The following is a 70,391-nucleotide window of genomic DNA, read 5'->3' on the forward strand; positions in this document are numbered from 1 at the left end:
TCGGGTATGCAGGTTCACACACTGGGTGTGATCCCGTCAAAGCCAAGAATTTTCCTGACAGACCTAGGCTCACTAGAGCTCTCCTCCAGAGGAAAGGGGACAGAAAAGATGTGTGTGTGGAGGTGGCTCTGCCTTTCCAGGTCCCAATCTCAGGGATAACTGCCCCTAAGAAAGGAACTGCTGCTGCTGCTGCTGCTGCTGCTGCTGCTGCTGCTGCTAAGTTGCTTCAGTCGTGTTCGACTCTGTGCGACGCCATAGACGGTAGCCCACTAGGCTCCCCCGTCCCTGGGATTCTCCAGGCAAGAACAGTAAGTGGGTTGCCATTGCCTTCTCCAATGCATGAAAGTGAAAATGAAAGTGCAGTCGCTCAGTCGTGTCCGACCCTCAGCGACCCCATGGACTGCAGCCTACCAGGCTTCTCTGTCCATAGGATTTTCTGAAAGGAACTGCAAGAAGCACTTTTCCAGGAGGCTGGGAAAGGGAGTTCGCAGGATGTGGGGAAAGAGAGCCTCCTTCGGGGAAGAATAGGCGGCCACTTGTTTTGTGTTGCAAACCTCTATTTGGAAGGAACAGGTTAGCTTATACAAAGGGAGACCTCCAGATCTGCTCAGAGGACCGAAGTTGCAGAGGCAGGTCGGTGTATTTTCCCTTCACTTTGCGATCCTTGCAAAGACATTCCTTGCTGATAGATGACTCAGCAAGGGCCTTTGAGACTGTTGTTTTCTTTCCTAGGTTCAAAGATTCCTTCAGTTCCTAATATAGATATCCTAGAAATTATGTGACATCCGTGAAAATCTGATATGTCCTGGTCAAATGCTGTCAGTTATAATTCTAGTTATCATATTAAAGCATTTCAAGTCGCAGCAGTGACCAGATGACATTGTCAATTTCTATTTCATCAGGTTTTAACCATGTCCTCTATGGTTTCACACTGATGCCTTTGCAGAAATACTGCTACTTCAAGATATATGGAAAATACTTTTTTTAAGCTTACTGATAATTTGTTTGTTTGTTTGCTTGTCTTCTGGTAAGCTGGTACCAGATGCAATTTAGTCTCCTCTCTAGGTTAAGAGAACAAAGTTTTCTTAGAATGCAATTTTTGATCACAGACTATGAGTTTCTCTACCTTTCATTGATTTATAATTGTTTTCATCATCTGTTTTTTTTTTTTTTTACTTCGGTAAAGTAAATAAGCCTTATTTAAGATTTTGGTACATGTAGGATGGACTAAGCTTTCCCCACTCTTGCAAGTTCCCTTAACCCTTCAGATTCTTCTCGTGGGACCAAGATCTCACTTTCCTCCAGAGGGACAATCCAAGCTTTTTATCAGTTGATCTGCCCCTGACATCAGAGTCAAGTTGAGCACGAGTTGGCCTATAATTTAGGCATGAAACTATGACTACATAAAGAAAAGGTGACTTTATGATTCAGGGATGGCCATGATATGCCTTGCACTTCAGAGAAAATGGGTTAAAATGATTTTCTTTTCTTCAGAACTGCACAGCCAGTTCTTTCAGCATATGCAATTGAAAACATCTAGTCATTAGGTCAGTTTTCATTCCAATCCCAAAGAAAGGCAATGACAAAGAATATTCAAGCAGCTGCACAATTGCACTCATCTCACACACTAGTAAAGTAATGTTCAAAATTCTCCAAGTTCACATGAACTGTGAACTTCCAGATGTTCAAGAGGGATTTAAAAAATGCAGAGAAACCAGAGATCAAATTGCCAACATCCACTGGCTCATTGAAAAAGCAAGAGAGTTCCAGAAAAAAAAAATCTATTTCTGCTTTATTGACAATGCCAAAGCCTTTGACTGTGTGGATCACAAGAAACTGGGAAAAATTCTGAAAGAGATGGGAATACCAGACCACCTGACCTGTCTCTTGAGAAACCTGTATGCAGGTCAGGAAGAAACAGTTCGAACTGGACATGGAACAACAGACTGGTTCTAAATAGGAAAAGGAACATGTCAAGGCTGTATATTGTCACCCTGCTTATTTAACTTATATGCAGAGTACAGCATGAGAAACACTGGGCTGGAGGAAGCACACGCTGGAATCAAGGTTGCTGGGAGAAATATCAATAATCTCAGATATTCAGATGACACCACCCTTATGGCAGAAAGTGAAGAAGAGCTAAAGAGTCTCCTGATGAAAGTGAAAGAGGAGAGTGAAAAAGTTAGCTTAAAGCTCAGCATTCAGAAAACTAAAATCATTGCATCCAGTCTCATCACTTCATGGCAAATAGATGGGAAAACATTGGAAACAGCAGCAGACTATTTTTGGGGCTTGGAAATCACTGCAGGTGATGGCTGCCTCCATGAACTTAAAACATATTTATGACTTGGAAGAAAAGTGATGACCAAACTAGACAGCATATTAAAAAGCCGAGACGTTGCTTTGCCAACAAAGATCCATCCGGTCAAGGCTATGGTTTTTCCATATGTCATGGATGGATATGAAAGATGTACTATAAAGAAAGTGACAGCTGAAAATTTGATGCTTTTGAACTGTGGTGTTGGAGAAGATGCTTGTAGGTCGCTTAGACTACAAGGAGACGCACCCACTCCATCCTAAAGGAAATCAGGTCTGAATATCCATTGGAAGGACTAATACTGAACCTGAAACTCCAATACTTTGGCCACTTGATGTGAAGAGCTGACTCACTTGGAAGTTGCTTTGATTTGCCTATGAGTGTGGGAGCCCTCCCTGGGCAAAGGGCCTCAGGGGTCATTGCCACTGAATCACGACATCCAAGCAAGCGCATTCCAGCTGTGTGACATGCAGGAAGCAGGAGACTGGGAAAACGGTCTTCCTTAGAAGAAGGAAAGTCATCCACAGAGAGTGTGTTTTCAGGCCTCTCTTTGCAGCAAGTGTTTTGCTTCTCAGACATCAGAGCTGCAGGCTTGCTCTGAGGGCCTCAATTCCAGAGTCAGGGCTGTGTGTCTCACTGCACTTTCCAAGCATTGCAGACACATTCCTAGGTTGGAGCAGTGCTTCCCGTGAGAAAGAAGCCTCGGGAGTGTGTCTGAGCGGGCTGAGTGCCATGCTAGGGTCACCTATTCGAGGGCACCTTGCACATCCAATGGGCCCCAGGCGAGTAGCTATGGACCGGCCCCTCGGTTGAGATATCCCAAAGCAGGGAACAAAGCTAGCTCTGTCAGAAGGAGGAAAACGGCAATGGGATGGATTTTCAAGCGGTTGCTAAGTCACACCACGTGAGGGCTCCGCGGGAAAGAAATGCGAATTTTGGCCTCTAGGCCCAGTATCCAGATGTGTGCACAGGATATTTTCCCCACAGGATCCAAGAATGTTCCAGACAGACCTAAGCTCACTAGCTCTCTCCTGCAGAGGAAATGAAATATTGTTGCTGAACCACGAAAAGATGCTGGGATTCTTGGCTCATGGAGGAGAAGAATTCAATCCAGGGCCCAAGATGAGGCTTGATTGCTCAGAGCTTTTGTGCAATCGAGTTTTATTCAAGTAGAAAGGAGATAGAGAAAGCTTCTGACAGAGACATCACAAGGGGCAGAAAGCGTACCCCCTTGCTAGTGTTAGTAATGGAGTTATATACTCTCCAATAAGTTATTACAATGAACAAAAGAATGTGTGGAGGTTGTAAAGACTCACTAGACCTACTCCCATAATTTACATTTTAAGATAACAGGATTAGCCAGAAGGTTTTTCCAGAGACCGTCCTCAAGAAGGATGCATGATTGTTATATAATCCTAAGGAATGTAGAGGGAAAAAAAAGTGTGTCCTTTCTTCCTCCTTGAGAATTCTAGACCCCTCTCTCCTTGGGGACCCTTGAACTTCTTATAAACCTGCCTTGGCAATGACTCTCTCAGAAACATGATTGAACAGCTGTTTGGAGCTTCCTTTGACTTTCCCTGGGAGGGAGGGAGCCCTCCCTGAGCACAGGGCCTCAGGGGCCATGGCCAATGAAAACTCATCTCCCAGTAAGTGCTTTTCAGCCCTGTGTGACTCTCAGCCCACAGGAGGCTGAGAAAACTCTCTTCCTTGGAGGAAGGAAAGGCAGCCCAAGAGTGTGTTTTCAGGCCTGTATCTTGCAGCAAGTGTTTGGCTTGTTAGACATAAGACCTGCAGGCCTGCTCCAACAGACTCCATTCCAGAATCAGGGCCTTGTGTCTCCCTGCAGTTTCCTGGCCTCGCAAACACATTCCTAGGTGAGAGCAGTCCTGCCCATGGGGAAGCAGGCTGCGGGAGTGTGTCTGAGGGGGCCAGGTGCCATGCTGGGGTCACCTGGTCGAGGGCACCTTGCACCTCCAATGGACCCCAGGCAAGGAGTTGCAGGCCACCACCTTGCTTCTGAAATCCCAAAGTGGGGAGCAAAGCTCGCTCTGTCAGAGGGAAGAAAACAGCAACAGGATGGATTTTCAAGCAGTTGCTAGGCTGTACTGCGTTAGGGCTCCAAGGAAGAAAAATGCAAATGTTAGCCCCTACGACTGGTATCCAGGTGGGCTCCCAGGATGATTTCCCCGCAGGATCCAAGAACGTTCCAGACAGACCTGGGCTCACTAGCTCCCTCCTGCAGAGGAAACATGATAGAACAGCTGTTTGGAGGTTGCTTTGACTTCCCCTGGGAGGGTAGGATCCCTCCCTGGGTGCAGGGCCTCAGGGGCCATTGCCGCTGAGAAATGCCCTCTAAGCCAGACCTTTCCAGGCTTGTATGACTCAGCACGGAGGAGACTGGAAAAGCTATCTTCCTTGGAGGAAGGAAAGGCAGCCCCAGAGAGTGTGTTTTCACACCTGTATCTTGCAGCAAGTGTTTGCGTCTCAGACGTCAGACCTCCAGGCCTGCTCCAACGGCCTCAGTTCCAGAGTCAGGGCCGTGTGTCTCCCTGCATTTTCTGAGCCTTGGGAACACATTCCTAGGTCAGAACAGTCCTGCCCATGGGGAAGGAGGCTGCGGGAGTGTGTCTGAGGGGGTCGGGTGCCATGCTGGGGTCCAATAGAGCTGGAACCTCCAATAGACCCCAGGACAACAGCGGTGGGGCTGCCCCTGGCATCCGAAATGCCAAAGTGAGAAGCAAAGCTAGCTCTATCAGAAGGAAGAAAAGAACAATTGGATGCATGTTCAGGCTGTTGTTGGGCCGCACCACTTCAGGGTCCCCCCCGAGAGGAACGGGCGCCCTGTGGCCCCTAGGTCCGATATGCAGGTTAACACACAGGGTGTGTCCCCATAGGAGCCAAGAATTTTCCTGACAGACCTAGGCTCACTAGAGCTCTCCTACAGGGCAAAAGGGATAGAACAGACTGTGGATGTGACTCTGCCTTTCCCAGCGAGCATGGGGCCCTGCCTACAGCCCCGGGCTCCAGGGAAAATTGTCCCTGAAAAATGACCTCCAAGAAGCGCTTTTCCAGCAGGCTGGGATGCAGAGTTCACAGGATGCGGGGAAAGTGATCGTCCTTCAGGGAAGAAGAGGCAGCCACCCAGTGTGTGTTTGCAAGCCTGTATTTGGAAGAAACTGGTTAGCTTCTTCAAGGGGAGACCTCCAGGTCTGCTCAGAGGACCGATATTCCAGAGGCAGCACCGCGGTATTGCTCATGAAGAAGCAGGATGCAGCAATGTGTCAGACATGACTGGGTGCCTTCCTGGGTTCAGCTCCGTGAGGGGCCTTTCCACTCAAAGTAGGTCCCATGCCTCCTTGGGGAGGAAGTGGGGCCCGCTTGCCTCCAAATTGCCAAAGGCTGGAACAAAGCTAGTTCTATCAGAGGTAAGAAAAGAGCAATTGGATGGATGTGGAAGCTGTTGCTGGGCCGCACTGCTTCAGGCCCCGCACCCCTCCGCCCCCGAGAGAAACAGGCGCCCTGTGGCCCCTAGGTCCTGTATGCAGTTTCACACATAGAATGTGTCCCCATAGGAGCCAAGAACTTTCCTGACAGACCTAGGCTCACTAGAGCTCTCCTACAGAGCAAAGGGGATGGGACAGATGTGTGGCTGTGGCTCTGCCTTTCCCTGGGAGTGTGGAGCCGCTCCCTATGGCCGCGGGCTCCAGGGGAAATTGCCCCTGAATAATGACCTCCAAGAAGCGCTTTTCCAACTGGCTGAGACGTGGAGTTCTCAGGATGCAGGGAAAGCGAGTGTCCCTTCAGGGAAGCAAAGGCAGTCACCTGTTATCATTACTTACTAGAATAGTAGGTACCTTCTCTGGTTGGGCAGAGGCCTTCACTACCTGATCTGAAAAAGAAAATGAAGTAGCTCGCTGATTTGAGAAATAATTCCCAGACTTGGGTTTCCAACCAGTATAGAATCCGACAATGGCCCTGTCTTTGTAGCCGCGTTAATTAACAGGTATGTGAAGCTCTAAATATCAGTGGAAATTACATACAGCATATAGGCCCCAGTGTTCTGGAATGGTGGAAAGAAACAACCAAACTCTTCAAGAGACTCTTTCAAAATGGATCATAGAGACTGACTGTACATGGATGGGCTTGCTTCTGGCAGACTTACTCATATTACGGGTAACTGCACGTTCCCATAGTTGTTGTCCTTATGAAATTTTCGATGGGAGAACCCCCCACCCCACAATGAGGCAGGTGTTAGCAGATTTGCCACAAGTAAGCAGGTGGGATTTCACAGCAGCTGGAACAATTAGGTAAGGTAATAAATCAGGTAACTAAGTTTGTGTAAAAAAAAATATCATTCCCCCTTGAGGAACAGATTCATGAATTTGTGCTCAGTGATCAGGTGTGGCTCAATGACTGGAAACACAATTCCTTGGCCTGACATCGGAAAGGTCCTTATACTGCTGTTTTAGCCACAATTCTGAAAGAGAAGGGAATACTAGACCACCTAACCTGCCTCTTGAGAAATCTGTATGAAGGTTAGAGCAGGACATGGAACAACAGACTGGTTCCAAAAAGGAAAAGGAGTATGTCAAGGCTGTATATTGTCACCCTGTTTTATTAACTTATATGCAGACTACATCATGAAAAATGCTGGGATGGAAGATACGTGAGCTGGAATCAAGATTCCCGGAAGAAATAGCAATAAACTTAGATATGCAGATGTCATCACAATTATGGCGGAATGGGAAGAGGAACGGGTATGTCGGGGAACTTTTTGAGTTGCAGTAAGGGTGTGAAGGACCTTTTGGAAGTTCCAGAGGTTTGGTGTGATTAGCCTCGAGAAGCCTCAGCGGAATTGGGCCTCATCTCGCCTGGAGGTCAAAACCTCCTGGATTTTCTCTAGTTCTGGCAGGTTCTCTCCACTTAGGACGGGGACCTCAGGGACCCCCTCTGGTGGCCTCAGGAAAGGCCAGTCCCCATGCGAGTTACTAGGAGGCCTCTCGGGATTCCTCTCACTTCGATGCCGGGGCCTAAGACCTTGTGTGGAGTCGGGGCCGGAACGTGAGGATTCCTCTCCAGTGCTGACATGGATCTTGGGGTACTTCTGGAGTCTCCCCAGGGGACTAAGTCCGCGTCTCGAATGGAGGCATGCACGTGCGCTTTCCTCCAGAGCGGTAGCAGCAGTGTCACCCTTCCCGTCGCGTCGATCATGGGATCTTTGTCTTTCCCCTGAGGATTTCCCATGAGGCTTTCCCACGAGGCTTTCCCACAAGGCTATCCCTCAGGGCCGTCCCACGTGCCACCGTGGTGTGAGTCGAAAACAGTTTCCTCTGGACTGTACTGGGACATCTAGAAGACTCTGGGAATGGTGGAACGACCCTGGAGTTCCTCTCGCCTTTCCTATGGAGAGCGCCTCCTATTGAGATGCGACTGTAACGCCCAGAATTCTTTCCCAACCAAGCAGGGAAAGGATCCCTCATCGGGAACTACGATGCGGCAACGGGGCTCCTCTCGATGTGGGCGGGACCATCGTGTTTCCTCTAGAGTGGAGATGGGTAGTTGGGGAACTTCTTGTGTTGCAGCAACTGTGTGAAGGTCCTTTTGGAAGTTCCAGAGGTTCGGTGTGATTAGCCTGGAGAAGCCTCAGCGGAAATGGGCCTCATCTCGCCTGGAGGGCAAAACCTCCTGGATTTTCTCGAGTTGCGGCAGGTGCTCTCGGCTTACGATGGGGACCTTAGGGACCCGCTCTGGTGGCCTCAGGAAATCCAGTCCCCATGCGAATTAGTAGGGGGCCTCTCGGGATGCCTCTCCCGTCCATGCTGGGGCCCAAGACATTGTTGGTAGTCATGGCCGGAACCTGAGGATTCCTCTCCAGTGCTGACATTGGTCTTGGGGTACTTCGGGAGTCTCCCCCAGGGAGTCAGTCCTCGTCTCGAGAGGGGGCATGCACGTGCGCTTTCCTCCCGAGTTGTAGCAACAGTGTCACGCTTCCTGTAGGGTGGATCAAGGGATCTGTGGCTTTCCCTAGACTCTTTCCCACGAGGCTTTCCATGAGTCTTACCCACAGCGCTTTCCCACGTGCCACCGTGCTGTGCGTCGATCCTCGGCGTGGAAGTCGATGCAGTGCAGGGAAAACAGGTTCCTCTGGAATGGACTGAGACATCTGGGGGACTCTTGGAATGGAGGCAGGACCCTGGAATTCCTCTCGCCTTTCCTGTGGAGAATGCCTCCTCTTGAGATGCGACGGGAACGCAGGGAATTTTTTCCCTAACAAGCAGGGAAGGGATCCCTCATCTCGAGCTACGAGGCGGAAACGGGGCTCCTCTGGATGTGGGCGGGACCCTCGTTCTTCCTCTCGAGTGGAGACGAGTATGTCGGGAAACTTCTTGAGTTGCAGCAGGGCTTTGAAGGACCTTTAAGAAGTTCCAGAGGTTAGGTGTGATTAGCCTCGAGAATCCTCAGTGGAAATGGGCCTCATCTAGCCTGGAGGGGAGAACCTCCTGGATTTTCACGAGTTGCGGCAGGTGCTCTCCACTTAGGATGGTGACCTATGGGACCCGCTCTGGTGGCCTCAGGAAAGGCCAGTCCCCATGCGAGTTGCTTGCGGGCCTTTTGGGATTCCTCTCCCTTCGATGCCGGGGCCTTAAACCTTGTGTGGAGGCCGGGCCAGAACCTGAGGATTCCTCTCCAGTGCTGACATGGATCTTGGGGTACTTCTCGAGTCTCCCCAGGGGAGTAAGTCCTCGTCTCGGATGGGGGCATGCACGTGCTCTTTCCTCCAGAGCGGTAGCAGCTGTGTCACGCTTCCCAACGCCTGGATCAAGGGATCTTTGGCTTTCCCTCGAGGCTTTTGCACGACGCTTTCCCACAGGGCTGTCCCACGTGCCCCCGTGGTGGGAGTCAATCCTCGGCGTGAAAGTCGACTCATTGCAGGGAAAACAGGTTCCTCTGGTATGGACTGAGACATCTGGGGGACTCTTGGAATGGTAGCACGACCCTGGAGTTCCTCTCACCTTTCCTGTGGAGAGCGCCTCCTCTTGAGGTGAGAGGGGAATGCCGGGAACTCTTTCCCGACAAAGAGGCGAAATGTCCCTCATCTCGAGCTACGAGGCGGAAACGGGGCTCCTCTGCATATGCCCGGGACCCTCGTGCTTCCTCTAGAGTGGAGACGGGTATGTCAGGCAACTTCTTGAGTAGCAGTAAGGGTGTGAAGGACCTTTTGGAAGTTCCAGAGGTTAGGTGTGATTAGCTTTGAGAAGCCTCAGCGGAAATGGGTCTCATCTCGCCGGGAGGTTAAAACCTCCTTGATTTTCTCGAGTTGCGGCAGGTGCTCTCGATTTACAACGGGGACCTCAGGGACCCGCTCTGGTGGCCTCAGGAAAGGCCAGTCCACATGCGAGTTGCTCGGGGGCCTCTCGGGATTCCTCTCCCTTTGATGACGGGGCCTTTGACCTTGAGTGGTGTCAGGTCCGGAACCTGAGGATTCCTCTCCAGTGCTCACATGGTTCTTGGGTACTTCTGGAGTCTCCCCAGGGGAGTAACTCCTCGTCTCGAATGGGGGCATGCACGTGCGCTTTCCTCAAGAGCTGTAGCAGTAGTGTCACGCTTCCCATCGCCTGGATCAAGGGATCTGTGGCTTTCCCTCGAGGCTTTCCCACGAGGCTTTCCCACGAGGCTTTCCCACGAGGCTTTCCCACAGGGCTGTCCCTCTTGCCACCGTGGTGTGATTCGATCCTCGGCGTGAAAGTCGACGCAGTGCAGGGAAAACAGGTTCCTCTGGAATGGACTGAGAATTCTGGGGGACTCTTGGATTGGTGGCACGACACTGGAGTTCCTCTCGCCTTTCCTGTGGAGAGGGCCTCCTGTTGAGATGGGACGGGAACGCCGGGAATTCTTTCCTGACCAAGCAGCGAAAGGATCCCTCATCTCGAGCTACGAGGCGGAAACGGGGCTCCTCTGGATGTTTGCAGGACCCTCGTGCTTCCTCTAGAGTGGAGCCGGGTATGTCAGGGAACTTCTTGAGTTGCAGCAAGGTTGTGAAGCACCCTTTGGAAGTTCCAGAGGTTAGATGTGATTAGCCTAGAGATGCCTCATCAGAAATGGGCCTCATCAAGCCTGGAGGGGAGAACCTCCTGGATTTTCTCGAGTTGCAGCAGGTTCTCCCGTCTTACGACGGTTACCTTAGGGACCCGCTCTGGTGGCCTCAGGTTTGGCCAGTCCCCAATCGATGCTCATGGGCCTCCTGGATTCCTTTCTCGTCAATGCCTGGGCCTAAGACCTTTTGTGGAGTCGGGCCCAGAACCTGAGGATTCCTCTCCAGTGCTGACATGGATCTTGGGGTACTTCTGGAGTCTCCCCAGGGGAGTCAGTCCTCATCTTGAATGGGGGCATGCACGAGCGCTTTCCTCCAGAGCGGTAGCAGCAGTGTCACGCTTCCCATCGCGTGGATCAAGAGATCTGTGGCTTTCCCTCGATGCTTTCCCACGAGGCTTTCCCACAGGGCTGTCCCAGGTGCCATCGTGGTGGGAGTCGATCCTCGCCATGATAGTCGAGGAAGTCAGGGAAAACAGGTTCCTCTGGAATGGACTGAGACACCTGGGGGACTCTGGGATGGTGGCACGACCCTTGAGTTCCTCTCGCCTTCCTGTGGAGAATGCCTCCTCTTGAGATGTGACGGGAACGTCCAGAATTCTTTCCCGACAAAGCAGCGAAAGGATCCCTCATCTCCAGCTAAGAGGCGGAAACGGGGCTCCTCTGGATGTGGGCGGGACCCTCGTGCTTCCTCTCGAGTGGAGACGGGTATGTCGGGGAACTTCTTGAGCTGCAGCAAGGGTGTGAAGGACCTTTTGGAAGTTCCAGAGGTTAGGTGTGATTAGCCTCGTGAAGCCTCAGCGGAAATGGGCCTCATCTCGCCTGGAGGGCAAAACCTCATGGATTTTCTCGAGTTGTGGCAGGTGCTCTCGACTTAAGACAGGGACCTCAGGGACCCGCTCTGGTGGCCTCGGGACTGGCCAGTCCCCCAGTGAGTTGCTCGCGGGCCTCTGGGATTCTTCTCCCTTCGATGCCAGGGCCTAAGACATTGTGTGGAGTCGGGGCGGGAACCTGAGGATTCCTCTCCAGTGCTGACTTGGTTCTTGGGGTACTTCTGGAGTCTCCTCAGGGGAGTAAGTCCTCGTCTCGAATGGGGGCATGCACCTGCGGTTTCCTCCAGAGCGGTAGCAGCAGTGTCACGCTTCCCGGCGCGTGGATCAAGGGATCTGTGGCTTTCCCTCCAGGCTTTCCCACGAGGCTTTCCCACGAGGCTTTCCCACAGGGCTGTCCCACGTGCCACCTTGGTGGGAGTCGATCCTCGGCATGAAAGTCGAGGCAGTGCAGGTAACACAGGTTCCTCTGGAATGGACTGAGACATCTGGGGTCTCTGGGAATGGTGACAAGACCCTGGAGTTCCTCTCGCCTTTCCTGTGGAGAGTGCCTCCTTTTGAGATTCGACAGGTACGCCGGGAATTCTTTCCAGACCAAGCAGAGAAAGAATCCCTCATCTCGAGCTACGAGGCGGAAACGGGGCTCCTCTGGATGTGGGCGGGACCGTCGTGCTTCCTTGAGAGTTAGGCCGGGTATGTCGGGGAACTTCTTGAGTTGCAGCAAGGGTGTGAAGGACCTTTGGAAGTTCCACAGGTTAAGTGTGATTAGCCTCGTGACGCCTCAGCGGAAATGGGCCTCATCTAGCCTGAAGGGCAAAACCTCCTGGATTTTCTCGTGTTGCCGCAGGTACTTTCGTCTTACAACGGTGACCTAAGTGACCCACTCTGGTGGCCTCAGGAAAGGCCAGTCCCCATGCGAGTTGCTCGGGCGCCTCTCGGGGTTCCTCTCCCTTCGATGCCGGGGCCTAAGTCCTTGTGTGGAGTCGGGGCCAGAACCTGAGGATTCCTCTGCAGTGCTGACATGGATCTTGGGTTATTTCTGCAGTCTCCCCATGGGAGTAAGTCCTCATCTCGAATGGGGGCATGCACGTGCGCTTTCCTCCAGTGCCGTAGCAGCAGTGTCACGCTTCCCGTCGCGTCAATCAAGGGATCTGTGGCTTTCCCTCGAGGCTTTCCCACAGGGCTGTCCCACGTGCCACCGTGGTGGGAGTCGATCCTCGGCATGAAAGTCTAGGCAGTGAAGGGAAAACAGGTTCCTCTGGAATGGACTGAAAGATATGTGGGACTCTGGGAATGGAGACAAGACCCTGGAGTTCCTCTCGCCTTTCCTCTGGAGAGCGCCTCCTCTTGAGATGCGCCAGGAATGCCCAGAATTCTTTCCCGACCAAGCAGCGAAAGGATCCCTCATCTCGAGCTAAAAGGTGAAAACTGGGCTCCTCTGGATGTGGGCGTGACCCTCGTGCTTCCTCTAGAATGGAGACGGGTTGTCGGGGAACTTCTTGAGTTGCAGCAAGGTTGTGAAGCACCCTTTGGAAGTTCCAGATGTTAGATGTGATTAGCCTCGAGACGCCTCATCGGAAATGGTCCTCATCTAGCCTGGAGGGCAAAATATCCTGGATTTTCTCGAGTTCCGGCAGATGCTGTCGTCTTACGACGGTGACGATAGGGCCCGCTCTGGTGGCCTCAGGACTGCTCAGTCCCCATTCGAGTTGCTCGGGGGTCTCCTGGGATTCCTCTCCCTTTGATGCCGGGGACTAAGACCTTCTGTGGAGTAGAGCCCGGAACATGAGGATTCCTCTCCAGTGCTGACATGGAACTTGGGCTACTTCTGGAGCCTCCCCAGGGCAGTAAGTCCTCTTCTCAAGAGGGGGCATGCACTTTCGCTTTCCTCCAAAGCGGGTGCAGCAGTGTCACGCTTCCCATAGCGTCGATCAAGGGATCTGCGCCTTTCTGTCTAGGCTTTCCCACGAGGCTTTCCCACGAGGCTTTCCCACAGGGCTGTCCCACGTGCCGCCTTGGTGGGAGTCGATCCTTGGCATGAAAGTCGAGGCAGTGCAGGGAACACAGGTTCCTCTGGAATGGACTGAGACATCTGGGGGACTCTGGGAATGGTGACAAGACCCTAGAGTTCCTCTCGCCTTTCCTGTGGAGAGCTCCTCCTTTTGAGATTGGACACGGGAATTCTTTCCAGACCAAGCAGAGAAAGGATCCCTCATCTCGAGCTACGAGGCGGAAACGGGGCTCCTCTGGATGTGAGCGGGACCCTCGTGCTTCCTTTAGGGTTAGGGCGGGTATGTCGGGGAACTTCTTGAGTTGCAGCAAGGGTGTGAAGGACCTTTGGAAGTTCCAGAGGTTAGGTGTGATTAGCCTCGTGAGGCCTCAGCGGAAATGGGCCTCATCTAGCCTAAAGGGCAAAACCTCCTGGATTTTCTCGAGTTGCCGCAGGTCCTTTCGTCTTAGGACGGTGACCTAAGGGACCCGCTCTGGTGGCCTCAGGAAAGGACAGTCCCCATGCGAGTTGCTCGGGGGCCTCTCGTGGTCCTCTCCCTTCGATGCCGGGTCCTAAGACCTTGTGTGGAGTCGGGGTCGGAACCTGAGGATTCCTCTCCAGTGCTGACATGGATCTTAGGGTACTTCTGGAGTCTCCCCAGGGGAGTAAGTCCTCGTCTCGAATGGGGGCATGCACGTTCGCTTTCCACCAGAGCGGTAGCAGCAATGTCATGCTTCCCGTCGCATGGATCAAGGGATCTGTGGCTTTCCCTCGAGGCTTTCCCCCGAGGTTTTGCAACGAGGCTTTCCCACAGGGCTGTCCCACGTGCCACCGTGGTGGGAGTCGAGCCTTGGCGTGAAAGTCGAGGCAGTGCAGGAAAACAGGTTCCTCTGGAATGGACTGAGACATCTGCGGGTCTCTGGGAATGGTGGCACGACGCTGGAGTTCTCGCCTTTTCTGTGGAGAGCACCTCCTCTTGAGATGCGACAGGAATGCCCAGAATTCTTTCCCGAACAAGCAGCCAAAGGATCCCTCATCACGAGCTACGAGGCGGAAACGGGGCTCCTCTGGATGTGGGCGGGGCCCTCTTGCTTCCTCTCGAGTGGAGACGGGTATGTCGGGGAACTTCTTGAGTTGCAGAAAGGGTGTGAAGGACCCTTTGGACTTTCTAGAGGTTAGATGTGATTAACCTCAACGCCTCAGCGGAAATGGGCCTCATCTAGCCTGGAGGGCAGAACCTCCTGGATTTTCTCGAGATGCAGCAGGTGCTCTCGTCTTACCACGGTGACGAAAGGGACCTGCTCTTATCGCCTTAGGACTGGCCAGTCCCCATGCGAGTTGCTCGGGAGCCTCTCGGGATTCCTTTCCCGTCGATGCCGGGCCTAAGACCTTGTGTGGAGTAGTGGCCGGAACCTGAGGATTCCTCTAAAGTGCTGACATGGATCATGGGGTGCTTCTGGAGTCTCCCCAGGGGAGTAAGTCCTCATCTCGAAAGGAGGCATGCACGTGCGCTTCCCTGCAGAGCGGTAGCAGCAGTGTCACGATTCCCGTCACGTGCATCAAGGGAACTGTGGCTTTCCCTCGAGGCTTTCCACAGGGCTGTCCCACGTGCCACCGTGGTGGGAGACGATCCTCGGCGTGAAAGTCGAGGCAGTGCAGGGAAAACAGGTTCCTCTGTAATGGACTGAGACATCTGGGGTACTCTGGGAATGGTGGCACGACCCTGGAGTTCCTCTCGCCTTTCCTGTGGAGAGCGCCTCCCCTTGAGATGCGACGGGGACTCACAGAATTCTTTCCGGACCAAGTAGCAAAAGGATCCCTCATCTCCAGCTATGAGGCGAAACGGGGCTCCTCTGGATGTGGGCGGGACCCTCGTGCTTCCTCTAGAGTGGAGACGGGGATGTCCGGGAACTTCTTGAGTTGCAGCAAAGGTGTGAAGGACCTTTTGGAAGTTCCAGAGTTTAGATGTGATTAGCCTTGAGAAGCCTCAGCGGAAATGGGCCTCATCTCGCCTGGAGGGCAAAACCTCGTGGATTTTCTCGAGTTGCGGCAGGTGCTCTCGACTTACGACGGGGACCTCAGGGACTCGCTCTGGTGGCCTCAGGAAAGGCCAGTCTCCATGCGAGTTGCTCGCGGGCCTCTCAGTATTCCTCTCTCGTCGATGCCGGGGCCCAAGACCTTGTGTGGAGTCGGGGCCGGAACCTGAGGATTCCTCTCCAGTGCTGACATGGATCTTGGGGTACTTCTGGAGTCTCCTCAGGGTAGTGAGTCCTCGTCTCGAGAGGGAGCATTCACGTGGGCTTTCCTCCCGAGCTGTAGCAGCAGTGTCACACTTCCCTTCTCGTCGATCATGGGATCTGTGGCTTTCCCTCGAGGATTTCCCATAAGGCTTTCCCACGAGGCTTTCCCACAGGGCTGTCCCACGTGCCACCGTGGTGGGAGTCGATCCTCAGCGTGAAAGTCGAGGCAGTGCAGGGAAAACAGGTTCCTCTGGAATGGATTGAGACATCTGGGGCACTCTCCGAATGGTGGCACGACCCTGGAGTTCCTCTCGCCTTTCCTGTGGAGAGGACCTCCTCTTGAGATGCGACGGGAATGCCAGGAATTCTTTCCCGACCAAGCAGGGAAAGGATCTCTCATCTCGAGGTACGAGGCGGAAACGGGGCTCCTCTGGATGTGGGCGGGACCCTCGTGCTTCCTCTGTAGTGGAGACGGGTATGTCAGGGAACTTCCTGAGTCGCAGCAATGGTTGAAGGACCTTTTGGAAGTTCCAGAGAGTAGGTGTGATTAACCTCGAGAAGCCTCAGCGGAAATGGGCATCATCTCGCCTGGAGGGCAAAACATCCTGGATTGTCTCGAATTGTGGCAGGTGCTCTGGACTTACGACGGGTACTTCAGGGACCCACTCTGGTGGCCTCACGAAAGGCCAGTCCCCATGCCAGTTGATCGGGGGCCTCTCGGGATTCCTCTCCCGTCGATGTCGAGGCCTAAGAATTGTGTGGAGTCGGGGCCGGAAACTTGAGAATTCCTCTCCAGTGCTGACATGGATCTTGGGGTACTTCTGGAGTCTCCCCAGAGGAGTAAGTACTCGTCTCCAATGGGGGCATGCACGTGCGCTTTACTCCAGAGCGGTAGCAGCATTGTGACGCTTCCCATCGCCTGGATCAAGGGATCTGTGGCTTTCCCTCGAGGCTTTTCCAGGAGGCTTTCCCACAAGGCTTTCCCACAGGGCTGTCCCACGTGCGACCGTGGTGGTAGTCGATCCTCATCCTGAAAGTCGAGGCAGTGCAGGGAAAACAGGTTCCTCTGGAATGGACTGAGACATCTGGGGAACTCTGGGAATGGTGACACGACCCTGGAGTTCCTCTCGCCTTTCCTGTGGAGAGCGCCTCCTCTTGAGATGCGACGGGAACACCGGCAATTCTTTCCAGACCAAGCAGGGAAAGGATCCCTCATCTCAAGCTTCGAGGCGGAAACGGGGCTCTTCTGGATGTGTGCGGGAACCGCTTGCTTCCTCTAGAGTGGAGACGGGGATGTCAGGGAACTTCTTGAGTTGCAGCAGGGGTGTGAAGGACCTTTTGGAAGTTCCAGAGGTTAGGTGTGATTAGCCTCGAGAAGCCTCAGCGGAAATGGGCCTCATCTCGCCTGGAGGCAGAACCTCCTGGATTTTCTCGAGTTGAGGCAGGTGCTTTCGACTTACGACTGGGACCTCAGGGACCCGCTCTGGTGGCCTCAGGACTGGCCACTCCCCATTCGAGTTGCTCGGGGGCCTCTCGGGATTCCTCTCCCTTGGATGCCGGGTCCTAAGACCTTGTGAGGAGTCCGGGCCGGAACCTGAGGATTCCTCTCCAGTGCTGACATGGATCTTGGGGTACTTCTGAAGTCTCCCCAGGGGAGTAAGTCCTCGTCTCGAATGGGGGCATGCAGGTGCACTTTCCACTTGAGCGGTAGCAACAATGTCACGCTTCCCGTCGCGTGGGTCAAGGGATCTGTTGCTTTCCCTCGAGGCTTTCCCACGAGGCTTTCCCACAGGGCTGTCCCACGTGCCACCTTGGTGGAAGTTGACCCTCATCCTGAATTCGAGGCAGTGCAGGGAAATCAGCTTCCTCTGGAATGGACTGAGACATCTGGGGAACTCTGGGAATGGTGGCACGACGCTGGAGTTCCTCTCGTCTTTCCTGTGGAGAGCGCCTCCTCTTGAGATGGGACGGGAATGGCCAGAATTCTTTCCCAACAAAGCAGCGAAAGGATCCCTCATCTCGAGCTAGGAGGCGGAAACGGGGCTCCTCTGGGTGTGGGCGGGACCCTCGTGCTTCCTCTAGAGTGGAGACGGGTATGTCGGGGAACTTCTTGAGTTGTAGCAAGGGTGTGAAGGACCCTTTGGAAGTTCCAGTGGTTAGATGTGATTAGCCTCGAGAAGCCTCAGCGGAAATGGGCCTCATCTCGCCTGGAGGGCAAAACCTCGTGGATTTTCTCGAGTTGCGGCAGGTGCTCTCGACTTACGATGGGGACCTCAGGGACCCGCTCTGGTGGCCTCAGGAAAGGCCAGTCCCCATGCGAGTTGCTCGCGGGCCTCTCGGGATTCCTCTCCCTTCGATGCCGGGTCTAAGATCTTGTGTGGAGCCGGGGTCGGAACCTGAGGATTCGTCTCCAATGCTGAAATGGATCTTGGGGTACTTCTGGAGTCTCCCCAGGGGAGTAAGTCCTCGCCTCGAATGGGGGCATGCACGTGCGCTTTCCTCCAGAGCGGTAGCAGCAGTGTCACGCTTCCCGTCACGTGGATCAAGGGATCTGTGGCTTTCCCTCTAGGCTTTCCCTCGAGGCTTTCCCACCGGGCTATTCCACCTGCCACCATGCAGTGCTGGGAAAACAGGAACCTCCTTCCCCACATAGGGGGTACACTGTTCCCTTGGGCTTGTATCTCCAGGGCACTCCCGCTTGTGGTTTGCCCACGGATGTTCACCTCAGGCTCCACATGATAAAAGCCCCTAATCGCATTAGCTGCCGGTCCTGACGCTGGCCCCTCAGGTCTCTGGCTGGAGCCTTGGGCTCCAGGCAACTCAAAGCCCTCGGGGCTGGCGCTCTGGGACAGCTGTAGGGAAAGGATGCCAGGAGCCCGCGGAGGATTTGGGGAGACGCAGGTGGCATATGGAGGCGAGGACAGCGTGGGATCTAGGTGGAGGCGCTGGAGAGAGCGTCCGTTGTCCTGGAATGCCTTGGAGGAGCCAGCGGGGGACAGTCCAGGCCCAGGAACCTGTGGTATGTGAAAAGGCGGGATACCCCAGAATAAGGCAGGCTGGGAAAGGGGGCGTGGTCGGCCAATTCAAAGGGACCTAGGAGGCGTTTCCTCGGTGGTGAGCTCCATTGGCACTGCTGAGGGCCCCTGATTGATCCCCCCGGGGTTGATCCCACCATCCGCTGCAAGGGAGGGCCACAAACCAAAGCCCCCGAACTGCCCACCCACCCCGACGGGGATCTTGGTGGTCCGGGGCACAGCTGTGCCCGGGAAAAGCTCACTCACTCCACGGGACTCCGTCCAGGGTCTCTGCTTGGAAAGAGGCCAGGGGCGGCCCCCTCCATCTACACACCCAAACCCTATTGACGTCAATAGGGGCGGAGCCACCTCCCGCTCTCCAGAGTCCTGGGCTGCTGGGTCCCCGCCCACTCGGCCAGCAGTCTGCAGCGCGCCCGTGTGCCTCTCCCACCATGGCTTCGTCCAGATCCTCCAGCACCTCAAGCTGTACGTTGCCCTCGGTCCCTGGGGTCGGATCACGTCTCAGGGGATTTGCGGGTGGCCCGGGCAAGGGCTCTTGGCCCACGTGTCGACCCCCCCTCCCGCCCGAGAACGGAGGGGACCCATTGGCCGGGCCCGGGGTTCCCAGGCATCACGTGTGCCCAAAGATGGAGGGCGTGGCATCATTCGTTCATCTTGCTTGTTTGGCACACACATGGCTCCTTCGTTCTCTTTTCTGGGAAGACAGTGTTGTTTCAGGGGGGCGCGCTGCGGGGGGCGGGGTCCGGTGGGAGCAGGTGCTGTGCTAGGATGAGGCCCTTTATCCTCACATCTTCCTGTGGGAACGGGAGTCGGGGAGCTCTGGGGCCTTACCGCCTTCAGTGGCTTCCTCTGCACAGGGGCCTAGTGCCTTCTGCCTTCTGTCAGGCGTTATGGGGTTTGGGCTTCGCTTTGGTGGCCTTGGCCTTGGCCTTGGCCTGGGCCTTGGCCTTACCCTTGGCATTGCCCTTGCCCTTGCCCTTGGCCTTGGGCTTGGCATTGCCCTTGCCCTTGCCCTTGGCCTTGGCCTTCCTTAGGCCTTGTCCTTAGTCTTACCTTGTCCTTGCCCTTAAACTTGACCTTGACCTTGAACTTGAACTTGACTTTGACCTTGAACTTGAACTTGACCAACAACGGGAGACCAGATTTGCTCAGAGCACCGGAGGTCCAGAGGCAGGGCCATGTATCTCCCCTTCCCTTTGTGATCACTGCAAAGACATTCCTAGCTGATAGCGGGAGTGCCCATGAAGAAGCAAGCAGTGGGAGTGTGTTTGACACGACTGTGTGCCTCAACTCCACAAGGGGCCTTTCCTCTCGAAGTAGGCCCCATGTCCCCTTGGGGAGGGTGTCATGCCTCTTTTCTCCACACTGCCAAAGGGTGGAGCAATGCTCGCTCTGTCAGAGTTACAAAAACAGCAATTGAATGGATTTTCAAGCTCTTGCTAGGCTGCACCCTTTCAGGGCCCACTTTACTGAAACAGGTGCCCTGTGGCCCCCGGTTGGGTATGCAGGTTCACAAACAGGGTGAGATCCTGTCCAAGCCAACAATTTTCCTGAAAGACCTAGGCTCACTAAAGCTCTCCTCCAGAGCAAAGGGGATAGAGGAGATGTATGGAGGAGTCTTTGCCTTTCCCTGTGAGTGTGGGGCTACTCCCTACGGCCCCAAGCTCAGGGATAACTGCCTCTAAGAAAGGAATGGCAAGAAGCGCTATTCTTGGAGGTTGGGACAGGGAGTTCGCAGCATGTGGGGAAAGAAAGACTTCTTTGGGGAAGAAGAGGCAACCACCGGGGGTGTGTTTGCAAGCCTCTATTTGGAAGGGACAGGTTTGCTTATACAACTCAAGACCTCCAGATCTGCTCAGAGGACTGAAGTTCCAGAGACAGGGCCATGTATCTGCCCTTCCCTTTGAGATCCTTGCCAAGACATTCCTAGCAGATTGTCGGAGTGCCCATGAAGAAGCAAGCAGCGGGAGTGTGCTTGACATCACTGGCTGCCTACCTGGGCTCAGCTCCTCAAGGGGCCTTTCTCTCCTGGTAGGCCCTATGTCCCCTTTGGGAGAGGGTTGTGCCCTCTTCCCTCTACACTGCCAAAGGGTGGAGGTGGAGCAAACTCGTTCTCTCCGAGGTAAAAGAAAAACAAATTGGATGGATTTTTAAGCTCTTGCTATGCTGCACCCCTCCAGGACCCACTCGAGCAAAACAGGTGCGCTGTGGCCCCTAGGCGGGGTATGCAGGTTCACACACCAGGTGTGATCCCGTCAAAGCCAAGAATTTTCCTGACAGACCTAGGCTCACTAGAGCTCTCCTCCAGAGGAAAGGGGACAGAAAAGATGTGTGTGTGGAGGTGGCTCTGCCTTTCCAGGTCCCAATCTCAGGGATAACTGCCCCTAAGAAAGGAACTGCTGCTGCTGCTGCTGCTAAGTTGCTTCAGTCGTGTTCGACTCTGTGCGACGCCATAGACGGTAGCCCACTAGGCTCCCCCGTCCCTGGGATTCTCCAGGCAAGAACAGTAAGTGGGTTGCCATTGCCTTCTCCAATGCATGAAAGTGAAAATGAAAGTGCAGTCGCTCAGTCGTGTCCGACCCTCAGCGACCCCATGGACTGCAGCCTACCAGGCTTCTCTGTCCATAGGATTTTCTGAAAGGAACTGCAAGAAGCACTTTTCCAGGAGGCTGGGAAAGGGAGTTCGCAGGATGTGGGGAAAGAGAGCCTCCTTCGGGGAAGAATAGGCGGCCACTTGTTTTGTGTTGCAAACCTCTATTTGGAAGGAACAGGTTAGCTTATACAAAGGGAGACCTCCAGATCTGCTCAGAGGACCGAAGTTGCAGAGGCAGGTCGGTGTATTTTCCCTTCACTTTGCGATCCTTGCAAAGACATTCCTTGCTGATAGATGACTCAGCAAGGGCCTTTGAGACTGTTGTTTTCTTTCCTAGGTTCAAAGATTCCTTCAGTTCCTAATATAGATATCCTAGAAATTATGTGACATCCGTGAAAATCTGATATGTCCTGGTCAAATGCTGTCAGTTATAATTCTAGTTATCATATTAAAGCATTTCAAGTCGCAGCAGTGACCAGATGACATTGTCAATTTCTATTTCATCAGGTTTTAACCATGTCCTCTATGGTTTCACACTGATGCCTTTGCAGAAATACTGCTACTTCAAGATATATGGAAAATACTTTTTTTAAGCTTACTGATAATTTGTTTGTTTGTTTGCTTGTCTTCTGGTAAGCTGGTACCAGATGCAATTTAGTCTCCTCTCTAGGTTAAGAGAACAAAGTTTTCTTAGAATGCAATTTTTGATCACAGACTATGAGTTTCTCTACCTTTCATTGATTTATAATTGTTTTCATCATCTGTTTTTTTTTTTTTTACTTCGGTAAAGTAAATAAGCCTTATTTAAGATTTTGGTACATGTAGGATGGACTAAGCTTTCCCCACTCTTGCAAGTTCCCTTAACCCTTCAGATTCTTCTCGTGGGACCAAGATCTCACTTTCCTCCAGAGGGACAATCCAAGCTTTTTATCAGTTGATCTGCCCCTGACATCAGAGTCAAGTTGAGCACGAGTTGGCCTATAATTTAGGCATGGAACTATGACTACATAAAGAAAAGGTGACTTTATGATTCAGGGATGGCCATGATATGCCTTGCACTTCAGAGAAAATGGGTTAAAATGATTTTCTTTTCTTCAGAACTGCACAGCCAGTTCTTTCAGCATATGCAATTGAAAACATCTAGTCATTAGGTCAGTTTTCATTCCAATCCCAAAGAAAGGCAATGACAAAGAATATTCAAGCAGCTGCACAATTGCACTCATCTCACACACTAGTAAAGTAATGTTCAAAATTCTCCAAGTTCACATGAACTGTGAACTTCCAGATGTTCAAGAGGGATTTAAAAAATGCAGAGAAACCAGAGATCAAATTGCCAACATCCACTGGCTCATTGAAAAAGCAAGAGAGTTCCAGAAAAAAAAAATCTATTTCTGCTTTATTGACAATGCCAAAGCCTTTGACTGTGTGGATCACAAGAAACTGGGAAAAATTCTGAAAGAGATGGGAATACCAGACCACCTGACCTGTCTCTTGAGAAACCTGTATGCAGGTCAGGAAGAAACAGTTCGAACTGGACATGGAACAACAGACTGGTTCTAAATAGGAAAAGGAACATGTCAAGGCTGTATATTGTCACCCTGCTTATTTAACTTATATGCAGAGTACAGCATGAGAAACACTGGGCTGGAGGAAGCACACGCTGGAATCAAGGTTGCTGGGAGAAATATCAATAATCTCAGATATTCAGATGACACCACCCTTATGGCAGAAAGTGAAGAAGAGCTAAAGAGTCTCCTGATGAAAGTGAAAGAGGAGAGTGAAAAAGTTAGCTTAAAGCTCAGCATTCAGAAAACTAAAATCATTGCATCCAGTCTCATCACTTCATGGCAAATAGATGGGAAAACATTGGAAACAGCAGCAGACTATTTTTGGGGCTTGGAAATCACTGCAGGTGATGGCTGCCTCCATGAACTTAAAACATATTTATGACTTGGAAGAAAAGTGATGACCAAACTAGACAGCATATTAAAAAGCCGAGACGTTGCTTTGCCAACAAAGATCCATCCGGTCAAGGCTATGGTTTTTCCATATGTCATGGATGGATATGAAAGATGTACTATAAAGAAAGTGACAGCTGAAAATTTGATGCTTTTGAACTGTGGTGTTGGAGAAGATGCTTGTAGGTCGCTTAGACTACAAGGAGACGCACCCACTCCATCCTAAAGGAAATCAGGTCTGAATATCCATTGGAAGGACTAATACTGAACCTGAAACTCCAATACTTTGGCCACTTGATGTGAAGAGCTGACTCACTTGGAAGTTGCTTTGATTTGCCTATGAGTGTGGGAGCCCTCCCTGGGCAAAGGGCCTCAGGGGTCATTGCCACTGAATCACGACATCCAAGCAAGCGCATTCCAGCTGTGTGACATGCAGGAAGCAGGAGACTGGGAAAACGGTCTTCCTTAGAAGAAGGAAAGTCATCCACAGAGAGTGTGTTTTCAGGCCTCTCTTTGCAGCAAGTGTTTTGCTTCTCAGACATCAGAGCTGCAGGCTTGCTCTGAGGGCCTCAATTCCAGAGTCAGGGCTGTGTGTCTCACTGCACTTTCCAAGCATTGCAGACACATTCCTAGGTTGGAGCAGTGCTTCCCGTGAGAAAGAAGCCTCGGGAGTGTGTCTGAGCGGGCTGAGTGCCATGCTAGGGTCACCTATTCGAGGGCACCTTGCACATCCAATGGGCCCCAGGCGAGTAGCTATGGACCGGCCCCTCGGTTGAGATATCCCAAAGCAGGGAACAAAGCTAGCTCTGTCAGAAGGAGGAAAACGGCAATGGGATGGATTTTCAAGCGGTTGCTAAGTCACACCACGTGAGGGCTCCGCGGGAAAGAAATGCGAATTTTGGCCTCTAGGCCCAGTATCCAGATGTGTGCACAGGATATTTTCCCCACAGGATCCAAGAATGTTCCAGACAGACCTAAGCTCACTAGCTCTCTCCTGCAGAGGAAATGAAATATTGTTGCTGAACCACGAAAAGATGCTGGGATTCTTGGCTCATGGAGGAGAAGAATTCAATCCAGGGCCCAAGATGAGGCTTGATTGCTCAGAGCTTTTGTGCAATCGAGTTTTATTCAAGTAGAAAGGAGATAGAGAAAGCTTCTGACAGAGACATCACAAGGGGCAGAAAGCGTACCCCCTTGCTAGTGTTAGTAATGGAGTTATATACTCTCCAATAAGTTATTACAATGAACAAAAGAATGTGTGGAGGTTGTAAAGACTCACTAGACCTACTCCCATAATTTACATTTTAAGATAACAGGATTAGCCAGAAGGTTTTTCCAGAGACCGTCCTCAAGAAGGATGCATGATTGTTATATAATCCTAAGGAATGTAGAGGGAAAAAAAAGTGTGTCCTTTCTTCCTCCTTGAGAATTCTAGACCCCTCTCTCCTTGGGGACCCTTGAACTTCTTATAAACCTGCCTTGGCAATGACTCTCTCAGAAACATGATTGAACAGCCGTTTGGAGCTTCCTTTGACTTTCCCTGGGAGGGAGGGAGCCCTCCCTGAGCACAGGGCCTCAGGGGCCATGGCCAATGAAAACTCATCTCCCAGTAAGTGCTTTTCAGCCCTGTGTGACTCTCAGCCCACAGGAGGCTGAGAAAACTCTCTTCCTTGGAGGAAGGAAAGGCAGCCCAAGAGTGTGTTTTCAGGCCTGTATCTTGCAGCAAGTGTTTGGCTTGTTAGACATAAGACCTGCAGGCCTGCTCCAACAGACTCCATTCCAGAATCAGGGCCTTGTGTCTCCCTGCAGTTTCCTGGCCTCGCAAACACATTCCTAGGTGAGAGCAGTCCTGCCCATGGGGAAGCAGGCTGCGGGAGTGTGTCTGAGGGGGCCAGGTGCCATGCTGGGGTCACCTGGTCGAGGGCACCTTGCACCTCCAATGGACCCCAGGCAAGGAGTTGCAGGCCACCACCTTGCTTCTGAAATCCCAAAGTGGGGAGCAAAGCTCGCTCTGTCAGAGGGAAGAAAACAGCAACAGGATGGATTTTCAAGCAGTTGCTAGGCTGTACTGCGTTAGGGCTCCAAGGAAGAAAAATGCAAATGTTAGCCCCTACGACTGGTATCCAGGTGGGCTCCCAGGATGATTTCCCCGCAGGATCCAAGAACGTTCCAGACAGACCTGGGCTCACTAGCTCCCTCCTGCAGAGGAAACATGATAGAACAGCTGTTTGGAGGTTGCTTTGACTTCCCCTGGGAGGGTAGGATCCCTCCCTGGGTGCAGGGCCTCAGGGGCCATTGCCGCTGAGAAATGCCCTCTAAGCCAGACCTTTCCAGGCTTGTATGACTCAGCACGGAGGAGACTGGAAAAGCTATCTTCCTTGGAGGAAGGAAAGGCAGCCCCAGAGAGTGTGTTTTCACACCTGTATCTTGCAGCAAGTGTTTGCGTCTCAGACGTCAGACCTCCAGGCCTGCTCCAACGGCCTCAGTTCCAGAGTCAGGGCCGTGTGTCTCCCTGCATTTTCTGAGCCTTGGGAACACATTCCTAGGTCAGAACAGTCCTGCCCATGGGGAAGGAGGCTGCGGGAGTGTGTCTGAGGGGGTCGGGTGCCATGCTGGGGTCCAATAGAGCTGGAACCTCCAATAGACCCCAGGACAACAGCGGTGGGGCTGCCCCTGGCATCCGAAATGCCAAAGTGAGAAGCAAAGCTAGCTCTATCAGAAGGAAGAAAAGAACAATTGGATGCATGTTCAGGCTGTTGTTGGGCCGCACCACTTCAGGGTCCCCCCCGAGAGGAACGGGCGCCCTGTGGCCCCTAGGTCCGATATGCAGGTTAACACACAGGGTGTGTCCCCATAGGAGCCAAGAATTTTCCTGACAGACCTAGGCTCACTAGAGCTCTCCTACAGGGCAAAAGGGATAGAACAGACTGTGGATGTGACTCTGCCTTTCCCAGCGAGCATGGGGCCCTGCCTACAGCCCCGGGCTCCAGGGAAAATTGTCCCTGAAAAATGACCTCCAAGAAGCGCTTTTCCAGCAGGCTGGGATGCAGAGTTCACAGGATGCGGGGAAAGTGATCGTCCTTCAGGGAAGAAGAGGCAGCCACCCAGTGTGTGTTTGCAAGCCTGTATTTGGAAGAAACTGGTTAGCTTCTTCAAGGGGAGACCTCCAGGTCTGCTCAGAGGACCGATATTCCAGAGGCAGCACCGCGGTATTGCTCATGAAGAAGCAGGATGCAGCAATGTGTCAGACATGACTGGGTGCCTTCCTGGGTTCAGCTCCGTGAGGGGCCTTTCCACTCAAAGTAGGTCCCATGCCTCCTTGGGGAGGAAGTGGGGCCCGCTTGCCTCCAAATTGCCAAAGGCTGGAACAAAGCTAGTTCTATCAGAGGTAAGAAAAGAGCAATTGGATGGATGTGGAAGCTGTTGCTGGGCCGCACTGCTTCAGGCCCCGCACCCCTCCGCCCCCGAGAGAAACAGGCGCCCTGTGGCCCCTAGGTCCTGTATGCAGTTTCACACATAGAATGTGTCCCCATAGGAGCCAAGAACTTTCCAGACAGACCTAGGCTCACTAGAGCTCTCCTACAGAGCAAAGGGGATGGGACAGATGTGTGGCTGTGGCTCTGCCTTTCCCTGGGAGTGTGGAGCCGCTCCCTATGGCCGCGGGCTCCAGGGGAAATTGCCCCTGAATAATGACCTCCAAGAAGCGCTTTTCCAACTGGCTGAGACGTGGAGTTCTCAGGATGCAGGGAAAGCGAGTGTCCCTTCAGGGAAGCAAAGGCAGTCACCTGTTATCATTACTTACTAGAATAGTAGGTACCTTCTCCGGTTGGGCAGAGGCCTTCCCTACCTGATCTGAAAAAGAAAATGAAGTAGCTCGCTGATTTGAGAAATAATTCCCAGACTTGGGTTTCCAACCAGTATAGAATCCGACAATGGCCCTGTCTTTGTAGCCGCGTTAATTAACAGGTATGTGAAGCTCTAAATATCAGTGGAAATTACATACAGCATATAGGCCCCAGTGTTCTGGAATGGTGGAAAGAAACAACCAAACTCTTGAAGAGACACTTTCAAAATGGATTATAGAGACTGACTGTACATGGATGGGCTTGCTTCTGGCAGACTTACTCATATTACGGGTAACCGCACGTTCCCATAGTTGTTGTCCTTATGAAATTTTCTATGGGAGACCCCCCCCACACAATGAGGCAGGTGTTAGCAGATTTGCCACAAGTAAGGAGGTGGGATTTCACAGCAGCTGGAACACTTAGGTAAGGTAATAAATCAGGTAACTAAGTTTGTATAAAAAAGAATATCATTCCCCCTTGAGGAACAGATTCATGAATTTGTGCTCAGTGATCAGGTGTGGCTCAATGACTGGAAACACAATTCCTTGGCCTGACATCGGAAAGTTCCTTATATTGTTGTTTTAGCCACAATTCTGAAAGAGAAGGGAATACCAGACCACCTAACCTGCCTCTTGAGAAATCTGTATGAAGGTCAGGAAGCAACAGTTAGAGCAGGACATGGAACAACAGACTGGTTCCAAAAAGGAAAAGGAGTATGTCAAGGCTGTATATTGTCACCATGTTTATTTAACTTATATGCAGAGTACATCATGAAAAATGCTGGGATGGAAGATACAAGAGCTGGAATCAAGATTGCCAGAAGAAATAGCAATAAACTTAGATATGCAGATGACACCACCATTATGGCAGAATGGGAAGAGGAACGGGTATGTCGGGGAACTTCTTGAGTTGCAGCAAAGGTGTGAAGGACCCTTTCGAAGTTCCAGAGGTTAGGTGTGGTAAGCCTCGAGATGCCTCAGCGGAAATGGGCCTCATGTCGCCTGGAATGGAGAGGCTCCTGGATATTCCCGAGTTTCAGCAGGTGCTCTCGAGTTACGACGGGGACTTCAGGGACCCGCTCTGGCGGCATCAGGAAAGGCCAGTCAACATGCGTGTTGCTAGGGGGCCTCTCGTGATTCCTCTCCCGTCAATGCCGGGGCCTAAGACCTTGTGTGGAGTCGGGGCCGGAAGCTGAGGATTCCTCTCCAGTGCTGACATGGATTTTGGGGTAATTCTGGAGTCTACACAGGGGAGTCAGTCTTCGTCTCGAGTGGGGGCATGCACGTGCGATTTCCTTCCGAGCGGCAGCAGCAGTGTCTGACTTCCCGACGCCTGGATCAAGGGATCTGTGGCTTTCGCACTACGATTTCCCATGAGGGTTTCCCACTGGGCTATCCCACGTGCCACCATGGTGTGAGTCGATCCTCGGCGGGAAAGTCGAGGCAGTGCAGGGAAAACTGGTTCCTCTGGAATAGACTGAGACATGTGGGGGACTCTTGGAATGGTGGCACGACCCTGGAGTTCCTCTTGTCTTTCCTGTGGAGATCGCCTCCTCTTGAGATGCGACGGGATGCCGGGAATTCTTTCCCGACCAAGCAGGTAAAAGATCCCTCCTCTCGAGCTACGAGGCAGAAACTGGTCTCCTATGGATGTGGGCGGGACCCTCGTGCTTCCTCTCGAGTGGAGACGGGTATGTCGGGGAACTTCTTGAGTTGCAGCAAGGGTGTGAAGGACCCTTTTTAAGTTTCAGAGGTTACGTGTGCTTAGCCTCGAGAAGACTTAGAGGAAATAGGCCTCAGCTCGCCGAGAGGGGAAAAATTCTTGGATTCTCTCGAGTTGCGGCACAGGCTCTGGACTTATGACGGGGACCTCAGGGACCCGCTCTGGTGGCCTCAAGAAAGGCCATTCCCCATGCGAGTTGCTCGGGGGCCTCTCGGGCTTCCTCTCCCATCGATGCTGCAGCCTAAAACCTTGTGCGGAGACGGGGCCAGAACCTGAGGATTCCTCTCCAGTTCTGACATGAGTCTTGGCGTAATTCTGGAGTTTAGCCAGGGGAGTCATTCCTCATCTCGAGTGGGGGCATGCACGTGCACTTACCTCCTGAGCTGTAGCAGAAGTGTCATGCTTCCCGACGCGTGGATCAAGGGATCTGTGGCTTTACCTCGAGGCTTTCCCACAAGGCTATCCCACGAGGCTTTCCCACAGGGTTGTCCCACGTGCCACCATTGTGAGTCGATCCTCAGCGTGCAAGTCGAGGCAGTGGAAGGAAAACAGTTTCCTCTGGAATGGAATGAGACATCTGGGGGACTCTTGGAATGGTGGCAAGACCCTGGAGTTCCTCTCGCCTTTCCTGTGGAGAGCGCCTCCTCTTGAGATGCGACGGGAATGCCGGGAAAGCAGGGAAAGACTCCCTCATCTCGAGCTACGAGGCGGAAATTGGGCTCCTCTGAATGTGGGCGGGACCCTCGTGCTTCCTCTCGAGTGGAGACGGGTATGTCCGGGAACTTCTTGAGTTGCAAGAAGGGTGTGAAGGACCTTTTGGAAGTTCCAGAGCTTAGATGTGATTAGCCTTGAAAAGACTCAGCAGAATTGGGCCTCATCTCGCCTGGAGGGCAAAACCTCGTGGATTTTCTCGAGTTGGGGCAGGTGCTCTCGACTTACGACGGGGACCTCAGGGACCCGCTCTGGTGGCCTCACGAAAGGCCAGTCCCCATGCGAGTTACTCGCGGGCCAGTCGGGATTACTCTCCCTTCGATGCCGGGGCCTAAGACCTTGTGTGGAGGCGGGGCCGGAACCTGAGGATTCCTCTCCAGTGCTGACATGGATCTTGGGGTACTTCTGGAGTCTCCCCAGGGAAGTAAGTCCTCGTCTCCAATGGGGGCATGCACGTGAGCTTTCCTCCAGAGCGGTAGCAGCAGTGTCACGCTTCCCGTCGCGTGGATCAAGGGATCTGTGGCTTTCCCTCGAGGCTTTCCCACGAGGCTTTCCCACCGGGCTGTCCCACGTGCCACCGTGGTGGGAGTCAATCCTCGGCGTGAAAGTCTAGGCAGTGTAGGGAAAACAGGTTCCTCTGGAATGGACTGAGACATCTGGGGGACTCTTGGAACGGTGGTTCGACGCTGGAGTTCCTCTCGCCTTTCCTGTGGGGAGCACCTCCTCTTTAGGTGAGAGGGGAAAGTCTGGAATTCTTTCCCGACAAAGCAGGGGAAGAATCCCTCATCTCGATCTACGAGGCGGAAACAGGGCTCCTCTGGATTTTTCCGGGACCCTGATGCTTCCTCTATAGTGGAGACGGGTATGACAGGGAACTTGTTGATTTGCAGCAAGGGTGTGAAGGACCTTTTGGAAGTTCCAGAGCTTAGATGTGATTAGCCTTGAGAAGCCTCAGCGGAAATGGGCGTCATCTTGCCTGGAGGGCAAAACCTCCTGGATTTTCTCGAGTTGCGGCAGGTGCTTTTGACTTACCATAGGGATTTCAGAGACCCGCTCTGGTGGCCTCACGAAATGCCAGTCCCCATGCGAGTTGCTCGAGGGCCTCTCGGGATACCTATCCCTTCGATGCTGGGGCCTAAGACCTTGCGTGGAGTTGGGCCCGGAACCTGAGGACTCCTCTCCAGTGCTGACATGGATCTTGGGGTACTTCTGTAGGCTCCCCAGGGGAGTAAGTCCTCGTCTCGAATGGGGGCATGCACGTGCGCTTTCCTCCAGGGCGGTAGCAGCAGTGTCACGCTTCCCATCGCCTGGAACAAGGGATCTGTGGCTTTCCCTCGAGGCTTTCCAACAAGGCTTTCCCACGACTCTTTCCCACAGGGCTGTCCCACGTGCCACCGTGGTGTGAGTGGATTCTCGGCGTGAAAGTCGAGGCAGTGTAGGGTAAACAGGTTCCTCTGGAATGGACTGAGACATTTGGTGGACTCTTGGAATGGTGGCTCGACGCTGGAGTTCCTCTCGCCTTTCCTGTGGGGAGCGCCTCCTCTTGAGATGCGACGGGAATGCCGGGAATTCTTTCCCGACAAAGCAGGGGAAGAATCCCTCATCTCGATCTACCAGGCAGAAACGGGGCTCCTCTGGATGTGGCCGGGACCCTGGTGCTTCCTCTATAGTGGAGACGGGTATGTCAGGGAACTTGTTGATTTGCAGCATGGGTGTGAAGGACCTTTTGGAAGTTCCAGAGCTTAGATGTGATTAGCCTTGAGAAGCCTCAGCGGAAATGGCCTCATCTCGCCTGGAGGGCAAAACCTCCTGGATTTTCTCGAGTTGTGGCAGGTGCTCTTGACTTACGACGGGGACCACAAGGACCCGCTCTGGTGGCCTCAGGAAAGGCCAGTCCCCATGCGAGTTGCTCCTGAGCCTCTCGAGGTTCCTCTCCCTTCGATGCCGGGGCCTAAGACCTTGTGTGGAGGCGGGGCCGGAACCTGAGTATTCCTCTCCAGTGATGACATGGATCTTGGGGTACTTCTGGAGTCTCCCCAGGGGAGTAAGTCCTCGTCTAAAATATGGGCATGCACGTGAGCTTTCCTCCAGAGCGGTAGCAGCAGTGTCACGCTTCCCGTCGCGAGGATCAAGGGATCTGTGTCTTTCCCTAGAGGCTTTCCCACGAGACTTTCCCACGAGGCTTTCCCACAGGACTGTCCCACGTGCCACCGTGGTGAGAGTGGATCCTCGGCGTGAAAGTCGAGGCAGTGCAGGGAAAACAGATTCCTCTGGAATGGACTGAGACATCTGGGGAACTCTGGGAATGGTGGCACGACGCTAGAGTTCCTGTCGCCTTTCCTATGGAAAGCGCCTCCTCTTGCGACGGGAACGCCGGGAATTCTTTCCCGACCAAGCAGGGAAAGGATCCCTCATCTCGAGCTACAAGGCGGAAACGGGTCTCCTCTGGATGTGGGTGGGACCCTCGTGCTTCCTCTAGAGTTGAGACGGGGATGTCGGGGAACTTCTTGAGTTGCAGCAAGGATGTGAAGGACCTTTTGGGAGTTCCAAGGTTAGGTGTGATTAGCCTAGAGACGCCTCAGCCGAATTGGGCCTCATCTCGCCTACAGGGCAAAACCTCTGGATTTTTTCGTGTTGCGGCAGGTGCTCTCGTCTTACGACGGTGACCTAAGGGACCCGCTCTGGTTGCGTCAGGACTGGCCAGACCCATTCGAGTTGCACTGGGGCCTCTGGGGATTCCTCTCCCGTCAATGCCGGGGCCTTAAACCTTGTGTGTAGGCGGGGCCGGAACCTGAGGATTCCTCTCCAGTGCTGACATGGATCTTGGGGTACTTCTGGAGTCTCCCCAGGGGAATCAGGCCTCGTCTCGAGAGGGGGCATGCACCTGCGCTTTCCTCCCGAGGGGTAGCAGCAGTGTCACGCTTCCCGTCGCGTCGATCATGGGATCTGTGGGTTTCCCTCGAGGATTTCCCACGAGGCTTTCCCACGAAGCTTTCCCACAGGGCTGTCCCACGTGCCACCATGGTGGGAGTCGATCCTCAGCGTGAAAGTCGAGGTAGTGCATGGAAAACAGGTTCCTCTGGAATGGACTGAGACATCTGGGGGACTCTGGGAATGGTGGCACGACCCTGGAGTTCCTCTCGCCTTTCCAGTGGAGAGCGCCTCCTCTTGAGATGCGACGGGAAGACTGGATATTCTTTCCCGACCAAGCAGGGGAAGGATCTCTCATCTCGAGCTACGAGGCGGAAACGGGGCTCCTCTGGATGTGGGCGGGACCCTCGTGCTTCCTCAAGAGTGGAGATGGGTACGTCGGGGAACTTCTTGAGTTGCAGCACGGGTGTGAAGGAACTTTTGGAAGTTCCAGGGGTTAGATGTTGTTAGCCTTGAGAAGCCTCAGCGGAAATGGGCCTCATCTCGCCTTGAGGGCATGACCTCGTGGATTTTCTCCAGTTGCTGCAGGTGCTCTCGACTTATGACGGGGACCTCAGGGACCCCCTCTGGTGGCCTCACGAAAGGCCAGTGCCCATGTGAGTTGCTTGGGGCGGCTCAGGATTCCTCTCCCTTGGATGCCGGAGCCTCAGACCTTGTGTCGAGTCGGGCCTGGAACCTGAGGATTCCTATCCAGTGCTGACATGGATCGTGGGGTACTTCTGGAGTCTCCCCAGGGGAGTCAGTCCTCGTCTCGAATGGGGGCATGCACGTGCGCTTTCCTCCAGGGCAGTAGCAGCAGTGTAACGCTTCCCATCGCCTGGATCAAGGGATCGGTGTCTTTCCCTCGAGGCTTTCCCACGGGGCTTTCGCACAGGGCTGACCCGCGTACCACCGTGGTGGGAGTCGATCCTGGCGTGAAAGTCGAGGCAGTGCGGGGAAAACAGATTCCTCTGGAATGGACTGAGACATCCCGGGGACTCTGGGAATGGTGGCACGACTCTGGAGTTCCTCTCGCCTTTCCTGTGGAGGGCGCCTCCTTTTGAGATGCCACAGGATCGCCTGGAATTCTTTTCCGACCAAGCAGGGAAAGGATCCCTCATCTCGAGCTACGAGTCGGAAACGGGGCTCCTCTGGCTGTGGCCGGGACCCTCGTGCTTCCTCTAGAGTGGAGTCGGGTATGTCAGACAACTTCTTGAGTTGCAGCAAGGGTGTGAGGCACCTTTTGGAAGTTCCAGAGGTTAGGTGTGATTAGCCTCGAGAAGCCTCAGCAGAAATGGGGCGCATCTCGCCTGCAGGGCAAAACCTCCTGGATTTTCTCGAGTTTCGGCAGGTGCTCTCAGCTTATGACGGGGACCTCAGGAACCGCTTTGATGGCCTTAGGAAAGGCCAGTCCCCATGCGAGTTGCTCTGGGGACTCTCGGGGTTGCTCTCCCTTCGATGCCGGGGCCTAAGACCTTGCGTGGAGTCAGGCTCGGAACCTGAGGATTCCTCTCCAGTGCTGACATGGATCTTGGAGTACTTCTGGAGTCTCCCCAGGGGTGTAAGTCCTCCGCTCGAATGGGGGCATGCACGTGCGCTTTCCTCCAGAGCGGTAGCAGCAGTATCACGCTTGTGGTCGCGTGGATCAAGGGATCTGAGGCTTTCCCTTGAGGCTTTCCCACGAGGCTTTCCCACAGGTCTATCCCACAGGCCACCGTGGTGGGAGACGATCCTCGGCATAAAGTCGAGGCAGTGCAGGGAAAACAGGTTCCTCTGGAATGGACTGAGACATCTGGGGGACTCTGGGAATGGTGGCACGACCCTAGAGTTCCTCTCGTCTTTCCGGTTGAGAGCACCTCCTCTTGAGATGTGACAGGAACGCTGGGAATTCTTTCCCGACCAAGCAGGGAAAGGATACGTCATCTCGAGCTGCGATTCGGAAACGGGGCTCCTCTGGATGTGGGCGGGACCCTCGAGTTTCCTCTAGAGTGGAGACGGGTATGTCAGGGAACTTCTTGAATTGCAGCAAGGGTGTGAAGGACCTTTTGGAAGTTCCAGAGGTTAGGTGTGATTAGCCTCGAGAAGCCTCATTGGAAATGGGCCTCATCTCGCCTGGAGGGCAAAACCTCCTGGATATTCTCGAGTTGGGGCAGGTGCTCTTGTCTTACGACAGGGACCTCAGGGACCCGCTCTGGTGGCCGCAGAATAGGCCAGTCAACGTGCGAGTTGCTCGGGGGCCGTTCGGGATTCCTCTCCCGTCGATGCCGGGGCCTTAAACCTTGTGTGGAGTCGGGGCAGGAACCTGAGGATTCCTCTCCAGTGCTGACATGGATCTGGGGGTACTTCTGGAGTCTGCCCAGGGATGTCAGTCCTCGTCTCGATTGGGGGCATTCACGTGCGCTTTCCTCCCGAGTATAGCAGAAGTATCACGCTTCCGGTAGCATGGATCAAGGGATCTGTGGTTTTCCCTCAAGGCTATCCCATGAAGCTTTCCCAGGAGGCTTTCCCACAGGGCTGTACCACGTGCCACCATGGTGGGAGTCGATCCTCGAGGTGAATGTCGAGGCAGTGCAGGAAACACAGGTTCCTCTGGAATGGACTGAGACATCTGGGGGACTCTGGGAATGGTGGCACGACCCTGGAGTTCCTCTCGCCTTTCCTGTGGAGAGCGCCTCCTCTTGAGATGCGTCTGGAATGCCCAGAATTCTTTCCGGACAAATCAGCAATAGGATCCCTCATCTAGAGCTTCGAGGCTGAAACGGGGCTCCTCTGGATGTGGGCGGGACCCTCGTACTTCCTGTAGAATGGAGACGGGTATGACGGGGAACATCTTGAGTTGCAGCAAGGGTGTGAAGGAACTTTTGGAAGTTCCAGAGGTTAGGTGTGATTAGCCTCGAGAAGCCTCAGCGGAAATGGGCCTCATCTCGCCTGGAGGGCAAAACCTCGTGGATTTTCTCGAGTTGCGGCAGGTGATCTCCACTTACGACGGGGACCTCAGGGACCCGCTCTGGTGGCCTCAGAAAAGGCCAGTCCCCATGCGAGTTGCTCGGGGGCATCTCGGGATTCCTCTCCCATCGATGCCGGGGTCTAAGACCTTGTGTGGAGTCAGGGCCGGAACCTGAGGATTCCTCTCCAGTGCTGACATGGATCTTGGGGTACTTCTGGAGGCTCCCCAGGGGATTACGTCCTCGTCTCGAGAGGGGGCATGCACATGCGCTTTCCTCCCGAGCTGTAGCAGCAGTGTCACGCTTCCCATCACTTGGATCAAGGGATCTGTGGCTTTCCCTTGAGGCTTTCCCACAAGGCTTTCCCAGGAGGCTTTCCCACAGGGCTGTCCCACGTGCCACCATGGTGGGAGTCGATCCTCGGCGTGAAAGTCGAGGCAGTGCAGGAAAAACAGGTTCCTCTGGAAAGGACTGAGATATCTGGGGGACTCTGGGAATGGTGGCATGATCTTGGAGTTCCAATCGCCTTTCCTGTGGAGAGCACCTCCTCTTGAGATGCGACGGGAACGCCGGGAATTCCTTCCCGACCAAGCAGGGAAAGGATCCCTCATCTCGAGCTACGAGGCAGAAACGGGGCTCCTCTAGATGTGGGTGGGACCTTCGTGCTTCCTCTCGAGTGGAGACGGGTATGTCGGGGATCTTCTTGTGTTGCAGGAAGGGTGTGAAGGACCCTTTCGAAGTTCCAGCGGTTAGGTGTGTTTAGCCTCGAACGCCTCAGCGGAAATGGGCCTCATCTCGCCTGGAGGTAAGAACCTCCTGTTTATTCTCGAGTTGCGGCAGGTACTCTCGACTTTCGACGGGGACCTCAGGGACACGCTCTGGTGGCCTCAGGAAAGGCCAGTTCCCATGTGAGTTGCTCGGGGGCCTCTCGGGATTCCTCTCCCGTCGATGCCGGAGCCTAAGATCTTGTATGGAGTCGGGGCCGGAACCTGAGGATTCCTCTCCAGTGGTGACATGGACCTTGGGGTACTTCTGGTGTCTCCCCAGGGGAGTCAGTCCTCATCTCGAGTGGGGGCATGCACGTGTCCTTTCCTCCCGAGCTGTAGCAGCGATGTCACGCTTCCCGTCAGGTGGATCAAGGGATCTGTGTCTCTCCCTCGAGGCTTTCCCACGAGGCTTTCCCACGAGGCTTTCCCACAGGGCTGTCCCACGTGCCACTGTGGTGTGAGTCGGTCCTCGACGTGAAAGTCGAGGCAGTGCAGGGAAAACAGTTTCCTCTGGAATGGACTGAGACTTCTGGGGGACTCTTGGAATGCTGGCAAGACCCTGGAGTTCCTCTCGTCTTTCCTGTTGAGAGCGCATCCTCTTGAGATGCGACGGGAAGGCCGGGAATTCTTTCCCGATGACGAAGGGAAAGTATCCCTCTTCTCCAGCTTCGAGGCGGAAAAGGGGCTCCTCTGGATGTGGGCGGGACCCTCGTGCTTCCTCTCGTGTGGAGATGGGTATGTCGGAAAACTTCCTGAGTTGCATCAAGGGTGTGAAGGACCCTTTGGAAGTTCCAGAGGTTAGGTGTGCTTAGCCTCGAGACGCCTCAGGGGAAATGGGCCTCATCTCGCCTCGACGGGAGAACCTCCTGGATTTTCTCGAGTTGGGGCAGGTGCTCTCAAGTTACGACGGAGACTTCAGGGACCCGCTCTGGTGGCCTCAGGAAAGGCCAGTCCCCATGTGAGTTGCTAGGGGGCCTCTCAGAATTACTTTCCCGTCGATGCCCAGGCCTAAGACCTTGTGTGGAGTTGGGGCCGGAACCTGAGGATTCCTCTCCAGTGCTGACATGGATCTTGTCGTACTTCTGGAGTCTCCCAAGCGGCATCAGTCCTCGTCTCTAGTGGGGGCATGCACGTGTGCTTTCCTCCCGAGCTTTAGCAGCAGTGTCACACCTCCCATCGCGCGTATCAAGTGATCTGGGGCTTTCCCTCGAGGCTTCCCCATGAGGCTTTCCCACAGGGCTATTCCACGTGCCACCATGGTGTGAGTCGATCCTTGGCCTGAAATTCGAGGCAGTGCAGGGACAGCAGGAACCTCCTTCCCCACAGTAGGGGATACACTGTCCCCTTGGGCCGGTATCTCCAGGGCACTCGTGCTGGGGGGTTGCCCGCGGAGGTGCGGGCCTCTGGTTCCACATGAGAAAAGCCCCAAATGGCATTAGCTGCCGGTCCAGACGCTGGCCCCTCAGGTATCTGGCCGGCACCTTGGTCTCCAGGCAACTCAAAGCCCTCGGGGGTGGCGCTCTGGGACTGCATTAGGGAAAGAATGCCAAGAGCCCATGGAGGAGTTGGGGAGGTGGCGGGGGGAAACGGAGGCGAGGACTGTGAGGGATCTAGGTGGAGGCGCTGGAGAGAGCGTCCGGTGTCCCAGAATGCCTCGGAGGAGCCAGCGGGGGACAGTCGAGGCCCAGGGACCTGTGGAATGTGAAAAGGCGGGAAACCCAGAGCAAGGCAGGCTGGGAAAGGGGGCGTGGGCGGCCAATTCAAAGGGACCTAGGGGCGTTTCCTGGGCAGTGAGCTCCCGTGGCACTGCTGAGGGCCCCTGATTGATCCACCCATGGTTGATCCCAACCCCCGCTGCGAGGGAGGGCCACCAACCAAAGCCCCCGAACTGCCCGCCCACCCCGACGGGGATCTTGGCGGTCCGGGGCACAGCCGTGCCCGGGGAAAAGTCCACTCGCTCCACGGGACTCCGTCCAGGGTCTCTGCTTGGAAAGAGGCCAGGGGCGGCCCCCTCCATCTACGCACCCAAACCCTATTGACGTCAATGAGGGCGGAGCCGCCTCCCGCTCTCCAGAGTCCTGAGCTGCTGGGTCCCCTCCCACTCTGCCAGCAGTATGCAGCGCGCCCGTGTGCCTCTCCCACCATGGCTTCGTCCGGCTCCTCCAGCACCTCAAGCGGTACGTTTAGCCTCGGACCCTGGGGTCGGATCACGTCTCGGGGGATTTGTGGGTGGACCGGGCAAGGGCTCTCGGCCAACTTGTCGACCCCCCTTCCCGCCCGAGAACGGCGGGGACGCATCGGCTGGGCCCGGGGTTCCCAGGCGTCAGGTGTGCCCAAAGTTGGAGGGCGTGTCATCGTTCGTTCATCTTGCTCCTTTGGCACACACATGGCTTCTTCTTCTCTTTTCTGGGAAGACAGTGTTGTTTCAGGGGGCGCGCTGCAGGGGGCGGGGGCCGGGGTTAGGGGGTGGTGGGAGCGGGTGCTGTGCTGGGATGAGGCCCTTTATCCTCAGATCTTCCTGTGGGAACAGGAGTTGGGGAGCTCTGTGGCCTTTCCGCCTTCAGTGGCTTCCTCTGCACAGGGGCCTAGTGCCTTCTGCCTTCTGTCAGGCGTTACGGGGTTTGAGCTTCGCTTTGGCGGCTTTGGCCTTGGCCTTGGCCTTGCCCTTGGCATTGCCCTTGCCATTTCCCTTGCCCTTGCCCTTGCCATTGGCCTTGGGCTTGGCCTTGCCCTTGTCCTTGGCCTTACCTTTCCCTTTCCCTTAAACTTGAACTTGACCTTGACTTTGAACTTGACCTTGACCTTGACCAACAACGGGAGACCTCCAGATTTGCTCAGAACACCGGAGGTCCAGAGGAAGGGCCGTGTATCTCCCCTTCCTTTTGAGATCATTGCAAAGGCATTCCTAGCTGATAGCGGGAGTGCCCATGAAGAAGCAAGCAGTGGGAGTGTGACACGACTGTGTGCCTTCCTGGCCTCAACTCCACAAGGGGCCTTTCCTCTCGAAGTAGGCCCCATGTCCCCTTGGGGAGGGTGTCATGTCTCTTTTCTCCACACTGCCAAAGGGTGGAGCAAAGTTCGCTCTGTCAGAGGTACAAAATCAGCAATTGAATGGATTTTCAAGCTCTTGCTAGGCTGCACCCTTTCAGGGCCCACTTTACTGAAACAGGTGCTCTAGGGCCCCTGGTTGGGTATGCAGGTTCACAAACAGGGTGAGATCCTGTCCAAGCCAACAATTTTCCTGAAAGACCTAGGCTCACTAGAGCTCTCCTCCAGAGCAAAGGGGATACAGGAGATGTATGGAGGAGTCTTTGCCTTTCTCTGTGAGTGTGGGGCTACTCCCTAAGGCCCCAAGCTCAGGGATAACTGCCTCTAAGAAAGGAATGGCAAGAAGCGCTATTCTTGGAGGTTGGGACAGGGAGTTCGCAACATGTGGGGAAAGAAAGACTTCTTTGGGGAAGAAGAGGCAACCACCGGGGGTGTGTTTGCAAGCCTCTATTTGGAAGGAACAGGTTTGCTTATACAACTCAAGACCTCCAGATCTGCTCAGAGGACTGAATTTCCAGAGACAGGGCCATGTATCTGCCCTTCCCTTTGAGATCCTTGCCAAGACATTCCTAGCAGATTGTCGGAGTGCCCATGAAGAAGCAAGCAGCGGGAGTGTGCTTGACATCACTGGCTGCTTATCTGGGCTCAGCTCCTCAAGGGGCCTTTCTCTCCTGGTAGGCCCTATGTCCCCTTTGGGGGAGGGTTGTGCCCTCTTCCCTCCACACTGCCAAAGGGAGGAGGTGGAGCAAACTCGTTCTCTCCAAGGTAAAAAAAGACAAATTGGATGGATTTTTAAGCTCTTTCTATGCTGCACCCCTCCAGGACCCACTCGAGCAAAACAGGTGCCCTGTGGCCCCTAGGCCGGGTATGCAGGTTCATACACTGGGTGTGATCCCGTCAAAGCCAAGAATTTTCCTGACAGACCTAGGCTCACTAGAGCTCTCCTCCAGAGGAAAGGGGACAGAAAAGATGTGTGTGTGTGGAGGTGGCTCTGCCTTTCCAGGTCCCAATCTCAGGGATAACTGCCCCTAAGAAAGGAACTGCTGCTGCTGCTGCTGCTAAGTTGCTTCAGTCGTGTTCGACTCTGTGCGACGCCATAGACGGTAGCCCACTAGGCTCCCCCGTCCCTGGGATTCTCCAGGCAAGAACAGTAAGTGGGTTGCCATTGCCTTCTCCAATGCATGAAAGTGAAAATGAAAGTGCAGTCGCTCAGTCGTGTCCGACCCTCAGCGACCCCATGGACTGCTGCCTACTAGGCTTCTCTGTCCATAGGATTTTCTGAAAGGAACTGCAAGAAGCACTTTTCCAGGAGGCTGGGAAAGGGAGTTCGCAGGATGTGGGGAAAGAGAGCCTCCTTCGGGGAAGAATAGGCGGCCACTTGTTTTGTGTTGCAAACCTCTATTTGGAAGGAACAGGTTAGCTTATACAAAGGGAGACCTCCAGATCTGCTCAGAGGACCGAAGTTGCAGAGGCAGGTCGGTGTATTTTCCCTTCACTTTGCGATCCTTGCAAAGACATTCCTTGCTGATGATTCAGCAAGGGCCTTTGAGACTGTTGTTTTCTTTCCTAGGTTCAAAGATTCCTTCAGTTCCTAATATAGATATCCTAGAAATTATGTGACATCCGTGAAAATCTGATATGTCCTGGTCAAATGCTGTCAGTTATCATTCTAGTTATCATATTAAAGCATTTCAAGTCGCAGCAGTGACCAGATTACACTGTCAATTTCTGTTTAATCAGTTTTTAACCATGTCCTCTATGGTTTCACACTGATGCCTTTGCAGAAATACTGCTACTTCAAGATATATGGAAAATACTTTTTTTAAGCTTACCGATAATTTGTTTGTTTGTTTGTTTGTCTTCTGGTAAGCTGGTACCAGATGCAATTTAGTCTCCTCTCTAGGTTAAGAGAACAAAGTTTTCTTAGAATGCAATTTTTGATCACAGACTATGAGTTTCTTTACCTTTCATTGATTTATAATTGTTTTCATCATCTGTTTTTTTTACTTCGGTAAAGTAAATAAGCCTTATTTAAGATTTTGGTACATGTAGGATGGACTAAGCTTTCCCCACTCTTGCAAGTTCCCTTAACCCTTCAGATTCTTCTCGTGGGACCAAGATCTCACTTTCCTCCAGAGGGACAATCCAAGCTTTTTATCAGTTGATCTGCCCCTGACATCAGAGTCAAGTTGAGCACGAGTTGGCCTATAATTTAGGCATGAAACTATGACTACATAAAGAAAAGGTGACTTTATGATTCAGGGATGACCATGATATGCCTTGCACTTCAGAGAAAATGGGTTAAAATGATTTTTTTTTCTTCAAAACTGCACAGCCAGTTCTTTCAGCATATGCAATTGAAAACATCTAGTCATTAGGTCCGTTTTCATTCCAATCCCAAAGAAAGGCAATGACAAAGAATATTCAAGCTGCTGCACAATTGCACTCATCTCACACACTAGTAAAGTAATGCTCAAAATTCTCCAAGTTCACATGAACTGTGAACTTCCAGATGTTCAAGAGGGATTTAAAAAATGCAGAGAAACCAGAGATCAAATTGCCAACATCCACTGGCTCATTGAAAAAGCAAGAGAGTTCCAGAAAAAAAAAAAAAACCAACATCTATTTCTGCTTTATTGGCTATGCCAAAGCCTTTGACTGTGTGGATCACAAGAAACTGGGAAAAATTCTGAAAGAGATGGGAATACCAGACCACCTGACCTGTCTCTTGAGAAACCTGTATGCAGGTCAGGAAGAAACAGTTCGAACTGGACATGGAACAACAGACTGGTTCTAAATAGGAAAAGGAACATGTCAAGGCTGTATATTGTCACCCTGCTTATTTAACTTATATGCAGAGTACATCATGAGAAACACTGGGCTGGAGGAAGCACACGCTGGAATCAAGGTTGCTGGGAGAAATATCAATAATCTCAGATATGCAGATGACACCACCCTTATGGCAGAAAGTGAAGAAGAACTAAAGAGTCTCCTGATGAAAGTGAAAGAGGAGAGTGAAAAAGTTAGCTTAAAGCTCAGCATTCAGAAAACTAAAATCATTGCATCCAGTCTCATCACTTCATGGCAAATAGATGGGAAAACATTGGAAACAGCAGCAGACTATTTTTGGGGGCTTGGAAATCACTGCAGGTGATGGCTGCCTCCATGAACTTAAAAACATATTTATGACTTGGAAGAAAAGTGATGACCAAACTAGACAGCATATTAAAAAGCCGAGACGTTGCTATGCCCACAAAGATCCATCCAGTCAAGGCTATGGTTTTTCCATATGTCATGGATGGATATGAAAGATGTACTATAAAGAAAGTGACAGCTGAAAATGTGATGCTTCTGAACTGTGGTGTTGGAGAAGATGCTTGTAGGTCGCTTAGACTACAAGGAGACGCAACCACTCCATCCAAAAGGAAATCAGGTCTGAATATACATTGGAAGGACTAATACTGAACCTGAAACTCCAACACTTTGGCCACTTGATGTGAAGAGCTGACTCACTTGGAAGTTGCTTTGATTTGCCTATGAGTGTGGGAGCCCTCCCTGGGCAAAGGGCCTCAGGGGTCATTGCCACTGAATCATGACATCCAAGCAAGCGCATTCCAGCTGTGTGACATGCAGGAAGCAGGAGACTGGGAAAACTGTCTTCCTTAGAGGAAGGAAAGTCATCCACAGAGAGTGTGTTTTCAGGCCTCTCTTTGCAGCAAGTGTTTTGCTTCTCAGACATCAGAGCTGCAGGCTTGCTCTGAGGGCCTCAATTCCAGAGTCAGGGCTGTGTGTCTCACTGCACTTTCCAAGCATTGCAGACACATTCCTAGGTTGGAGCAGTGCTTCCCATGAGAAAGAAGCCTCGGGAGTGTGTCTGAGTGGGCTGAGTGCCACGCTAGGGTCACCTATTCGAGGGCACCTTGCACATCCAATGGGCCCCAGGCGAGTAGCTATGGACCGGCCCCTCGGTTGAGATATCCCAAAGCAGGGAACAAAGCTAGCTCTGTCAGAAGGAGGAAAACAGCAATGGGATGGATTTTCAAGCAGTTGCTAAGTCACACCACGTGAGGGCTCCGCGGGAAAGAAATGCGAATTTTGGCCTCTAGGCCCAGTATCCAGATGTGTGCACAGGATATTTTCCCCACAGGATCCAAGAATGTTCCAGACAGACCTACGCTCACTAGCTCTCTCCTGCAGAGGAAATGAAATATTGTTGCTGAACCACGAAAAGATGCTGGGATTCTTGGCTTATGGAGGAGAAGAATTCAATCCAGGGCCCAAGACGAGGCTTGATTGCTCAGAGCTTTTGTGCAATCGAGTTTTATTCAAGTAGAAAGGAGATAGAGAAAGCTTCTGACAGAGACATCACAAGGGGCAGAAAGCGTACCCCCTTGCTAGTGTTAGTAATGGAGTTATATACTCTCCAATAAGTTATTACAACGAACAAAGAATGTCTGGAGGTTGTAAAGACTCACTAGACCTACTCCCATAATTTACATTTTAAGATAACAGGATTAGCCAGAAGGTTTTTCCAGAGACCGTCCTCAAGAAGGATGCATGATTGTTATATAATCCTAAGGAATGTAGAGGGAAAAAAAGTGTGTCCTTTCTTCCTCCTTGAGAATTCTAGACCCCTCTCTCCTTGGGGACCCTTGAACTTCTTATAAACCTGCCTTGGCAATGACTCTCTCAGAAACATGATTGAACAGCCGTTTGGAGCTTCCTTTGACTTTCCCTGGGAGGGAGGGAGCCCTCCCTGAGCACAGGGCCTCAGGGGCCATGGCCAATGAAAACTCATCTCCCAGTAAGTGCTTTTCAGCCCTGTGTGACTCTCAGCCCACAGGAGGCTGAGAAAACTCTCTTCCTTGGAGGAAGGAAAGGCAGCCCAAGAGTGTGTTTTCAGGCCTGTATCTTGCAGCAAGTGTTTGGCTTGTTAGACATAAGACCTGCAGGCCTGCTCCAACAGACTCCATTCCAGAATCAGGGCCTTGTGTCTCCCTGCAGTTTCCTGGCCTCGCAAACACATTCCTAGGTGAGAGCAGTCCTGCCCATGGGGAAGCAGGCTGCGGGAGTGTGTCTGAGGGGGCCAGGTGCCATGCTGGGGTCACCTGGTCAAGGGCACCTTGCACCTCCAATGGACCCCAGGCAAGGAGTTGCAGGCCACCACCTTGCTTCTGAAATCCCAAAGTGGGGAGCAAAGCTCGCTCTGTCAGAGGGAAGAAAACAGCAACAGGATGGATTTTCAAGCAGTTGCTAGGCTGTACTGCGTTAGGGCTCCAAGGAAGAAAAATGCAAATGTTAGCCCCTACGACTGGTATCCAGGTGGGCTCCCAGGATGATTTCCCCGCAGGATCCAAGAACGTTCCAGACAGACCTGGGCTCACTAGCTCCCTCCTGCAGAGGAAACATGATAGAACAGCTGTTTGGAGGTTGCTTTGACTTCCCCTGGGAGGGTAGGATCCCTCCCTGGGTGCAGGGCCTCAGGGGCCATTGCCGCTGAGAAATGCCCTCTAAGCCAGACCTTTCCAGGCTTGTATGACTCAGCACGGAGGAGACTGGAAAAGCTATCTTCCTTGGAGGAAGGAAAGGCAGCCCCAGAGAGTGTGTTTTCACACCTGTATCTTGCAGCAAGTGTTTGCGTCTCAGACGTCAGACCTCCAGGCCTGCTCCAACGGCCTCAGTTCCAGAGTCAGGGCCGTGTGTCTCCCTGCATTTTCTGAGCCTTGGGAACACATTCCTAGGTCAGAACAGTCCTGCCCATGGGGAAGGAGGCTGCGGGAGTGTGTCTGAGGGGGTCGGGTGCCATGCTGGGGTCCAATAGAGCTGGAACCTCCAATAGACCCCAGGACAACAGCGGTGGGGCTGCCCCTGGCATCCGAAATGCCAAAGTGAGAAGCAAAGCTAGCTCTATCAGAAGGAAGAAAAGAACAATTGGATGCATGTTCAGGCTGTTGTTGGGCCGCACCACTTCAGGGTCCCCCCCGAGAGGAACGGGCGCCCTGTGGCCCCTAGGTCCGATATGCAGGTTAACACACAGGGTGTGTCCCCATAGGAGCCAAGAATTTTCCTGACAGACCTAGGCTCACTAGAGCTCTCCTACAGGGCAAAAGGGATAGAACAGACTGTGGATGTGACTCTGCCTTTCCCAGCGAGCATGGGGCCCTGCCTACAGCCCCGGGCTCCAGGGAAAATTGTCCCTGAAAAATGACCTCCAAGAAGCGGTTTTCCAGCAGGCTGGGATGCAGAGTTCACAGGATGCGGGGAAAGTGATCGTCCTTCAAAGAAGAAGAGGCAGCCACCCAGTGTGTGTTTGCAAGCCTGTATTTGGAAGAAACTGGTTAGCTTCTTCAAGGGGAGACCTCCAGGTCTGCTCAGAGGACCGAAATTCCAGAGGCAGCACCGCGGTATTGCTCATGAAGAAGCAGGATGCAGCAATGTGTCAGACATGACTGGGTGCCTTCCTGGGTTCAGCTCCGTGAGGGGCCTTTCCACTCAAAGTAGGTCCCATGCCTCCTTGGAGAGGAAGTGGGGCCCTCTTGCCTCCAAATTGCCAAAGGCTGGAACAAAGCTAGTTCTATCAGAGGTAAGAAAAGAGCAATTGGATGGATGTGGAAGCTGTTGCTGGGCCGCACTGCTTCAGGCCCCCCACCCCTCCGCCCCCGAGAGAAACAGGCGCCCTGTGGCCCCTAGGTCCTGTATGCAGTTTCACACATAGAATGTTTCCCCATAGGAGCCAAGAACTTTCCAGACAGACCTAGGCTCACTAGAGCTCTCCTACAGAGCAAAGGGGATGGGACAGATGTGTGGCTGTGGCTCTGCCTTTCCCTGGGAGTGTGGAGCCGCTCCCTATGGCCGCGGGCTCCAGGGGAAATTGCCCCTGAATAATGACCTCCAAGAAGCGCTTTTCCAACTGGCTGAGACGTGGAGTTCTCAGGATGCAGGGAAAGCGAGTGTCCCTTCAGGGAAGCAAAGGCAGTCACCTGTTATCATTACTTACTAGAATAGTAGGTACCTTCTCCGGTTGGGCAGAGGCCTTCCCTACCTGATCTGAAAAAGAAAATGAAGTAGCTCGCTGATTTGAGAAATAATTCCCAGACTTGGGTTTCCAACCAGTATAGAATCCGACAATGGCCCTGTCTTTGTAGCCGCGTTAATTAACAGGTATGTGAAGCTCTAAATATCAGTGGAAATTACATACAGCATATAGGCCCCAGTGTTCTGGAATGGTGCAAAGAAACAACCAAACTCTTGAAGAGACACTTTCAAAATGGATCATAGAGACTGACTGTACATGGATGGGCTTGCTTCTGGCAGACTTACTCATATTACGGGTAACCACACGTTCCCATAGTTGTTGTCCTTATGAAATTTTCTATGGGAGACCCCCTCCCACAGTGAGCAGGTATTAGCAGATTTGCCACAAGTAAGGGGGTGGGATTTCACAGCAGCTGGAACAATTAGGTAAGGTAATAAATCAGGTAACTAAGTTTGTATAAAAAAGAATATCATTCCCCCTTGAGGAACAGATTCATGAAATTGTGCTCAGTGATCAGGTGTGGCTCAATGACTGGAAACACAATTCCTTGGCCTGACATCGGAAAGGTCCTTATACTGTTGTTTTAGACACAATTCTGAAAGAGAAGGGAATACCAGACCACCTAACCTGCCACTTGAGAAATCTGTATGAAGGTCAGGAAGCAACAGTTAGAGCAGGACATGGAACAACAGACTGGTTCCAAAAAGGAAAAGGAGTATGTCAAGGCTGTATATTGACAAGCTGTTTATTTAACTTATATGCAGAATACATCATGAAAAATGCTGGGATGGAAGATACATGAGCTGGAATCAAGATTGCTGGTAGAAATATCAATAAATTTAGATATGCAGATGATATCACCATTATGGCAGAATGTGAAGAGGAACGGGTATGTCAGGGAACTTCTTGAGTTGCAGCAAGGGTGTGAAGGACCCTTTCGAAGTTCCAGAGGTTAGGTGTGGTAAGACTTGAGATGCCTCAGCAGAAATGGGCCTCATGTCGCCTGGAATGGAGAGGCTCCTGGATATTCCCCAGTTTCAGCAGGGGTCTCGAGTTACGACGGGGACTTCAGGGACCCTCTCTGGCGGCCTCAGGAAAGGCCAGTCATCATGCGTGTTGCTAGGAGGCCTCTCGGGATTCCTCGCCCGTCGATGCCGGGGCCTAAGACCTTGTGTGGAGTCGGGGCAGGAAGCTGAGGACTCCTCTCCAGTGCTGACATGGATCTTGGGGTACTTGCGGAGTCTCCAAAGGGGAGTCAGTCCTCGTCTCCAGTGGGGGCATGCACGTGCGATTTCCTTCCGAGCTGTAGCAGCAGTGTACCGCTTCCCGACGCGTGGATCAAGGGACCTGTGGCTTTCCCTCGAGGCTTTCCCACAAGGCTTTCCCACAGGGCTGTCCGACGTGACACCGTGGTGTAGTCGATCCTCGACGTGAAAGTCGAGGCAGTGCAGGGAAAACAGGTTCCTCAGGAATGGACTGAGACATCTGGGGGACTCTTGGAATGGTGGCACGACCCTGGAGTTACCCTCGCCTTTCCTATGGAGAGCGCCTCGTCTTGGGATGTGACGGGAACGCTGGAAATTCTTTCCCGACGAATCAGGGAAAGGATCCCTCATCTGGAGCCATGAGGCGGAAATGGGGCTACTCTGGATGTGGGCGGGACCCTCGTGCTTCCTCTCGAGTGGAGAGGGGTATGTCGGGGAACTGCTTGAGTTGCAGCAAGGGTGTGAAGGACCGTTTCCAACTTCAGGGGTTAGGTGTGATGAGCCTCAAAACGCCTCAGCAGAAATGGGCCTCATCTCGCTTGGAGGGGAGAACATCCTGGATTTTCCCGAGTTGTAGCAGGTGCTCTCGAGTTACGACGGGGAACTCAGGGACCCGCTCTGGTGGCCTCAAGTAAGGTTAGTCCCCCTGCGAGTTGATAGGGGGCCTCTCGGGATTCCTCTCCCGTCGATGCCGGGGCCTAAGAACTTGTGTCGAGTCGGGGCGAAACCTAAGGATTCCTCTCCAGTGCTGACATGGATCTTGGGGTACTTCTGGAGTCTCCCCAGGGGAGTCAGTCCTCGTCTCGAATACGGGCATGCACTTGCGCTTTCCTCCAGAGCGGTAGCAGCAGTGTCACGCAGTCCGCCGCGTGGATCAAAGGATCTATGGTTTTCCCTCGAGTCTTTCCCACGAGGCTTTCCCACGAGGCTTTCCCACAGGGCTGTCCCACGTGCACACGTGGAGGGAGTCGATCCTCGGCTTGAACGTCAAGGCAGTGCAGGGAAAACAGGTTCCTCTGGAATGGACTGACCCATCTGGGAGACTCTTGGAATGGTGGCACGACCCTGGAGTTCCTCTCGCCTTTCCTGTGGAGAGCACCTCCTCTTGAGATGCGACGGGAACGCCGGGAATTCTTTCCCTACGAAACAGGGAAAGGATCCCTCATCTCGAGCTATGAGGGGGAAACGGGGCTCCCCATGATGTGTGCTGGACCCCACGTGCTTCCTCTCGAGTGGAGACGGGTATGTCGGGGAACTTCTTGAGTTGCATCAAAGGTGTGAAAGACCCTTTGAAAGTTCCAGTGGTTAGACGTGATTAGCCTCGAGAAGCCTCAGCGGAAATGGGCCTCATCTCGCCTGGAGGGCAAAACCTCCTGGATTTTGTCGAGTTGCGGCAGGTGCTCTCGACTTAGGACGGGGACCTCAGGGACCCGCTCTGGTGGCCTCAGGAAAGGCCAGTCCCCATGCGAGTTCCTCGGGGGCCTCTCGGGATTCCTCTCCCGTCGATGCCGGGGCCTAAGACCTTGTGTGGAGTCGGGGCCGGAACCTGAGGATTCCTCTCCAGTGCTGACATGGATCTTGGGGTACTTCTGGAGTCTCCCCAGGGGAGTCAGTCCTCGTCTCGAATGCGGGCATGCACTTACGCTTTCCTCCAGACCGGTAGCAGCAGTGTCACGCAGTCCGCCGCGTGGTTCAAAGGATCTATGGTTTTCCCTCGAGTCTTTCCCACGAGGCTTTCCCACGAGGCTTTCCCACAGGGCTGTCCCACCTGCACAATTGGTGGGAGTCGATCCTCGGCTTGATCGTCAAGGCAGTGTAGGGAAAATAGGTTCCTCTGTAATGGACTGACACATCTGTGGGTCTCTTGGAATGGTGGCACGACTCTGGAGATCCTCTCCCCTTTCCTGTTGAGAGCGCCTCCTCTTGAGATGTGACGGGAACGCCGGGAATTCTTTCCCTACGAAACAGGGAAAGGATCCCTCATCTCGAGCTATGAGGCGGAAATGGGGCTCCCCTGGATGTGTGCTGGACCCCAAGTGCTTCCTCTCGAGTGGAGACGGGTATGACGGGGAACTTCTTGAGTTGCAGCAAGGGTGTGAAGGAACCTTTGGAAGTTCCAGTGGTTAGACGTGATTAGCCTCGAGAAGCCTCAGCGGAAATGGGCCTCATCTCGCCTGGAGGGTAAAACCTCCTGGATTTTCTCGAGTTGCGGCAGGTGCTCTCGACTTACGACGGGGACCTCAGGGACCCGCTCTGGTGGCCTCAGGAAAGGCCAGTCCCCATGCGAGTTCCTCGGGGCCTCTCGGGATTCCTCTCCCGTCGATGCCGGGGCCTAAGACCTTGTGTGGAGTCGGGGCCGGAACCTGAGGATTCCTCTCCAGTGCTGACATGGATCTTGGGGTACTTCTGGAGTCTCCCCAGGGGAGTCAGTCCTTGTCTCGAATGCGGGCCTGCACTTGCGCTTTCCTCCAGAACGGTAGCAGCAGTGTCACGCAGTCCGCCGCGTGGATCAAAGGATCTATGGTTTTCCCTCGAGTCTTTCCCACGAGGCTTTCCCACGAGGCTTTCTCACAGGGCTGTCCCACGTGCACACGTGGTGGGACTCGATCCTCGGCTTGAACGTCAAGGCAGTGCAGGGAAAACAGTTTCCTCTGGAATGGACTGACACATCTGGGGGACTCTTGGAATGGTGGCACGACACTGGAGTTCCTCTCGCCTTTCCTGTGGAGAGCGCCTCCTCTTGAGATGCGACGGGAACGCCGGGAATTCTTTCCCTACGAAACTGGGAAAGGATCTCTCATTTCGAGCTAGGAGGCGGAAACGGGTCTCCCCTGGATGTGTGCGGGACCCCACGTGCTTCCTCTCGAGTGGAGACGGGTATGTCGGGGAGCTTCTTGAGTTGCAGCAAGGGTGTGAAAGACCCTTTGGAAGTTCCAGCTGTTAGATGTGATTAGCCTTTCGAAGCCTCAGCGGAAATGGGCCTCATCACGCCTGGAGGGGAAAACCTCCTGGATTTTCACGAGTTGCGGCAGGTGCTCTCGACTTACGACGGGGACCTCAGGGACCCGCTCTGGTGGCCTCAGGAAAGGCCAGTCCCCATGCGAGTTCCTCGGGGGCCTCTCGGGATTCCTCTCCCGTCGATGCCGGGGCCTAAGACCTTGTGTGGAGTCGGGCCGGAAACGGAGGATTCCTCTCCAGTGCTGACATGGATCTTGGGGTACTTCTGGAGTCTCCCCAGGGGAGTCAGTCCTCGTCTCGAATGCGGGCATGCAATTGCGCTTTCCTCCAGAGCGGTAGCAGCAGTGTCACGCAGTCCGCCGCTCAGATCAAAGGATCTATGTTTTTCCCTCGAGTCTTTCCCACCAGGCTTTCCCACGTGGCTTTCCCACAGGGCTGTCCCACGTGCACACGTGGTGGGAATCGATCCTCTGCTTGAACGTCAAGGCAGTGCAGGGAAAACAGGTTCCTCTGGAATGGACTGACCCATCTGGGGGACTCTTGGAATGGTGGCACGACCCTGGAGTTCCTCTCGCCTTTCCTGTGGAGAGCGCCTCCTCTTGAGATGCGACGGGAACGCCGGGAATTCTTTCCCTACGAAACAGGGAAATGATCCCTCATCTCGAGCTAGGAGGCGGAAACGGGGCTCCCCTGGATGTGTGCGGAACCCCACGTGCTTCCTATCGAGTGGAGATGGGTATGTCGGGGAACTTCTTGAGTTGCAGCAAGGGTGTGAAGGACCCTTTGGAAGTTCCAGTGGTTAGATGTGATTAGCCTCGAGAAGCCTCAGCGGAAATGGACCTCATCTCGCCTGGAGGGCAAAACCTCCTGGATTTTCTCGAGTTGCGGCAGGTGCTCTCGACTTACGACGGGGACCTCAGGGACCCGCTCTGGTGGCCTCAGGAAAGGCCAGTCCCCATGCGAGTTCCGCGGGGGCCTCTCGGGATTCCTCTCCCGTCGATGCCGGGGCCTAAGACCTTGTGTGGAGTCGGGGCCAGAACCTGAGGATTCCTCTCCAGTGCTGACATGGATCTTGGGGTACTTCTGGAGTCTCCCCAGGGGAGTCAGTCCTCGTCTCGATTGCGGGCATGCACTTGCGCTTTCCTGCAGGGCGGTAGCAGCAGTGTCACGCAGTCCGCCGCCTGGATCAAAGGATCTACGGTTTTCCCTCGAGTCTTTCCCACGAGGCTTTCCCACGAGGCTTTCCCACAGGGCTGTCCCACGTGCACACGTGGTGGGAGTCGATCCTCGGCTTGAAAGTCAAGGCAGTGCAGGGAAAACAGGTTCCTCTGGAATGGACTGACATATCTGGGGGTCTCTTGGAATGGTGGCTCGACCCTGGAGTTCCTCTCGGCTTTCCTGTGGAGAGCGCCTCCTCTTGAGATGTGACGGGAACGCCGGGAATTCTTTCCCTACGAAACAGGGAAAGGATCCCTCATCTCGAGCTACGAGGCGGAAACGGGGCTCCCCTGGATGTGTGCGGGACCCCACGTGCTTCCTCTCGAGTGGAGACGGGAATGTCGCGGAACTTCTTTAGTTGCAGCAAGGGTGTGAAGGACCCTTTGGAAGTTCCAGTGGTTAGATGTGATTAGCCTCGAGAAGCCTCAGCGGAAATGGGCCTCATCTCGCCTGGAGGGCAAAACCTCCTGGATTTTCTCGAGTTGCGGCAGGTGCTCTCGACTTATGACGGGGACTTCAGTGACCCGCTCTGGTGGCCTCAGGAAAGGCCAGTCCCCATGCGAGTTCCTCGGGGGCCTCTCGGGATTCCTCTCCCGTCGATGCCGGGGCCTAAGACCTTGTGTGGAGTCGGGGCCGGAACCTGAGGATTCCTCTCCAGTGCTGACATGGATCTTGGGGTACTTCTGGAGTCTCCCCAGGGGAGTCAGTCCTTGTCTCGAATGCGGGCATCCACTTGCGCTTTCCTCCAGAGCGGTAGCAGCAGTGTCACGCAGTCCGCCGCGTGGATCAAAGGATCTATGGTTTTCCCTCGAGTCTTTCCCACGAGGCTTTCCCACGAGGCTTTCCCACAGGGCTGTCCCACGTGCACACGTGGTGGGAGTCGATCCTCGGCTTGAAAGTCAAGGCAGTGCAGGGAAAACAGGTTCCTCTGGAATGGACTGACATATCTGGGGGTCTCTTGGAATGGTGCCACGATCCTGGAGTTCCTCTCGCCTTTCCTGTGGAGAGCGCCTCCTCTTGAGATGCGACGGGAACGCTGGGAATTCTTTCCCTACTAAACAGGGAAAGGATCCCTCATCTCCAGCTAGGAGGCGGAAACGGGGCTCCCCTGGATGTGTGCGGGACCCCACGTGCTTCATCTCGAGTGGAGACGGGTATGTCGCGGAACTGCTTGAGTTGCAGCAAGGGTGTGAAGGACCCTTTGGAAGTTCCAGTGGTTAGATGTGATTAGCATCGAGAAGCCTCAGCGGAAATGGGCCTCATCTCGCCTGGAGGGCAAAACCTCCTGGATTTTCTCGAGTTGCGGCAGGTGCTCTCGACTTACGACGGGGACCTCAGGGACCCGCTCTGGAGGCCTCAGGAAAGGCCAGTCCCCATGCGAGTTCCTCGGGGGCCTCTCGGGATACCTCTCCCGTGGATGCCGGGGCCTAAGACCTTGTGTGGAGCCGGGGCCGGAACCTGAGGATTCCTCTCCAGTGCTGACATGGATCTTGGGGTACTTCTGGAGTCTCCCCAGGGGAGTCAGTCCTCGTCTCGAATGCGGGCATGCACTTGCGCTTTCCTCCAGAGCGGTAGCAGCAGTGTCACGCAGTCCGCCGCGTGGATCAAAGGATCTATGGTTTTCCCTCGAGTCTTTCCCACGAGTCTTTCCCACGAGGCTTTCCCACAGGGCTGTCCCACGTGCACACGTGGTGGGAATCGATCCTCGGCTTGAACGTCAAGGCAGTGCAGGGAAAACAGGTACCTCTGGAATGGACTGACCCATCTGGGGGACTCTTGGAATGGTGGCACGACCCTGGAGTTCCTCTCGGCTTTCCTGTGGAGAGCGCCTCCTCTTGAGATGCGACGGGAACGCCGGGAATCTTTCCCTACTAAACAGGGAAAGGATCCCTCATCTCGAGCTAGGAGGCGGAAACGGGGCTCCCCTGGATGTGTGCGGGACCCCACGTGCTTCCTCTCGAGTGGAGACGGGTATGTCGCAGAACTGCTTGAGTTGCAGCAAGGGTGTGAAGGACCCTTTGGAAGTTCCAGTGGGTAGATGTGATTAGCCTTGAGAAGCCTCAGTGGAAATGGGCCTCATCTCGCCTGGAGGGCAAAATCTCCTAGATTTTCTCGAGTTGCGGCAGGTGCTCTCGACGTACGACTGGGACCTCAGGGACCCGCTCTGGAGTCCTCAGGAAAGGCCAGTCCCCATGCGAATTCCTCCAGGGCCTCTCGGGATTCCTCTCCCGTGGATGCCGGGGCCTAAGACCTTGTGTGGAGTCGGGGCCGGAACCTGAGGATTCCTCTCCAGTGCCGACATGGACCTTGGGGTACTTCTGGAGTCTCCCCAGGGGAGTCAGTCCTCGTCTCGAATGCGGGCATGCACTTGCGCTTTCCTCCAGAGCGATAGCAGCAGTGTCACGCAGTCCGCCGCGTGGATCAAAGGATCTATGGTTTTCCCTCGAGTCTTTCCCACGAGGCTTTCCCACGAGGCTTTCCCACAGGGCTGTCCCACGTGCACACGTGGTGGGAATCGATCCTCGGCTTGAACGTCAAGGCAGTGCAGGGAAAACAGGTTCCTCTGGAATGGACTGACCCATCTGGGGGACTCTTGGAATGGTGGCACGACCCTGGAGTTCCTCTCGCCTTTCCTGTGGAGAGCGCCTCCTCTTGAGATGCGACGGGAACGCCGGGAATTCTTTCCCTACGAAACAGGGAAAGGATCCCTCATCTCGAGCTAGGAGGCGGAAACGGGGCTCCCCTGGATGTGTGCGGAACCCCACGTGCTTCCTATCGAGTGGAGATGGGTATGTCGGGGAACTTCTTGAGTTGCAGCAAGGGTGTGAAGGACCCTTTGGAAGTTCCAGTGGTTAGATGTGATTAGCCTCGAGAAGCCTCAGCGGAAATGGACCTCATCTCGCCTGGAGGGCAAAACCTCCTGGATTTTCTCGAGTTGCGGCAGGTGCTCTCGACTTACGACGGGGACCTCAGGGACCCGCTCTGGTGGCCTCAGGAAAGGCCAGTCCCCATGCGATTTCCGCGGGGGCCTCTCGGGATTCCTCTCCCGTCGATGCCGGGGCCTAAGACCTTGTGTGGAGTCGGGGCCAGAACCTGAGGATTCCTCTCCAGTGCTGACATGGATCTTGGGGTACTTCTGGAGTCTCCCCAGGGGAGTCAGTCCTCGTCTCGAATGCGGGCATGCACTTGCGCTTTCCTCCAGAGCGGTAGCAGCAGTGTCACGCAGTCCGCCGCGTGGATCAAAGGATCTATGGTTTTCCCTCGAGTCTTTCCCACGAGGCTTTCGCACGAGGCTTTCCCACAGGGCTGTCCCACGTGCACACGTGGTGGGAGTCGATCCTCGGCTTGAACGCCAAGGCAGTGCAGGGAAAACAGGTTCCTCTGGAATGGACTGACACAACTGGGGGTCTCTTGGAATGGTGCCACGACCCTGGAGTTCCTCTCGCCTTTCCTGTGGAGAGCGCCTCCTCTTGAGATGCGACGGGAACGCTGGGAATTCTTTCCCTACAAAACAGGGAAAGGATCCCTCATCTCGAGCTAGGAGGCAGAAACGGTGCTCCACTGGATGTTTCCGGAACCCCACGTGCTTCCTCTCGAGTGGAGACGGGTATGTCGCGGAACTGCTTGAGTTGCAGCAAGGGTGTTAAATACCCTTTGGAAGTTCCAGTGGTTAGATGTGATTAGCCTCGAGAAGCCTCAGCGGAAATGGGCCTCATCTCGCCTGGAGGGCAAAACCTCCTGGATTTTCTCGAGTTGCGGCAGGTGCTCTCGACTTATGACGGGGACCTCAGGGACCCGCTCTGGAGGCCTCAGGAAAGGCCAGTCCCCATGCGAGTTCCTCGGGGGCCTCTCGGGATTCCTCTCCCGTGGATGCCGGGGACTAAGACCTTGTGTGGAGTCGCGGCCGGAACCTGAGGATTCCTCTCCAGTGCTGACATGGCTCTTGGGGTACTTCTGGAGTCTCCCCAGGGGAGTCAGTCCTCGTCTCGAATGCGGGCATGCACTTGCGCTTTCCTCCAGAGCGGTAGCAGCAGTGTCACGCAGTCCGCCGCGTGGATCATAGGATCTACGGTTTTCCCTCGAGTCTTTCCCACGAGGCTTTCCCACGAGGCTTTCCCACAGGGCTGTCCCACGTGCACACGTGGTGGGAGTCGATCCTCGGCTTGAAAGTCAAGGCAGTGCAGGGAAAACAGGTTCCTCTGGAATGGACTGACATATCTGGGGGTCTCTTGGAATGGTGCCACGATCCTGGAGTTCCTCTCGCCTTTCCTGTGGAGAGCGCCTCCTCTTGAGATGCGACGGGAACGCTGGGAATTCTTTCCCTACTAAACAGGGAAAGGATCCCTCATCTCGAGCTAGGAGGCGTAAACGGGGCTCCCCTGGATGTGTGCGGGACCCCACGTTCTTCCTCTCGAGTGGAGACGGGTATGTCGCGGAACTGCTTGAGTTGCAGCAAGGGTGTGAAGGACCCTTTGGAAGTTCCAGTGGTTAGATGTGATTAGCATCGAGAAGCCTCAGCGGAAATGGTCCTCATCTCGCCTGGAGGGCAAAACCTCCTGGATTTTCTCGAGTTGCGACAGGTGCTCTCGACTTACGACGGGGACCTCAGGGACCCGCTCTGGAGGCCTCAGGAAAGGCCAGTCCCCATGCGAGTTCCTCGGGGGCCTCTCGGGATTCCTCTCCCGTCGATGCCGGGGCCTAAGACCTTGTGTGGAGTCGGGGCCAGAACCTGAGGATTCCTCTCCAGTGCTGACATGGATCTTTGGGTACTTCTGGAGTCTCCCCAGGGGAGTCAGTCCTCGTCTCGAATGCGGGCATGCACTTGCGCTTTCCTACAGAGCGGTAGCAGCAGTGCCACGCAGTCCGCCGCGTGGATCAAAGGATCTATGGTTTTCCCTCGAGTCTTTCCCACGAGTCTTTCCCACGAGGCTTTCCCACAGGGCTGTCCCACGTGCACACGTGGTGGGAATCGATCCTCGGCTTGAACGTCAAGGCAGTGCAGGGAAAACAGGTTCCTCTGGAATGGACTGACCCATCTGGGGGACTCTTGGAATGGTGGCTCGACCCTGGAGTTCCTCTCGGCTTTCCTGTGGAGAGCGCCTCCTCTTGAGATGTGACGGGAACGCCGGGAATTCTTTCCCTACTAAACAGGGAAAGGATCCCTCATCTCGAGCTACGAGGCGGAAACGGGGCTCCCCTGGATGTGTGCGGGACCCCACGTGCTTCCTCTCGAGTGGAGACGGGAATGTCGCGGAACTTCTTTAGTTGCAGCAAGGGTGTGAAGGACCCTTTGGAAGTTCCAGTGGTTAGATGTGATTAGCCTCGAGAAGCCTCAGCGGAAATGGGCCTCATCTCGCCTGGAGGGCAAAACCTCCTGGATTTTCTCGAGTTGCGGCAGGTGCTCTCGACTTACGACGGGGACCTCAGGGACCCGCTCTGGTGGCCTCAGGAAAGGCCAGTCCCCATGCGAGTTCCTCGGGGGCCTCTCGGGATTCCTCTCCCGTCGATGCCGGGGCCTAAGACCTTGTGTGGAGTCGGGGCCGGAACCTGAGGATTCCTCTCCAGTGCTGACATGGAGCTTGCGGTGCTTCTGGAGTCTCCCCAGGGGTGTCAGTCCTCGTCTCGAATGCGGACATGCACTTGCGCTTTCCTCCAGAGCAGTAGCAGCAGTGTCACGCAGTCCGCCGCGTGGATCAAAGGATCTATGGTTTTCCCTCGAGTCTTTCCAACGAGGCTTTCCCACGAGGCTTTCCCACAGGGCTGTCCCACGTGCACACGTGGTGGGAGTCGATCCTCGGCTTGAACGTCAAGGCAGTGCAGGGAAAACAGGTTCCTCTGGAATGGACTGGCCCATCTGGGGGACTCTTGGAATGGTGGCACGACCCTGGTGTTCCTCTCGCCTTTCCTGTGGAGAGCGCCTCCTCTTGAGATGCGACGGGAACGCCGGGAATTCTTTCCCTACGAAACAGGGAAAGGATCCCTCATCTCGAGCTAGGAGGCGGAAACGGGGCTCCCCTGGATGTGTGCGGGACCCCACGTGCTTCCTCTCGAGTGGAGACGGTTATGTCGGGGAACTTCTTGAGTTGCAGCAAGGGTGTGAAGGACCCTTCGGAAGTTCCAGTGGTTAGATGTGATTAGCCTCGGGAAGCCACAGCGGAAATGGGCCTCATCTCGCCTGGAGAGCAAAACCTACTGGATTTTCTCGAGTTGTGCAGGTGCTCTCGACTTACGACGGGGACATCAGGGACCCGCTCTGGTGGCTTCAGGAAAGGCCAGTCTCCATGTGAGTTCCTCGGGGGCCTCTCGGGATTCCTCTCCCGTGGATGCCGGGGCCTAAGACCTTGTGTGGAGTCGGGGCCGGAACCTGAGGATTCCTCTCCAGTGCTGACATGGATCTTGGGGTAATTCTGGAGTCTCCCCAGGGGAGTCAGTCCTCGTCTCTAATGCAGGCATGCACTTGCGCTTTCCTCCAGAGCAGTAGCAGAATTGTCACGCAGTCCGCCGCGTGGATCAAAGGATCTATGGTTTTCCCTCGAGTCTTTCCCATGAGGCTTTCCCACGAGGCTTTCCCACAGGGCTGTCTCACGTGCACACGTGGTAGGAGTCGATCCTCGGCTTGAACGTCAAGGCAGTGCAGGGAAAACAGGTTCCTCTGGAATGGACTGACACATCTGGGGGTCTCTTGGAATGGTGCCACGACCCTGGAGTTCCTCTCGCCTTTCCTTTGGAGAGCGCCTCCTCTTGAGATGCGACGGGAACGCTGGGAATTCTTTCCCTACTAAACAGGGAAAGGATCCCTCATCTCGAGCTAGGAGGCGGAAACGGGGCTCCCCTGGATGTGTGCGGGACCCCACGTGCTTCCTCTCGAGTGGAGACGGGTATGTCGCGGAACTGCTTGAGTTGCAGCAAGGGTGTGAAATACCCTTTGGAAGTTCCAGTGGTTAGATGTGATTAGCCTCGAGAAGCCTCAGCGGAAATGGGCCTCATCTCGCCTGGAGGGCAAAACCTCCTGGATTTTCTCGAGTTGCGGCAGGTGCTCTCGACTTATGACGGGGACCTCAGGGACCCGCTCTGGAGGCCTCAGGAAAGGCCAGTCCCCATGCGAGTTCCTCGGGGGCCTCTCGGGATTCCTCTCCCGTGGATGCCGGGGACTAAGACCTTGTGTGGAGTCGCGGCCGGAACCTGAGGATTCCTCTCCAGTGCTGACATGGATCTTGGGGTACTTCTGGAGTCTCCCCAGGGGAGTCAGTCCTCGTCTCGAATGCGGGCATGCACTTGCGCTTTCCTCCAGAGCGGTAGCAGCAGTGTCACGCAGTCCGCCGCGTGGATCAAAGGATCTACGGTTTTCCCTCGAGTCTTTCCCACGAGGCTTTCCCACGAGGCTTTCCCACAGGGCTTCCCACGTGCACACGTGGTGGGAGTCGATCCTCGGCTTGAAAGTCAAGGCAGTGCAGGGAAAACAGGTTCCTCTGGAATGGACTGACATATCTGGGGGTCTCTTGGAATGGTGCCACGATCATGGAGTTCCTCTCGCCTTTCCTGTGGAGAGCGCCTCCTCTTGAGATGCGACGGGAACGCTGGGAATTCTTTCCCTACTAAACAGGGAAAGGATCCCTCATCTCGAGCTAGGAGGCGGAAACGGGGCTCCCCTGGATGTGTGCGGGACCCCACGTTCTTCCTCTCGAGTGGAGACGGGTATGTCGCGGAACTGCTTGAGTTGCAGCAAGGGTGTGAAGGACCCTTTGGAAGTTCCAGTGGTTAGATGTGATTAGCATCGAGAAGCCTCAGCGGAAATGGTCCTCATCTCGCCTGGAGGGCAAAACCTCCTGGATTTTCTCGAGTTGCGACAGGTGCTCTCGACTTACGACGGGGACCTCAGGGACCCGCTCTGGAGGCCTCAGGAAAGGCCAGTCCCCATGCGAGTTCCTCGGGGGCCTCTCGGGATTCCTCTCCCGTCGATGCCGGGGCCTAAGACCTTGTGTGGAGTCGGGGCCAGAACCTGAGGATTCCTCTCCAGTGCTGACATGGATCTTTGGGTACTTCTGGAGTCTCCCCAGGGGAGTCAGTCCTCGTCTCGAATGCGGGCATGCACTTGCGCTTTCCTACAGAGCGGTAGCAGCAGTGCCACGCAGTCCGCCGCGTGGATCAAAGGATCTATGGTTTTCCCTCGAGTCTTTCCCACGAGTCTTTCCCACGAGGCTTTCCCACAGGGCTGTCCCACGTGCACACGTGGTGGGAATCGATCCTCGGCTTGAACGTCAAGGCAGTGCAGGGAAAACAGGTTCCTCTGGAATGGACTGACCCATCTGGGGGACTCTTGGAATGGTGGCTCGACCCTGGAGTTCCTCTCGGCTTTCCTGTGGAGAGCGCCTCCTCTTGAGATGCGACAGGAACGCCGGGAATTCTTTCCCTACGAAACAGGGAAAGGATCCCTCATCTCGAGCTAGGAGGCGGAAACGGGGCTCCCCTGGATGTGTGCGGGACCCCACGTGCTTCCTCTCGAGTGGAGACGGTTATGTCGGGGAACTTCTTGAGTTGCAGCAAGGGTGTGAAGGACCCTTCGGAAGTTCCAGTGGTTAGATGTGATTAGCCTCGGGAAGCCACAGCGGAAATGGGCCTCATCTCGCCTGGAGGGCAAAACCTACTGGATTTTCTCGAGTTGTGCAGGTGCTCTCGACTTACGACGGGGACATCAGGGACCCGCTCTGGTGGCTTCAGGAAAGGCCAGTCTCCATGTGAGTTCCTCGGGGGCCTCTCGGGATTCCTCTCCCGTGGATGCCGGGGCCTAAGACCTTGTGTGGAGTCGGGGCCGGAACCTGAGGATTCCTCTCCAGTGCTGACATGGATCTTGGGGTAATTCTGGAGTCTCCCCAGGGGAGTCAGTCCTCGTCTCTAATGCGGGCATGCACTTGCGCTTTCCTCCAGAGCAGTAGCAGAATTGTCACGCAGTCCGCCGCGTGGATCAAAGGATCTATGGTTTTCCCTCGAGTCTTTCCCATGAGGCTTTCCCACGAGGCTTTCCCACAGGGCTGTCTCACGTGCACACGTGGTAGGAGTCGATCCTCGGCTTGAACGTCAAGGCAGTGCAGGGAAAACAGGTTCCTCTGGAATGGACTGACACATCTGGGGGTCTCTTGGAATGGTGCCACGACCCTGGAGTTCCTCTCGCCTTTCCTTTGGAGAGCGCCTCCTCTTGAGATGCGACGGGAACGCTGGGAATTCTTTCCCTACTAAACAGGGAAAGGATCCCTCATCTCGAGCTAGGAGGCGGAAACGGGGCTCCCCTGGATGTGTGCGGGACCCCACGTGCTTCCTCTCGAGTGGAGACGGGTATGTCGCGGAACTGCTTGAGTTGCAGCAAGGGTGTGAAATACCCTTTGGAAGTTCCAGTGGTTAGATGTGATTAGCCTCGAGAAGCCTCAGCGGAAATGGGCCTCATCTCGCCTGGAGGGCAAAACCTCCTGGATTTTCTCGAGTTGCGGCAGGTGCTCTCGACTTATGACGGGGACCTCAGGGACCCGCTCTGGAGGCCTCAGGAAAGGCCAGTCCCCATGCGAGTTCCTCGGGGGCCTCTCGGGATTCCTCTCCCGTGGATGCCGGGGACTAAGACCTTGTGTGGAGTCGCGGCCGGAACCTGAGGATTCCTCTCCAGTGCTGACATGGATCTTGGGGTACTTCTGGAGTCTCCCCAGGGGAGTCAGTCCTCGTCTCGAATGCGGGCATGCACTTGCGCTTTCCTCCAGAGCGGTAGCAGCAGTGTCACGCAGTCCGCCGCGTGGATCAAAGGATCTACGGTTTTCCCTCGAGTCTTTCCCACGAGGCTTTCCCACGAGGCTTTCCCACATTGCTGTCCCACGTGCACACGTGGTGGGAGTCGATCCTCGGCTTGAAAGTCAAGGCAGTGCAGGGAAAACAGGTTCCTCTGGAATGGACTGACATATCTGGGGGTCTCTTGGAATGGTGCCACGATCCTGGAGTTCCTCTCGCCTTTCCTGTGGAGAGCGCCTCCTCTTGAGATGCGACGGGAACGCTGGGAATTCTTTCCCTACTAAACAGGGAAAGGATCCCTCATCTCGAGCTAGGAGGCGGAAACGGGGCTCCCCTGGATGTGTGCGGGACCCCACGTTCTTCCTCTCGAGTGGAGACGGGTATGTCGCGGAACTGCTTGAGTTGCAGCAAGGGTGTGAAGGACCCTTTGGAAGTTCCAGTGGTTAGATGTGATTAGCATCGAGAAGCCTCAGCGGAAATGGTCCTCATCTCGCCTGGAGGGCAAAACCTCCTGGATTTTCTCGAGTTGCGGCAGGTGCTCTCGACTTACGACGGGGACCTCAGGGACCCGCTCTGGAGGCCTCAGGAAAGGCCAGTCCCCATGCGAGTTCCTCGGGGGCCTCTCGGGATTCCTCTCCCGTGGATGCCGGGGCCTAAGACCTTGTGTGGAGTCGGGGCTAGAACCTGAGGATTCCTCTCCAGTGCTGACATGGATCTTTGGGTACTTCTGGAGTCTCCCCAGGGGAGTCAGTCCTCGTCTCGAATGCGGGCATGCACTTGCGCTTTCCTACAGAGCGGTAGCAGCAGTGCCACGCAGTCCGCCGCGTGGATCAAAGGATCTATGGTTTTCCCTCGAGTCTTTCCCACGAGTCTTTCCCACGAGGCTTTCCCACAGGGCTGTCCCACGTGCACACGTGGTGGGAATCGATCCTCGGCTTGAACGTCAAGGCAGTGCAGGGAAAACAGGTTCCTCTGGAATGGACTGACCCATCTGGGGGACTCTTGGAATGGTGGCTCGACCCTGGAGTTCCTCTCGGCTTTCCTGTGGAGAGCGCCTCCTCTTGAGATGTGACGGGAACGCCGGGAATTCTTTCCCTACTAAACAGGGAAAGGATCCCTCATCTCGAGCTACGAGGCGGAAACGGGGCTCCCCTGGATGTGTGCGGGACCCCACGTGCTTCCTCTCGAGTGGAGACGGGAATGTCGCGGAACTTCTTTAGTTGCAGCAAGGGTGTGAAGGACCCTTTGGAAGTTCCAGTGGTTAGATGTGATTAGCCTAGAGAAGCCTCAGCGGAAATGGGCCTCATCTCGCCTGGAGGGCAAAACCTCCTGGATTTTCTCGAGTTGCGGCAGGTGCTCTCGACTTACGACGGGGACCTCAGGGACCCGCTCTGGTGGCCTCAGGAAAGGTCAGTCCCCATGCGAGTTCCTCGGGGGCCTCTCGGGATTCCTCTCCCGTCGATGCCGGGGCCTAAGACCTTGTGTGGAGTCGGGGCCGGAACCTGAGGATTCCTCTCCAGTGCTGACATGGATCTTGCGGTGCTTCTGGAGTCTCCCCAGGGGTGTCAGTCCTCGTCTCGAATGCGGACATGCACTTGCGCTTTCCTCCAGAGCAGTAGCAGCAGTGTCACGCAGTCCGCCGCGTGGATCAAAGGATCTATGGTTTTCCCTCGAGTCTTTCCAACGAGGCTTTCCCACGAGGCTTTCCCACAGGGCTGTCCCACGTGCACACGTGGTGGGAGTCGATCCTCGTCTTGAACGTCAAGGCAGTGCAGGGAAAACAGGTTCCTCTGGAATGGACTGACCCATCTGGGGGACTCTTGGAATGGTGGCACGACCCTGGTGTTCCTCTCGCCTTTCCTGTGGAGAGCGCCTCCTCTTGAGATGCGACGGGAACGCCGGGAATTCTTTCCCTACGAAACAGGGAAAGGATCCCTCATCTCGAGCTAGGAGGCGGAAACGGGGCTCCCCTGGATGTGTGCGGGACCCCACGTGCTTCCTCTCGAGTGGAGACGGTTATGTCGGGGAACTTCTTGAGTTGCAGCAAGGGTGTGAAGGACCCTTTGGAAGTTCCAGTGGTTAGATGTGATTAGCCTCGGGAAGCCACAGCGGAAATGGGCCTCATCTCGCCTGGAGGGCAAAACCTACTGGATTTTCTCGAGTTGTGCAGGTGCTCTCGACTTACGACGGGGACATCAGGGACCCGCTCTGGTGGCTTCAGGAAAGGCCAGTCTCCATGTGAGTTCCTCGGGGGCCTCTCGGGATTCCTCTCCCGTGGATGCCGGGGCCTAAGACCTTGTGTGGAGTCGGGGCCGGAACCTGAGGATTCCTCTCCAGTGCTGACATGGATCTTGGGGTAATTCTGGAGTCTCCCCAGGGGAGTCAGTCCTCGTCTCGAATGCGGGCATGCACTTGCGCTTTCCTCCAGAGCAGTAGCAGCAGTGTCACGCAGTCCGCCGCGTGGATCAAAGGATCTATGGTTTTCCCTCGAGTCTTTCCCACGAGGCTTTCCCACGAGGCTTTCCCACAGGGCTGTCTCACGTGCACACGTGGTAGGAGTCGATCCTCGGCTTGAACGTCAAGGCAGTGCAGGGAAAACAGGTTCCTCTGGAATGGACTGACACATCTGGGGGTCTCTTGGAATGGTGCCACGACCCTGGAGTTCCTCTCGCCTTTCCTTTGGAGAGCGCCTCCTCTTGAGATGCGACGGGAACGCTGGGAATTCTTTCCCTACTAAACAGGGAAAGGATCCCTCATCTCGAGCTAGGAGGCGGAAACGGGGCTCCCCTGGATGTGTGCGGGACCCCACGTGCTTCCTCTCGAGTGGAGACGGGTATGTCGCGGAACTGCTTGAGTTGCAGCAAGGGTGTGAAGGACCCTTTGGAAGTTCCAGTGGTTAGATGTGATTAGCCTCGAGAAGCCTCAGCGGAAATGGGCCTCATCTCGCCTGGAGGGCAAAACCTCCTGGATTTTCTCGAGTTGCGGCAGGTGCTCTCGACTTACGACGGGGACCTCAGGGACCCGCTCTGGAGTCCTCAGGAAAGGCCAGTCCCCATGCGAGTTCATCCAGGGCCTTTCGGGATTCCTCTCCCGTCGATGCCGGGGCCTAAGACCTTGTGTGGAGTCGGGGCCGGAACCTGAGGATTTCTCTCCAGTGCTGACATGGATCTTGGGGTACTTCTGGAGTCTCCCCAGGGGAGTCAGTCCTTGTCTCGAATGCGGGCATCTACTTGCGCTTTCCTCCAGAGCGGTAGCAGCAGTGTCACGCAGTCCACCGCGCGGATCAAAGGATCTATGGTTTTCCCTCGAGTCTTTCCCACGAGGCTTTCCCACGAGGCTTTCCCACAGGGCTGTCCCACGTGCACACGTGGTGGGAGTCGATCCTCGGCTTGAACGTCAAGGCAGTGCAGGGAAAACAGGTTCCTCTGTAATGGACTGACACATCTGGGGGTCTCTTGGAATGGTGCCACGACCCTCGAGTTCCTCTCCTCTTTCCTGTGGAGAGCGCCTCCTCTTGAGCTGCGACGGGAACGCCGGGAATTCTTTCCCTGCGAAACAGGGAAAGGATCCCTCATCTCGAGCTAGGAGACGGAAACGGGGCTCCCCTGGATGTGTGCGGGACCCCACGTACTCCCTCTCGAGTGGAGACGGGTATGTCGGGGAACTTCTTGAGTTGCAGCAAGGGTGTGAAGGACACTTTGGAAGTTCCAGTGGTTAGACGTGATTAGCCTCGAGAAGCCTCAGCGGAAATAGGCCTCATCTCGCCTGGAGGGCAAAACCTCCTGGATTTTCTCGTGTTGCGGCAGGTGCTCTCGACTTACGACGGGGACCTCAGGGACCCACTCTGGTGGCCTCAGGAAAGGCCAGTCCCCATGCGAGTTCCTTGGGTGCCTCTCGGGATTTCTCTCCTGTCGATGCCGGGGCCTAAGACCTTGTGTGGAGTCGCGGCCGGAACCTGAGGATTCCTCTCCAGTGCTGACATGGATCTTGGGGTACTTCTGGAGTCTCCCCAGGGGAGTCAGTCCTCGTCTCGAATGCGGGCATGCACTTGCGCTTTCCTCCAGAGTGGTAGCAGCAGTGTCACGCAGTCCGCCGCGTGGATCAAAGGATCTATGGTTTTCCCTCGAGTCTTTCCCACGAGGCTTTCCCACGAGGCTTTCCCACAGGGCTGTCCCACGTGCACACGTGGTGGGAGTCGATCCTCGGCTTGAACGTCAAGGCAGTGCAGGGAAAACAGGTTCCTCTGGAATGGACTGAACAACTGGGGGTCTCATGGAATGGTGCCACGACCCTGGAGTTCCTCTCGCCTTTCCTGTGGAGAGCGCCTCCTCTTGAGATGCGACGGGAACGCCGGGAATTCTTTCCCTACGAAACAGGGAAAGGATCCCTCATCTCGAGCTAGGAGGCGGAAACGGTGCTCCACTGGATGTTTTCGGAACCCCACGTGCTTCCTCTCGAGTGGAGACGGGTATGTCGCGGAACTGCTTGAGTTGCAGCAAGGGTGTGAAATACCCTTTGGAAGTTCCAGTGGTTAGATGTGATTAGCCTCGAGAAGCCTCAGCGGAAATGGGCCTCATCTCGCCTGGAGGGCAAAACCTCCTGGATTTTCTCGAGTTGCGGCAGGTGCTCTCGACTTATGACGGGGACTTCAGGGACCCGCTCTGGAGGCCTCAGGAAAGGCCAGTCCCCATGCGAGTACCTCGGGGGCCTCTGGGGATTCCTCTCCCGTCGATGCCGGGGCCTAAGACCTTGTGTGGAGTCGGGGCCGGAACCTGAGGATTCCTCTCCAGTGCTGACATGGATCTTGGGGTACTTCTGGAGTCTCCCCAGGGGAGTCAGTCCTTGTCTCGAATGCGGGCATCCACTTGCGCTTTCCTCCAGAGCGGTAGCAGCAGTGTCACGCAGTCCGCCGCGTGGATCAAAGGATCTATGGTTTTCCCTCGAGTCTTTCCCACGAGGCTTTCCCACGAGGCTTTCCCACAGGGCTGTCCCACGTGCACACGTTGTGGGAGTCGATCCTCGGCTTGAAAGTCAAGGCAGTGCAGGGAAAACAGGTTCCTCTGGAATGGACTGACATATCTGGGGGTCTCTTGGAATGGTGCCACGATCCTGGAGTTCCTCTCGCCTTTCCTGTGGAGAGCGCCTCCTCTTGAGATGCGACGGGAACGCTGGGAATTCTTTCCCTACTAAACAGGGAAAGGATCCCTCATCTCGAGCTAGGAGGCGGAAACGGGGCTCCCCTGGATGTGTGCGGGACCCCACGTGCTTCATCTCGAGTGGAGACGGGTATGTCGCGGAACTGCTTGAGTTGCAGCAAGGGTGTGAAGGACCCTTTGGAAGTTCCAGTGGTTAGATGTGATTAGCATCGAGAAGCCTCAGCGGAAATGGGCCTCATCTCGCCTGGAGGGCAAAACCTCCTGGATTTTCTCGAGTTGCGGCAGGTGCTCTCGACTTACGACGGGGACCTCAGGGACCCGCTCTGGAGGCCTCAGGAAAGGCCAGTCCCCATGCGAGTTCCTCGGGGGCCTCTCGGGATACCTCTCCCGTGGATGCCGGGGCCTAAGACCTTGTGTGGAGTCGGGGCCGGAACCTGAGGATTCCTCTCCAGTGCTGACATGGATCTTGGGGTACTTCTGGAGTCTCCCCAGGGGAGTCAGTCCTCGTCTCGAATGCGGGCATGCACTTGCGCTTTCCTCCAGAGCGGTAGCAGCAGTGTCACACAGTCCGCCGCGTGGATCAAAGGATCTATGGTTTTCCCTCGAGTCTTTCCCACGAGTCTTTCCCACGAGGCTTTCCCACAGGGCTGTCCCACGTGCACACGTGGTGGGAATCGATCCTCGGCTTGAACGTCAAGGCAGTGCAGGGAAAACAGGTACCTCTGGAATGGACTGACCCATCTGGGGGACTCTTGGAATGGTGGCACGACCCTGGAGTTCCTCTCGGCTTTCCTGTGGAGAGCGCCTCCTCTTGAGATGCGACGGGAACGCCGGGAATTCTTTCCCTACTAAACAGGGAAAGGATCCCTCATCTCGAGCTAGGAGGCGGAAACGGGGCTCCCCTGGATGTGTGCGGGACCCCACGTGCTTCCTCTCGAGTGGAGACGGGTATGTCGCAGAACTGCTTGAGTTGCAGCAAGGGTGTGAAGGACCCTTTGGAAGTTCCAGTGGTTAGATGTGATTAGCCTTGAGAAGCCTCAGTGGAAATGGGCCTCATCTCGCCTGGAGGGCAAAATCTCCTGGATTTTCTCGAGTTGCGGCAGGTGCTCTCGACTTATGACTGGGACCTCAGGGACCCGCTCTGGAGTCCTCAGGAAAGGCCAGTCCCCATGCGAATTCCTCCAGGGCCTCTCGGGATTCCTCTCCCGTGGATGCCGGGGCCTAAGACCTTGTGTGGAGTCGGGGCCGGAACCTGAGGATTCCTCTCCAGTGCCGACATGGATCTTGGGGTACTTCTGGAGTCTCCCCAGGGGAGTCAGTCCTCGTCTCGAATGCGGGCCTGCACTTGCGCTTTCCTACAGAGCGGTAGCAGCAGTGCCACGCAGTCCGCCGCGTGGATCAAAGGATCTATGGTTTTCCCTCGAGTCTTTCCCACGAGTCTTTCCCACGAGGCTTTCCCACAGGGCTGTCCCACGTGCACACGTGGTGGGAATCGATCCTCGGCTTGAACGTCAAGGCAGTGCAGGGAAAACAGGTTCCTCTGGAATGGACTGACCCATCTGGGGGACTCTTGGAATGGTGGCTCGACCCTGGAGTTCCTCTCGGCTTTCCTGTGGAGAGCGCCTCCTCTTGAGATGTGACGGGAACGCCGGGAATTCTTTCCCTACTAAACAGGGAAAGGATCCCTCATCTCGAGCTACGAGGCGGAAACGGGGCTCCCCTGGATGTGTGCGGGACCCCACGTGCTTCCTCTCGAGTGGAGACGGGAATGTCGCGGAACTTCTTTAGTTGCAGCAAGGGTGTGAAGGACCCTTTGGAAGTTCCAGTGGTTAGATGTGATTAGCCTCGAGAAGCCTCAGCGGAAATGGGCCTCATCTCGCCTGGAGGGCAAAACCTCCTGGATTTTCTCGAGTTGCGGCAGGTGCTCTCGACTTACGACGGGGACCTCAGGGACCCGCTCTGGTGGCCTCAGGAAAGGTCAGTCCCCATGCGAGTTCCTCGGGGGCCTTTCGGGATTCCTCTCCCGTCGATGCCGGGGCCTAAGACCTTGTGTGGAGTCGGGGCCGGAACCTGAGGATTTCTCTCCAGTGCTGACATGGATCTTGGGGTACTTCTGGAGTCTCCCCAGGGGAGTCAGTCCTTGTCTCGAATGCGGGCATCTACTTGCGCTTTCCTCCAGAGCGGTAGCAGCAGTGTCACGCAGTCCACCGCGCGGATCAAAGGATCTATGGTTTTCCCTCGAGTCTTTCCCACGAGGCTTTCCCACGAGGCTTTCCCACAGGGCTGTCCCACGTGCACACGTGGTGGGAGTCGATCCTCGGCTTGAACGTCAAGGCAGTGCAGGGAAAACAGGTTCCTCTGTAATGGACTGACACATCTGGGGGTCTCTTGGAATGGTGCCACGACCCTGGAGTTCCTCTCCTCTTTCCTGTGGAGAGCGCCTCCTCTTGAGATGCGACGGGAACGCCGGGAATTCTTTCCCTGCGAAACAGGGAAAGGATCCCTCATCTCGAGCTAGGAGACGGAAACGGGGCTCCCCTGGATGTGTGCGGGACCCCACGTACTCCCTCTCGAGTGGAGACGGGTATGTCGGGGAACTTCTTGAGTTGCAGCAAGGGTGTGAAGGACACTTTGGAAGTTCCAGTGGTTAGACGTGATTAGCCTCGAGAAGCCTCAGCGGAAATAGGCCTCATCTCGACTGGAGGGCAAAACCTCCTGGATTTTCTCGTGTTGCGGCAGGTGCTCTCGACTTACGACGGGGACCTCAGGGACCCACTCTGGTGGCCTCAGGAAAGGCCAGTCCCCATGCGAGTTCCTTGGGGGCCTCTCGGGATTTCTCTCCTGTCGATGCCGGGGCCTAAGACCTTGTGTGGAGTCGCGGCCGGAACCTGAGGATTCCTCTCCAGTGCTGACATGGATCTTGGGGTACTTCTGGAGTCTCCCCAGGGGAGTCAGTCCTCGTCTCGAATGCGGGCATGCACTTGCGCTTTCCTCCAGAGTGGTAGCAGCAGTGTCACGCAGTCCGCCGCGTGGATCAAAGGATCTATGGTTTTCCCTCGAGTCTTTCCCACGAGGCTTTCCCACGAGGCTTTCCCACAGGGCTGTCCCACGTGCACACGTGGTGGGAGTCGATCCTCGGCTTGAACGTCAAGGCAGTGCAGGGAAAACAGGTTCCTCTGGAATGGACTGACACAACTGGGGGTCTCATGGAATGGTGCCACGACCCTGGAGTTCCTCTCGCCTTTCCTGTGGAGAGCGCCTCCTCTTGAGATGCGACGGGACCGCCGGGAATTCTTTCCCTACGAAACAGGGAAAGGATCCCTCATCTCGAGCTAGGAGGCGGAAACGGTGCTCCACTGGATGTTTTCGGAACCCCACGTGCTTCCTCTCGAGTGGAGACGGGTATGTCGCGGAACTGCTTGAGTTGCAGCAAGGGTGTGAAATACCCTTTGGAAGTTCCAGTGGTTAGATGTGATTAGCCTCGAGAAGCCTCAGCGGAAATGGGCCTCATCTCGCCTGGAGGGCAAAACCTCCTGGATTTTCTCGAGTTGCGGCAGGTGCTCTCGACTTATGACGGGGACTTCAGGGACCCGCTCTGGAGGCCTCAGGAAAGGCCAGTCCCCATGCGAGTACCTCGGGGGCCTCTGGGGATTCCTCTCCCGTCGATGCCGGGGCCTAAGACCTTGTGTGGAGTCGGGGCCGGAACCTGAGGATTCCTCTCCAGTGCTGACATGGATCTTGGGGTACTTCTGGAGTCTCCCCAGGGGAGTCAGTCCTTGTCTCGAATGCGGGCATCCACTTGCGCTTTCCTCCAGAGCGGTAGCAGCAGTGTCACGCAGTCCGCCGCGTGGATCAAAGGATCTATGGTTTTCCCTCGAGTCTTTCCCACGAGGCTTTCCCACGAGGCTTTCCCAGAGGGCTGTCCCACGTGCACACGTTGTGGGAGTCGATCCTCGGCTTGAAAGTCAAGGCAGTGCAGGGAAAACAG

The sequence above is a fragment of the Ovis canadensis genome, chromosome 19, assembly GCF_042477335.2.
Source record: "Ovis canadensis isolate MfBH-ARS-UI-01 breed Bighorn chromosome 19, ARS-UI_OviCan_v2, whole genome shotgun sequence".
NCBI classification, from domain to species: domain Eukaryota; kingdom Metazoa; phylum Chordata; class Mammalia; order Artiodactyla; family Bovidae; genus Ovis; species Ovis canadensis.